The sequence below is a fragment of the Furipterus horrens genome, unplaced genomic scaffold, assembly GCF_987537825.1.
Source record: "Furipterus horrens unplaced genomic scaffold, mFurHor1.1.pri manual_scaffold_11, whole genome shotgun sequence".
Classification (NCBI taxonomy): Eukaryota; Metazoa; Chordata; class Mammalia; order Chiroptera; family Furipteridae; genus Furipterus; species Furipterus horrens.
In genome coordinates, this window is record NW_028327181.1 from 50,122,603 (window position 1) to 50,177,127 (window position 54,525).

Consider the following 54,525-nt stretch of genomic DNA (forward strand, 5'->3'; position numbering starts at 1 on the left):
TAACCACCACCCCTAACAACTTAGAGGCAAAAGGCCAGAGGATACAGAAAACCCGAAGAAAAAATGCAGAAACAGATGTGAGAGCAGAAGCCCCTTCCAACCAATAAAAACCCAACAGAGGCAGGAAAATGCCTGCAGCTTGACATGTGATGCCCTCCCCCCTCCAGGGAGGGGGAGCAGGGACGGAGGAGGAGCAGCAGCACAGAAGTACCACCAGTCATCAGCCGATGCCCTTCAGAGAGCACAGCGGCAAGAAACTCATGAAGAGCCTGGGTGATGCCATCTCCCGCCCTGTGGCCCTAACGTGAGCGCAAACCACTGTCACATGGCCTTTGCCGGCTGTCTTAGGGAAGCGGAGCCACTGCTACAGAAAGACTGGGCTTTTTAGTTTGCGGTAGCCCCACCTGTTTCTCTTTTCTTTATTTCCATCGTTTCAGGAGATATATCAGCAAAAATAATGCTCTGATGGCTGTCTGAGATTTTACTGTCTGTTTTCTTCTAGGATTTTTATGGTTTCAGGATTTACACTGATGTCTTTTATCTATTTTGAGTTTACTCTTGTTACTGGTGTAGGTGACCTAGTTTCCTTTTTCTGCATGTATTTGTCCAATTTTTCTAAACGTTTATTGAAGAGATACCAATTTGAAAGAATACATACACTATGTTCACAGCAGCATTATTTATAATAACCAAGATCTGGAAACAGCCCAAGTGCCCATCAGGAGATGAGCAGATAAAAAAGTTGTGGTGCATTCACACAATAGAATACTATACAGCCATAAAAAAGGAAAGCTTCCCTTTTACAGTAGCATGGTTGAATCTGGAGATTATTATGCTAAGTAAGCCAGTCAGAGAAGACAAATACAATATGGTCTCACTTATATGTAGAATCTAATGAACAAAATTAACTGACAAAACAGAAACAGAGGCATGGATACATGGAACAGACTGGAGGGGAGCGGAGAGGAGGGAGACTCGATGAAAGAAAGTGGTGAAGAGATTAGCCAAAGACACATACACATGCATGACCCATGGACAGAGACAGCAGTGTGGTGATGGACAGAGGGACTGGGGAGCTGGGCCTGGGAGCAAAGGGAGGAAAATGGGGATATCGGCAACCATGTCAACAATAAAAATAAAGGAGAAAAATAAGAAAGACTGGGCTGACCTTCCCAGATGGACAGTAAAGCCCCAGCCCAAAGGAGCCCACTATTCTCTCCCTTGCACGCTCCACTCTTACCTTGTATCATTATCTTTCTAGACACCTTGCTCTCTCATTTACTGCGTGCCCACATTATCCTCCACTGAGAACATAAGCTCTGTCAGGGCAGTCACCTTATTTATCCAGCCCTTAACAGTATCTCCAGTGCCAAGAACAGGTCTGGCATATAGAAGACTCTTAAAAATATCTGCTGAGTAAATAAACAGAAGAAAACCAAGAGGTCGAAGCAATTAAAGATGGTAGATAAGAACAGATAAAAGTGATCCAACAGAGATAACACCTCAGAATCAGAGAGACCAAAAAATAGAACATAAATTTAAAGACTTGACAGAACACAATTTTCCTGATTCAAAGCAGAACCTGTGCCTGCATATTAGAGGCACACAGTTTCCAGAAAAATCAATATAGAATGACAAACACGAAGACATTTTGGTACAATTTTAAAACCTCAAGAATAATTTAAAAATTATTTGTCTAGGGAAAAATATGATTCACTCACTTACATGGAGGTTAAGTAAGCCTGGCCTCAGATTTCTCTGCAAAATTCAATCTAAGAAAATAATGAAGTAATGCCTCCTAAATGACAAGAACCTGTGACCCAAGAATATTCATCTAGCCAAGTTGGCGTTCAAGAATAAAATCAATAGACTCATTCTTAAACATGACAGAGCCAAAGGAAAACAACACCTATACATTTTTGGAAAACAATCACCCAACAATGAAATTTAGCTAACCATACAGGAGGTAAAAGGAAAAGCTGCAATATAAAGATCGAATCAATGTATTTAAAAATACTGTAGATCAAAGACTGAACAGCCAGTCAGAAATGTCATTCAAAAGGTAATTGTTCCAAACCTTGACAACAAGAATAACACTGGAACAAACAAAACTCAGGCGACAGAAAGGGACTATTTCATTTCCTTTCTAAATAAAGCCTGTTAAGTAAATAAACAGCTTTAAGTGTACTAGGTAAAATAACTAAAATAAGACTATGTAATCAAGATTTTGGAAGTCAAAAGTTATACACAGATTTTCAAATGCATTGGGGGGGTCAGCACCCCTAACTCCCATGTTGTTCAAGGGTCAACTGTATAATCAACAAAAATACAGAGGTGGAAGCAGGGAGGAAAGGTGCGAGAACCCTTGAGTGTTAACTTGACCATCTCCATACCATAGCAGGAAATCAATGGCTATTAAATACATTTCCTAATTCATGAAAGAAGGTATGATAGAAACATATAATACAGATAAATACTAGAAAAACTAAAAGTAAACAATAAACCTTCCAAACTGCAAAAAAGAAAGTGTTTATGTATATGTACACACAAAGAAAAAGAGAACCTATATAGCAAAACGGGGACAAGAAAATAATAAAAAATGGGGGAAAAAAAAAAAACATAAGTAAAGCCAAAATATATCTGCTATCAATAGTTAAATGAGACAAAGTTAACTATTAGAAGAACAAGACTCACAGTTTGGGGCAAGTAACAGATCACGTTTTTGAAAGATGGTAGCAACAGTATCTCCTGTTTCACATCCTCTCCCAGACCTTCTTTAACCCCTCTCCCCATCAAGGTGGAAAGCCGAATTCCCATTCTCTTGAATATGAATAGGTGGCAAAGTGATGCTGTGACTTCTGAGGCTAGGTGGTTATTATGGGCTGAATCATGTCCCCTAAAAGTGCCTACGTTGAACTCCTTACCCCAGTACCCCCAATGTGATTATATTTACAGATGGGGTCTTTAAAGAGGTAATTAAAATAAGATGAGGTCACCAGTGCGGGCCCTAATCCAATATGACTGATGGCCATATACGCAGAGGAAAAGAGGACACAGACACGTGCAAAGGGAAGACCACGTGAGGACAAAGGGAGAAGACGACCATCTACAAGCCAAGGAAAGAGGCCTCAGAAGAAACTACCCTGCCTACATCTGAAGGCAAATATCACTCAAAGCTCTGGACAGGCTTCCAGGCTCTAGAACTGTAAGGAAATAAGTGTTGTCTAAGCCGCCCAGTCTGCAGTACGTTGTTATGGTAACCCGAGCACACTCATTCAGGTGTAAAGGGTAACTCAGACTGTGAGCTGGAATTCTCTTAATTGGAGCTTGACCCTCCAGTAAGCAGCCTAACTGCCACGGGGCCACCAGGCTATGAGAAAGCCCAGGACGTATGTCCAGGCCGCACGGGCGGCCACGGGACTCATGCAGAGGAGACACCTTACAGCTCCCAGCCACACCAGCCACGGCTGCTGGCCAAATGCAACTATGAAGGATCCCCAGCCAGAGCTTCCAGACAAGCCCTTTACGATGACTGCTGATGTTTTAGGACACTTAAGTTTTGAGATTTACTATATAAGCAATAGATAGCCAGAAAAGGTTAGCAACCAGTATTTTCAAAAAGACTACTCTGTTAGTTACAAATTAAACTAAACATGTTTGTTTGGAGTTTACTGAACATCCTCATCCAACAGGATAATAATCTGATAAACACGGTCATCTCTATATAAGGGGATTCAACTAAAATTCTACTAGGCACCTGCAGAATTGGTGAAATGGGATCTTTAACAGGACTCTGCTCACCAATATTTAAAAAGTAGAGCTAGTAAATCAATCGTGGGAAATACATGATCAAGCTGCCTATTCAACACAGGCCCCTAGTGTTAACCTACATGGCTGCTTACTATGATCGTCCCTTAGGCATCTTAATGGATTATTCACTAGTTCTGCCCTGATACTCACCAGCCACTTCACTCTGAAGGAGAAGAGAGCACTGAAGGCAAATATCACTCAAAGCACTGGACAGGCAATAAGTCCTAACCAGAAGATTCTCGATTCAGCCTCTGAAACAGTTTTATTCTCTTGAGAAGATGCCTATAAAAGAACATGAATTTAATAATCAATATTTTGTGATATTCACTAGTAAGAAGTTTAACATTTTTGATGAAAAACATCTTACCCTCAAATTCAAATAAATTAACACAGATAACCCAAGTCCTAAATCACAAACCCCCACCTCCACCTCCATCCAACACCCCAAAAAACAGTAGATCTACCACTACTGTAATTTTAAGAACTGGTTTTAATATACTTTGTTTTAAATCAAGAATTTTGCAGTTTCAGGGCAGAGCAGACAGTTTAAGGATGGTCTGATAGGCTTCTATTCGATTCTTCTTACATTTATACTGTTTATTCATAGGGAAGGATCAAGGAAATCAAGTCTCTACTCATCCTAAAAGGTCAAGTCAGGGTCCAGTAAAAAAAAAAAAAAATGGAATTAAGGGATTCTGGACAATGACCAGAGTATCTTAGGAATTTAAAAGAGTAGTGAGTTGTTTATTCAGTAGATTTTATAACACAAAGGAACGCAGGCTCACTGAGCACACTGCTGCTTTCTGAGAAATACCTGTCAAGGCATTCTAAGCAGGTCAGCAATATCATTGGAACTGTCTCCAAGAATTTTGTCCTCTGCCACCCAAACCGATTGCCACAGGAAAACAATGTTCACCATAGATAAGCAAACCACCGAAACAGACCAGAGCCCCCTAGGGCCCCTGAAGGTCCGACTTCAAGAACAGATTGCTCTGATCAATTCAGACTGCAATCCTTCTATTTCTTTTTCCTGCCTTCTTCCTATACACACATTGTTTCTGGTCTGAACTAGTCAGAAAAATGTGATTAGTTGTAGAAGGCTGTCTGGTTTAGTGTTGGCATGTCAAATGTTTGGGGTAGTACTTTTAATCTTAAATACTTCATCTGTAAATATTAAAATGTAATCTATACCTAACTTAATGAATGACACTCAAAAAACAGGGAGGGGGAGTTTACCTTCCTGGACTCAAACACCCAGTGACTTTTTCCATCTTCGCCAATGTGATTCCACCAACGCAGGCCAACCATTAATCTACCTGTGACATTCTGGGAAAGATTAATACACACACATGAATTTTAAAAACATTATCTGAAGACCTACCGTAAGGTCATGTCTCAGTGTAACCTCTCACAAACAGAGCAGCATCAGCGTTACCGCCATAACATTCAGTTTTCCACGGTGACACACCAGGCCTGGACAGAAGAACAAACAAGACGGCAACGGCAGGTCGGCAGGGGCGGAGGTGACAGAGCAGGCCTCTCCAGAAACGTCACCCGCCCCTCTTCCCTCATGAACTCCTGTCCTTTCTCCGGCTCCCGACCGTGTTCCGAGACCCCTTGCTCTTTAGCTGTTCTCACCTATTTTTCCTATATATCCTGACTGGAGCTACATATATTTTACAGCTGAATGTCGCTAAAAATGGTTGTCACGGACTGAATGTTTATGTGTCCCCAAAGTTTATATGTTGAAGCTCTACCCGCCACCATGTAATATTAGGATCAGATGAGGTCATACGAGAGGAGCCCTCCTAAATGGGATTAGCATCCTTGTAAGAATCAAGAGAGAGCTTTCGCCCTCTCTCTGCTCTCCACCAGTGAGGATACAGCAGAGGCCAGGGTCTCAGGAGGGGGTCCCCACCAGAAGTAACCATGCTGGCACCCTGACCTTAGATTTCCAGCCCACAGAACTTGGGAAATAAAGTCCTGTAGTTTGTAAGCCACCAGTCTACTACCGTAGTGTGCTGCATTACCGAACATGCTAAGTACTGTGAGGGGGGAGCGTGGGCCTTAGTAGTCTAACAGGGAAATACGATCTAGTCAGGAATCAGAAAATGTCTCCGAGGAATCGACATTTGGAATGAAATTTAAAGGACAAGTAGGAATCAATAATGCAAGAAATTTTTAAATCAGCGGTGTTCACTAATAGATTCAGGGGTTCTGTGAACTTGGATGGGGAAAAGTGTGTCTTCATTTTCACTAACTTCTGGCTAAAATTTAGTTTACCTTTAAATTACGAATGTAGACAGTTAACCACAGCAGAATTAACAGTACCTGTGGTTTTGTCACAATAAAAAACAGTTTTTCATATTGTACTGGACTTGTTGCAGATATCACAAAATACTGTTTATGCTCATCACTGCTTTCAAAGTCATTACACCCGCTCCTAGATCCCGCTATTGAATGCCTGAATAAAGTACATACTACTAAATTAGAAATTTGCCTTTTTAATGTTTTCATATTTCAATATAACTTAGTGATACTTAATGTATTTTATGTATTTAAAAACACTACTGATAGCACAAGAGGAATCCATGGCACAAAAAAGATTAGGAATCCCTGAGTTCAGGCAATGTGTAAATGGAAATATGACACGTACGTAAGCAGGCACGGAAGCCCTTAGGAAGAAAGTCAAATCTATGGGTTTACGGGACTTGGTGATTACTTGACATGGGGTACAAAGAAAACAATCCATATATTTTTGGTTTTCTCTTGTGAAAAAAACAACTTGATTCAAGGCCCTATGAAAGGGAACGTGGTGGAAGAGCAGCATTTGGGGGGCTGGAAGAGGACAAGGAATATTTCACACATGTTGAATCTGAGGTGCTCTCAGAAAGCCAAGTGAAAACACCAAGAAGACAGACGGACAGGTGTGGAGCAGCAAGGACAACCCTGACCCGGAGATACGGATCTGGGAGTCAGCCTGGCTTCAAGATAAGCAGCTGAACTCAGAAGCGCAGATGACAGTGCTTTGGAAAAGAGCAGAGAACAAAAGGAGGAGCCTTCGAGACTGATTAACTTTGTAGAAATGCTAACATTTATGGGCTAAGTAAAAGAGAAGAGCTGGCAAAGAACGAGACCCCCCAGAGGTCTCTTTATTGGCATTTTCAAATAACGGCTCTTAAGACTATTTCGTCCTCCATTTTCCCATTTTCCAATTCTTTACTTTCCACTTTTACCAATGTGAGTTTATTTTCCTAATTTCTCTCAAGCTTACTGCTTTTGTTTTAAAGCTTCTGGACCTGCCCTGGCTGCTTGGCTCAGTTGGTTGGAGTATTGTCCCGTACGCCAGGTTCCATACCTTGTCAGGGCACATACCTAGGTTGTGGGTTCGATCCCCAGTAAGGACGTGTACAGGAGGCAACCGATCAATGTCTGTCTCTCTCCCTCCCTCCCTATCTAAAATCAATAAACATATACTCAGCTGAAAATTAAAAACAAAATTTAATTTATAAAAAACTTCTTGACCTCTATTTAATAATAAAAGCCTTTAGTCTATTTTTTTCCCTCTGAATTCAACTTCAGACACATTCTACATTGCGTGCAGATGATCACTGTCATTACGTATCAATAAGCTATTATTTATAGTTTTTAAATGTCATTTGGTATAATAATCGATATTATCTGTGGTTTTTGTTTCCTTTTTAAGCCAAGAGATTTCGCAGGTTGGCTTTTTAAAATTCCAGTATTCACAACCATTTTAAATTAATTTCTAGTTTTGTTGCACTGGGCTAGAAAATGTAGCTACTCTGAGCAATTTATTTCAATTTTCTTTGTAGTGACATCTAATTAATTTTTGCAAATGTTGCACAGAAACTGAACTGTCATTAAATTATCCTTGTACATAAAAAGTTCCAAATACTGCTATTAAATTGACCTTGTTATTTCATTCAGATCCTTTAGACCTTCCTTATTTTTTGTTGCTTCGATCAGAGACAGTGTCTTCTTAGACCCCAACACAATGTTCCCTCCATTGCTTCTAATGTTTCTAAGTTTTTTACTAGACAGTTTGACGTAATGTCATTCTGCGGATAAGCCTCACTGTGATTTATAAAATGGCCTTTTTGCTCCATTGAATGCTGTCTTGCTCCCTTTTCTATTTTCTCTAATGATAATATTCTACTGCCAACTTTCCTTTTGTTTGAAGTGGTCTGATGTTATCTTTGCCTTTTATACTTTCTCTAATGTCATGATTTTAGTTAGAACTTTTTGGTTGGACTTCTGATTTCTGACCCAATCTTTAATAAGAGAGTTTAATCAAATCACATTTACTATTATAACTAATTTGCTACCACTTCCATCAGTCACCTTGTATTATGCCTTTATAAGCTATGTTTTAGTTGCTCTTACCTTCTCTAACATCATGGAAGATACACAATTTATTTTGTTTTACTAATAGTTACCATTGTATTTTAAAAACTATTATTAAACCTTTTTTACTCTGTCAGAGTAAGGAATAAAACAAAAGCACCATATAGGCTCTAACAGTTAAATTTTTTAAAAGATTTTAATTTTTTCTTTTTAAAACTATTTTACTTTTTAATGATTCTATCTCTTCTTTTGACAATTATATAAAGATTCATAATAATTATGACACAGGTATGTCCTTACTAGGTTTGGAACCCTGCCTACCCCCTTCCTCAAGTTCACTTAACAATTTCCCCATCTTGACTTTTTAATTGCGCTTCACATAGGAATGGTTTGGATAGTTGTCTTTGCCACAGATAAAAGGGTGACATTTTTAAGCCCTCATTTAAAAAAAAGAAAAAAAAGCACTCATCAGAAAACATACTTTTTGGCCACATTTTAAAAACCCTAAACCCAGAAGGATTAATTATAAGAATTTGGAAATCACAAAAAAGAACTGAGTGAAGGCCATGTTCTATGTGCTCAACAGAAATTACGCAAAGAAAAAGGAACATTCCTCAAAGACAAAATTGTGACCAGGATACAGTAAACACTTCAGAGCATAAAGCAACAGAAGAAATTCAAACAAAAACAAGCCAAAGAAGAAATGTACAAAGAAAAGCCTAAAGAAAACAGACTTGCGCAATCTTCCTTCTCAGCATGTTGTGGCCTATGGAAACTGGCGACCAGCAGGCCAGTCACCTCTGATACCTGTAAGAATCAAAAGGTCTAAAACGGCTGGGTTGGTGGGTGTGACCAGACTTGTAACATCTTACAGGCCCTTGAATTGATATACATCTCTCTGAAATTACAAAATTAGCTTTTGCTTTTTTTTCTCCTTTGATTCTTCCCCTACCATTTTGCTATGAAAATTTCCAAAGACACAGACAAGTCTAGTTTTACAGTGAACACACAGGGTCTTCAGTTAATATTTTAAAAGTTACTATATCACATATCCATCTATCTATGTACTTATCCATCTGTCCATCCCTCTACCATTGCCTCTGAGTTTGAAACCGTTTCTTAATGCTCCTCTCTAGCCTCTACAACAAGATTTCTCAACTTTAGCACTACTGACATTTTGGGCTAGATAATTCTTTGTTGTGGGAACTATCCAATCTGTGCAGCTAAGATGTTCAGAAGCATCTCTGGCCTCTACCCACTAGCTGTTTCAAATAGCACACTTTCCCCACCTCGGTTGTGATAACCAGAAAGTCTTCATACAGTGACATATGTGCCTGGGGCGCAAAACTGGCCCTGGTTGAGAAGTACTGCCCTAGAGCCTTCACAAAGGATGGGTACTCCTGAAGTATTTGTGAACAAACTATCCTGGGGTCTTCCAGGAAATCATACATGGGACAGCTGGAGGTGACCCTGAAGCAAAACTGGTAACCTGGATTAGAAACAGTATGTAGGGTCTGCAGCTTCTAGTCACATTTATTTGTATAATTTTAAAGCTGATGTAGGCTGGCATAAGGCACAGGCAAGTGAGTAGAATAACCTACATGTGATCTGATACACCTGGCCCTTTAACAAAAAGATAGTTTAATGCAAATCCAAATGCTAAGTTTCATTTTCTTTTTTACTGTTCATATACCATTCTATCTCATCATATTAAATGGTTTCAAATAAAAATAATGAAACCTACCTTGACTGCCCAAAAGTCACATGACAACAACAAGATAATCGTCACCATACAGGCAATAAAGCTGCTGCTGAACAATTCACAGAGAAGATAGACTACAATTGCACTGACTCGGAAGAATAAATGAAAAAATGATGCCATTGGATGTCTGAAAACCAAAACATAAAAAAAGAAATGCAATTACATTTCAGACAGGTATTGCGGATATAGATGAAAAATGCTTGAGCCATAGCATAACCACGCAGTTTGGTCAAAATAAAAGAGATGACTCGGGGAAGAAGAAACCACAGACCTCTCCTTTTTTTCCAAAGTCCCATTATTTGACCAAGCCCTGCAGTCACAGCAAATACACTATGTAAACATGACTTTAACACGTCATTGAACATAAACTTTTACAAAATATGTAAGAAGAAACTTTACCAAGCTTGGAGAAATAACAGAAACCATATTCTTAGGATTGTATCCTACTTTCATTATGTCCAAAAATCATGACAAAGGCCCTCAGAAATCACTTCAGGCATGAAGACAAAGTACCCATCAGGAAGAGCTGTTTTTGTTTTGTTTTTTTACAGAGATATTGAGATATAAGGCACACGACATTCAATTCACCCACTTCAAGTACATAATCCAATGGTTTTCTATGTATTCACAGACTGTACAATCATCACCACAATCAACTTTAGAACTGTTTCATTACCCCGAAGGAAAATGTTCCCCATCTACCCCAACACCATCCCTTCTTCAGCCCTGGGCAACCGTTAATGTGCCTTTTGTCTCTATAGATTTGCCTATTCTGGACATTTCACATACATGAACTTGTATAATATGTGATCTTTTGTGACTGGCATCTCTCAGCATAACGTTTTCACGATTTAGGTAGAATTTGATGTCATTAAGTGAATTTCTTTCAGAAAGAACTAAATTTGGAATAAAAATGTTTGCCTTGATATTTTCATGGTAGTTTATACAAAAGATAAAATTTTGAAATTCGCACAATAAATCAAAATGCCATGATGCATCTACAGAAACCATCTAAAGAAATGGTGCATTCTTAGTAAACCAGAGCTAGAATTAACGCACCAGTGTTCACTTAATTGTATTTGCAGATTTGGAAACTCAGTGTTGTATAAAATTCCACATGCCAGTTATTCCCAAAGGAAATACGAAACACCATTTTTGACCAGACTAAAAATCATACCAGTGATGTACAATATCCGCAAGTACATCACAACCACCTGCCTTGAACCCCATCAGCTGCACCAGTCTGCAGACAGAGCAGCTCTGGACATTAACACAACTCTTAAACGTTATCTTCATACCTGATTTTGGATTTTCTGGGCCTATTAGCTGTTTCCTCTTCTGCATCAAAGAGTGCAACATCTTCACTGTCATCGTTACTGTCCTAATAAGGAAATAAAATATCCACGAAGCACAATGGATTCACTATGTGCGTGCCAACTGCATGCAAGACAACATGCACATCAGGATGGAAGGCAAGACGGAGACCTGGTCTAGCCATCTGCAATTCACAACTAGGAAGAGGGTCTGTGCAGTTCCTTCAGCCCCATCCCAGTCATCTGGCAAAACCCCCACGTGGAGAAGCTTCCAGAAGGAGTTTATCAGCTGGGCCTTGACAGAACAGCAGGCCTCCTGCTCATTGAAGCCCCTCGACAGGGTGCATTTTCAAAGGTACACGAGTGAGAATACACACGCATGTACAGGGAAAGGCCAAGGAACCCACAGAGCAAGTGAAAAGGGGAAGAAGGGAAGTAGGAACTAGAGCTAGAAAGGTAAGATGAATTCAGATCCACGAGACAGTGCTTCTCAACCTTGGCTGCAGGCTGGAATGATGTGGGGTGCTTTAAAAATAAATAAATAAATAAATAAATAAATAAATAAGTAAGTAAGTAAGTAAGTAAATAAATAAATAACCAACCAGAGCAAACCCGACACCTGGGTCCTACCCTGAGGTTCAGGTGTCATTGGTCTGGGGAGTGGTCAAGGCATAAGGATTTTTCAAAGCCCTCCAGATGATGGCGACATACAGCCAAGACTGGTATCTACTGTGTGACACTCCCGATCCGGAGTCCAAGCTCCATGAGACCTTCCCACACTCGGTCATATCATCCCCCTATTAAAACCCACAGCGCTTTGGCGGAAAAAACTCTCCTGTCCCAACAGGGCCACTGCCCACCTCTGTGACCTTTGCTCCCGCCATCCCCCTGCATCATGCTTCCTCTTCCTCCACCAGAGAAGTCCAAGTTCTAATCCCTGGGCGTTATGAATATGTACATTTTCTTGACAAAACGAATTTTGCAGAAGTGATTCATGATATTGAGATGGGGGCCATCCAGGTGGCCCCAATGACGTAATTACAATGGTCCTCGCAAGAGACACGCAGGCGGGTCAGCGTCGGAGGAGGTGACAAGGCGAGGAAAGCAGAGGTCACAGGGTGAAGGCAGAAAGTGCCCGCTGCGTTTCTCCCAGGTCATCGGTGACCTCAGCTACAGCAGCTTCAGTGTGGCCGGGCCTGGAACACTGCCTGGGCCACGAAAATCCCTCCGACGGGGAAAAATCACCTATGATCGTCTAAGCGAAAGAGCACTTTATAGTAATCTTTTTGTAATAGGAAGAGATTATCTACTTATTCCTCCTAGTCTCTGGTTGTAAAGCTGTGGACTGGAAACGTGCGGCGCCTCCCGTTACTGCAGGACCGCAGCGCGCGCCTACGGGTCAGGCCGCTCCCCAAGGCCGGCCGAGAAGACCACCGCCACCTCCCACGACAGCGTCTCAGCAGGCCGGCACCGGGGTGACCCAGCGCTCCGCGCTCGTCCACAATGCGCTTTTCCACACCGACGTCTCTGGCCCCTGGGCCCCCTGGGCCACCGTCCACTAGAGGCTCCGGGGCGCCCAGCCGCGTCCCCGGACAAAGGCCCGCGGCCCTCCGCCCACGGCGCCCCTCACCCCACTCCGGCAGCAAGCCGGCACGCAGACACGACGGCCTGGGATGCCCCGCTGGCGCCCCACCCACCTTCCAGGCCGAGCCCCAGGGACCGCAGCCCTCAGAACGCATCGCCGCAACTCACCTGCGGCGACATCGTGGCCCCGCGCCAGCACCACTTCCAGGAGCCACGTCAGGCCAGGGGGAGCCAAGTACAGGTGCATCCGGTTCCCACTTCCGCTTCTAGGCGCCTCCAGGGAGGAACGTAACGGGGCGGGGCGAGCGTGGGTGCGGGGCGAGCGTGGGGGCGGGGCGGGGCGCCCGCGAAAGGGAGGGAGTGAGCGGGGCGACCCAGAGACCGGCTGTCTTGGGGGCCCGCAGTGCGCGTGGTCTGGGCGAAGTGCCGACCGCGGCGGAGGCCACCAGGGATCTGGGTGAGCCGTGCCATCCGAGGCGAGCGCTGATCCAAGCCCGAGCGTAAAACCAGCTAGGAAAGGATCCCTGTCCCGCTGTTGGCTTACCAGGGAAAGCTTCGTGGTTTGTCGCCTGGAGATGTTGTTGCTCCCTAAGAGCTGCCATTCCCACCAGCATCGATGTCCTGAAGACGGGGTTAAGGTGGAGGGCTTTATGTTTCCATAGCTGCGTTCTGTTTGAACGGTTTATGGGATGTATTTTCCTGTACAGTATCATATTTGTATTTTACATTTTAGAAACTGAAAAAATATTAATGTGCTCCTGAGAAGGGGTAAAAAGTTCCTAAGAGGAACAAAGCAGGAGGACTGAGTAAACAATGAAGGGTTTTATTATGGGAGGAAAACAGAAACCAGGGAAAATAAGAAACAGAGTGAGAGCTGAGCGCTGGAGTTTGAGCATCTGGTTTGGAGCGGGCCCCATCACCCCCTCACCTCTCCTCACCCCGCCCCCACCAATTAGCTGACCTCCATTACACCTTTCCTCAATTGTAAAGTGGGGCTGATAACAGTATCCTACAATGTAAGTACGTAGTAAATAGAAGATGGTATTCTTACCGTTGTATAAGCTTAGCTGCTAATAGTATGATCTCGTGACAGAACAATAAGAAGCTAGGAAAATTCCTGGGCAAGTGGAATGGGGAAAGAGATAAGAAAATTAAACAAGGCCAAACAGTACGAGCAACTGACAGCTGTTAAATCACAAGACTTTATCTCCCCTAACCAAGGACACGTGAGAGCAAATGGTTTCTATCTCTTCTCCCTGACCAGAGAATACATAGCTTAGATCACCCTGGCCTGGGAGCTTCCTTTGATACTTCTTGCACTTGCAAGATACCATAGGTGTCCAGAGAAGGGAGGAATGTTGGGCAGGAGAGATAGCAAACCAAGTCAGGGATGGGAAGAGAGTTGGGTCTCACCCATTAATTCAGCAGCCCTGTTCCAAAAATCACAAGAGAAACACAAGATAAACAACTAACCTTTATTTAACTTATCCACAGCGCTTAAAGAAAAGGAAAACGAGACCAGGGTGCACATGTGGGGAGAAGATCACATTGGTCAGCACCCCATAGCCATAGAAACTTATGCCAAAATGGAAGAGCCTACTCCCAGCCTCTGACCCCAATAAAAAGCCTGAGCACTCACATGCAGGTATGACTCTGGTTGTGATTCTCAAAGTTTCTGCTCTCTGCAGAGCTGAAATAAATCTTATTTTCATCATCGTTATCCCTGAGTTAAAATTTTTTATTTGGAAAGACAAGAACTCAAAGTGATTCTGGGTTCGGTTCGGTAACAGTTTTGCCCATATGAAGGACCTGAAATTCAGGGACTGTAAGTCATGTATGACACTGACTATAACAACATCCTATTTGTATGGTTTATGGTTCAAACTGCTGTGGAAGGCTCAGGGAATAATATGCACTAGCACATTTCCTTAATTGGGAGGATTCTTTCTATTCATATCACTGTTTTTACATGGCTATTTGCCAATGCTACTTTAAACCTAATAATGAAAAATATATTTTTTCAATTTGGCAAACAGTTATATTCCTGCACTTGACAGTGAAAAGTGGAGGCCTGGAACAGGTTACCTGTACATCTAGAGGCCATGTTTTTGATGGCCCTTCCAAAGTGTAGGTTGTAGGGTTTTGTGGGGTTGGGATTTTTGTTGTTTTGTTTTGCATTCTATTTGAATTCATTACCATCTGTATAGGAAAAAAAGACAGTTCTTCCCTACTGTGTTTCTCTTCTGTGGGTCTTTACTAAGTTTAATGAAATTCTGACACTGTATACCTGGAGATAGCATCAGATCACACAGTAACTAAGGGCTCTATCCTACAAGACTCTCTCTCTCTCTCTCTCTCTCTCTCTCTCTCTCTCTCTCTCTCTCTCTCTCACACACACACACACACACACACACACACACTGTAACACACAACTTCAGATGCCAGTCACAAGCCCAGGTACTTCTAACCAACCAGCTATAGATCAGAGGTTCCAAGGGCCCCCCCTCAGGTTAAATTAACTTGCAAGAGAAGCTCACAGAACTCAGGGATGCACTTACATTCACCAGTTTATTAATAAAGGGTACGATAAAGGACACAGAATAACAGATAGATGAGATACATAGGATGAGGTCTGAAAGGGTCCTGAGCTTAGGCGCTCCTGTGGAGTTGATGTGTGTCTCCCTCCCAGGATGGGGATATATTCACCAACCTGGAAGCTCTCCAAACCCCCTACTATTGGGATTTTATGGAGCTTACACGTGCAGGCATGTTCAATCGTTAAATCCATTTCCAGCCCCTCTTTTCTCTCTAAAGAATGGGAATGTGGGCTGAAAATTCCAAGCTTTGAATCATTGCTTGATCTTCCTGGGGACCAGAGCCCATCCAGGAGCCCACCCAAGTCACCTCATTAGAACAAAAGATACTCCTACGGCTCTTATCACTTAGGAATTTCCAGGGGGTTTGGGAGCTCTGTGCCAGGAACCAGGGGCACAGGCCAATATATATTTTCTATTGTCTCACAGCATCCTGTGGCCATGCTGAGCCACTGAGTAGGAGCTACCCCCTTTGGATGAGACTTGAGCTCCCCATTGGGCCATGCCCTTGTGGCAGGATGCTCTATTCTAAATTACCTGCCTGAACCCAGATACCATCCTCAGAAGGTATAAGTAGAAACCTCAACGCACTTGATATTAGTGACCCCCTTTGTAGAAAAGGTAAATCTGCTTAATTCTTTCAGAAGATAGCCCTAATAAGGAAGAGAACACATAATGTTCTCAGCTGCAATAGGTCAACGCCACTGAGGGCTTCTGCTATTAGACTCTTAACTGAACACACTGAGCTTCATCAGGCTTCCATGCAAAAATACCAAGGAACTCAGTGCATTATTCTGATAAAATCTCATCAGTTCATTTCCTATAAAAATGATAGTACTAAATTAATAGTGATGCATGGTATTTAATTTCCAATTATCACTTCCCTATCTCCCATCCATAAAATTGGGCTTCCATAGTCTCAGTGAATGGTTTTCAGTAGGAATACAAATGCTAATCTCTCCCAGCCTCCTTCTGTTTTCTTACTTTGATAATATCAATTCTTTGGCTTATGGGAAGATAATTAGGAATCCCCATGTTAATTGCCAGTATAGTGAACAAGGAAGCTGGCAACTGTCAAACCAGTGGGAAATAATTAATAGCTAAGGCCAACTGTGATTGAATCACAAATCAAGGGGTCAGTCTCTGAGTCAACAGTAAAACAAAGAAAGAATATAAGGACTTCTGGCCAAGATGGGGGCCTAGACAGACACGCTGCATCTCCCTCCACAACTAAGAAGGAATACAACTACCTCAAAACTAGAGACAACCAGAAGTTCCAGAAAAGTGAGCTGCATGGAAGTCCAACAAACAAAGATATAAAAGAAGAAATACTCATCCAGACAGGCAGAAGGGGCGGAGCCAGTCAGAGAGGATGCAGTGTGATGGTCGCAGCAGCAGTGGTAGTGGTGACAGGCCAGCAGAAAGTGCAGTCACATGTTGTTAAAAGTAGGGAGGGACACCAGGGGAGTGCTCCCAGCACCAGACCAGACTGCACAGCTCACAGTTTCAGCACCAGGAAAATAAAGCCTCATTGCTTTTGACTGTGCAAACCAGTGGGGGTTGGGGCAGAGGAAAAAACTGCCAGTATCTCAGGAGAGTCCACTTGTTTAAAGGGCCCCCACGGTCCTAGAACATCCGCAGACCCACCCACTCTGGGAACAACACCCAGGGCAACAGCTAGAGAGGCGCCAGTCCCAAATGGAAGTGGGAGAAGTGCTTGGAAAAGGTGCGAGTGCTGAGCAAGTGACATTGTTCCCTCTCAGACCCCTCCCACACGTACAGTGCCACAACATGGTGAAACAGGTTGCCCTATACTGACAAATACCTAAGGCTCCACCCTTTACAACATAACACGTGTAACAGCTCTACCTAAGACACAGAGGCAAACAAACACAGGAGCCTGTCAAGATGAGGAGACAGGTATGGCCCAAAATGGAGAACGGATCAAGGTTCCAGTGGGAGAACTAACCGATGAGGAGATAGCCAACCTAACAGATGTAGAGTTCAAAACACTGGTGATAAAGGTGCTCAGAGGTTTGACAGATATGTTTAAGTATGGCACATGCATAAGGGAAGAAGTGAAGGCTATGCTAAATGAAATGAAGGAAAACCCACACAAAACCAATGATGAAGGGAAGGAAACTGGGGTTCAAATCAATGACTTGGAACATAAGGAATAAAAATACAGTCAACCAGTACAGAATGAGGAAACAAGAATTGAAAAAAATGAGGAGAGGCTTACGAACCTCTGGGAAAACTTTAAACGTCCCAACATCCAAATAATAGGGCTGCCAGAAGGAGAAGAGGAAGACCAAGAAATAGAAAGCTAATGTGAAAAAATAATAAAGGAAAACTTTCAAATTTGGTGAAGGAAGTAGACATACAAGTCCAGGAAGCACAGAGAGTCCCAAACAAGCTAGACCCAAAAAGGACCACACCAAGACACATCATAATTCGGCGGCGGCGGCGGCAGCCGTCCGTCTCGAGAGACGATGGTGTAGCTTCTTAAGAGTCTATCTGCACCGCCGAGAATGGTTGTACAGTCCGACTCGGAAGTGACACGGTATCTGTCTCCTCCCGTGTTGAATCGACATCTTGCGATGATGCTGGAGTGTCCTCTCCAGTGAAGCTGAAGCTGCAGAGCCTGGGCAGGGTGATATGGAGGGTCTGCTGTTGCCCATGCAGCAGACCCCCCATCTCTTCGCAGCTGAAGGGCCCAAGGGAAAGACGGAGTCAATACAGCTTGGCTTCAGGTGCGCCGCAGGAGTTGCTGGTGTTGACTACAACGTCAAACCGCCTTAGGGACTCCGGCTCCGGATTTTCTGTCGGGGTTTACTCCCTTAGCCTTTCCCCTGAAGAGGTATGCCGCAAGGCAGCGGAGGTTTTTTGGAGTCAGAGTTTTCCTTCTCTGACATCATAATTAAAATACCACAAATTAAAGATAAAGAGAGAATCTTAAAAGCAGCAAGAGAAAAGCAGAGAGTTACCTAAAAAGGGGTGCCTATAAGCTATCAGCTGAATTCTCAAAAGAAACTTTGCAGGCAAGAAGGGACTGGCAAGGAGTATTCAATGTGATGAAAAGCAAGGACTTACAACCAAGATTACTCTATCCAGCAAAGCTATCATTTAGAATAGAAGGGAAGATGAAGTGCTTCCCAGACAAGGTAAAGCTAAAGGAGTGCATCATCCCCAAGCCATTATATGAAATGTCAAAGGGACTTACTTAAGAAAAAGAAGATCAAAACTATGAACACTAAAATGACAACAAACTCACAACTATCAACAACTGAATCTAAAAAATAAAAACAAACTCCAACTAAGCAAACCAGGATAGAAACAGAATCATAGGTACAGGGACCACTTGGAGGGTTATCAGCTGGGAGGGGGAAGGGGGAGAAATGGGGAAATGGTGTAGGGACTAAGAAGCATAATTGCTTGGTACAAAATAGACAGGAGGACGTTAAGAATAATATAGGAAAGGGTGAAGCCAAAGAACTTATATGCACAACCCACGGACATGAATTAAGGGGGATGTGATTGCTGGAGAGAAGGCGGGTACTGGGCAGAGGGGAGCAAAGGGGAAAAAGTTGGGACTACTGTAACAACATAAACAATAAAATAATTTTTTTAAAAAAAGAAAGAATATAAGTATACAAATTAGGAAATGACATTCCTCAGCTCATCACAAATATCTCCGAGGTCAAAGGGAGGAAGATATTCATCACAAACACAGGGAAATGGGAAAATGTAGGTAGACAACTCAGCAAACAAGTTAAAGAATCTGTAAGAGAGAGCTAGAGACAGACCTATTACCTGATGACCCTTAGATAATCACGCTAGATTGTAACTCTGGAGTACTCAGTTAATGAAGAAACAGGAGAGACAGGGGAGGGGACTACTCGCGTTAGGATAAAGCCAGTTTGCTTTTTCCACTTTGTCATGCCCGCCTCTCTGGCTGCGTGCCCATTAGTGCAGAATCATGAAAAAACACCTCACTTTGCTGCTGAAGTTCTGCGTCCTGATGTTTATTGTGAGCATTTCCCACATCAGAAAACAGAAGAGAGAGAGAGAGGGAGAGAGGGGAGAGAGGGAGAGAGAGAGAGAGAGAGAGAGAGAAAGAGAACAAGAAGCCAAACACCAACATCCAGTTAGTTTCCTTTTTATTGTAAGACAATGTGATTTCCCAAGTGTGATTCAGATAAATACATTTGGACCAAGTTCAGGGGCTGCTGTTTTCCCTTGCTTCATGAAATTATCTATAGGCAGGCCTTTGACCTTCCTGATCCAAGCAGCTTTGCTGGCTTTTTCTGGATTAACTGCTCCAGTGGGTTCTCTGGCCTGATATTCTTTCATCTTGGCTTCCTCGTACTCTTTTTCCTCCCGCACAGTCAACAACATGAATTCCGTGTTCATTCTAAAGGGATCGAGGGCCGTGTAGAAGCGAGGCCGACCGTTCTTGGCAGACTGGGTTGTCGGGCCTACTGGGGGAGCCAGCATGCGGTGTGGCTTCATGACCTGCATGCTGGTTAAGGGGCTGACACTGCGCACTGTCCTGTCAATTGAACTGGTTGCTCGGTCTTCACCCTTTAAGCTGCCAGAGAGCCTGGCGTGTATAATCATGGGCGGGGGTATGCTGGACTGGACTCGGGGACTGTGCAAAGACTTCTTCAAGTTAGGCTGCAGTTTCTGGACTTCAAGGGGAGTACTGGTTTGTTTCATATCTATGGGAGGGTTGCTGGCTCTCAACCTATCAACTGCATGTTGGATTGCTTTTCCTTTGAAACTAAGGACCTTCCTTGGGTGTGAAATTGAAGGTATCCAGGCATCAGTGACTTGGGTCTGGGGCCTATGGGGATAGGCAAACTTCCCTGAATGATGGGCTTGCTGCAGGGAACTAACGGTCAGGAGGAACCGGTCTGGCAACATAGTGATTTGCCGGGACTTTCTCTTTGAGTGACTGGTCAGGTCTCTGGGAGTTTGCAGTTGTTCTTGTTTTGGTACTTTTTCCACATTATCTGGTTCTTCAAAAAATAAGAAAACAAATCAGTGTTCTATCAAAACATTAAGTACTTATGCATGACAATTAAATCAATTCTAACTGCTGTGGCAAACTGAGATCTTTGTTGCCTAATGGATATACCATTATGTGGGCAAAATCCTCTATGATACCAGCAATTACAACATATTCAATACAACCAGTCTCTTACAAATACACTAGTGTGCAAGTGTGTATTAACCTCTAGATATGCATATTTTGGAGGGAACATATATGATCCCAATGCTCTACATTTTTGAAACTTCATACCTCTTTTATGATTCACACAAAACAGGCCTTGTAAATGTATAGTAACATACTTCTGTTTTTAAAGAAAAAGTGAATCACAAAATTTGATTTCCATCACATTAATCAAATTTGATTCCAAATGATCTCTGGACATTTTCCAAAATCAAAACTGCCTTAAAAATATGTCATCTGTGGGAAATGTTAAATATCACAGCAGGACCAAAAGGCAGTTCCAGAACAGGAGTTCCCAAAATGTTTGAACAACATCAGCAGGTCCAAAAGCTACTGACAAGGGCCAGGGACTCATTCTTTCACACTACATTATGGTCAGGATCTCCAAGGTGCCTTGAGTTAAAAGGATGTCTTCCCAGGTGAGCAAATCTATTATATTGAATCTATTATACCTCATTTTGTCCTTTCAGTCCCTGCAGTACTTCACGGATACACTGAAAGCATTATTCCCATTTTATAAAGGGAATAACTGAGTCATGAAAAGTAGAAGCCATTTGTCTTGTCAAACCTAGAGAGCGAAAGTCTGTACCCCGAAGTCTACCAATCTATAACTAGCAAATAAGATGCATCTGTGTGTTAAGCATACAATTTTCCTTGACCAAATAGTTTTATCCCAAAATGTTTATGTATGAATGTACTAGGATAGGATAAAAGTTCAAATTTCTCCAAGACTCATACTTTTTGAATTAAGTAATATTTTATTAAAACATATAACACAATAAACTTAAGACATCAAAATCTTCTCCCCCACACCTTTCAATCCCAGAAAAAACCATTCCACACGTGTGTACATGTGTGACAAAACACACAGCTCTTTCTCCCTTTATAAAAGGAATTATGATGACCTTGTTCATTAACTTGTCTCTCTCTTTTTTTTTTTTTGTATAATATATTGTGGATCTCCTTCCAAGTCAATACATGTAGGTCCTCGTGATAACAATTTTAGCTTTTGTATAATATGGCATAATGTGGATTTTTCATTATTTGCTTAGTCATTGCCCACTGATGGACATTTAGTTTGGGATCATCCTTAAAGAAATGCAAATACCATTTTTACCTATCATTACAAACAGTACAAAATGATGGCCAATACCCAGTGTTGGCGTGGGTGCTGTGGGAGCTCTCGCTCGTCCTTGGTGGGATGGTAAATTCATACATCATTTTTAAAGGACAACCATGGCAGTATCTTTCCAGTTTCTAAATGAAATTATCCTTTGGCTCAGCAGTGCCACCCCCAAGACTTCACACTACAGGAATACCCACACGGGTGCACAAACACAGGGGTATATACAAAGGTACCCACTAAAATGTAATTGTCTTATCCTCACTTTGAAAGTCGTCTCTGTGGGGAGTTTGAGTCAAAGAAAACTACTATATTAACCAAAACTACTTCAAAGGCAGTTTAAATCTTTATCAAAGTTTCTCAGAAACCACACAGGGTGATACTCTTTGTGATGTCCAGTAACTCTTCTTCAAAGCTCCTTCCCCATCTCTCCCCCTGATCTCCGTATCTCACATACATAGCACCCGCCCCCAAATTGATCTCCTTCCTCACGAAATCCCCTAAAACGCCCTCTGAAATCGGCCTCAATTGCCTCTTCTTTCTTCTGTGGCCCATTCACCAGACTGGTGGCACACAGTCCAAGAAGTGTGGAGGCTGCCTGGCAGGGAAGGGAGTCAGGCTGTGAGCCCAGAATTAGAAGCTTTGGCTCCTAGGAAGGTGCTCACTCTGCGGCCTCAACTTAGTAGCGACAATGAAGTAAAACCAATCACTCTTAGGAAAAACTGGACATTTTGTCCATTCATTCAGAATTATCAAAGCCAAGCAAAGTGTCGATCTGCTGAAAAACTAGACTGAGCAAGGTGAGCAATAGAGAAAGGGGGTGGGGGGTGGGGAGAGAGAGGGATGGATCTTGCCACAAATTCAGACTAAAGTATCACCATCCATCTTATCTCCTGCGAGGAACTTGGCTTCCAAACTCTCCTGCCTCCCATCTGAGGCGTTTGCTTCCTTAGAAACAGGACTTGCTCTCTTCCTGCCACCTCTTTGGTGTGATGTTGGCTCCATGGACATTGCTAAATAAAGATTGAGGAGGAAACAATAATAGCTTTACTTAATCCAAGTAGGTCTAAATAGCTGATAATTGGGCTGGTTTTCACCCAAACCAACATCTTATTGCTTGTCATATGAAACTAGTATTAGATCACCTCTTGACTTTCCTCCCACCCACTTTTCCTACTGATTATTAAGCTCTGAGCATTATCTAACTCCCCAAAGTCTCTTCTAGCTGACCATTTGCAGGTAATATGCTGGGAGGCAATCTCTTGATCTCTGGACGCAATTTCACAAGCCAAATACAGGGCAGGTAAGGGAAAGGAATCTTTCCTCCAGCCCCTACGTAATTTATTCTTTGTGTGTCTTATAAATGGCATGAGCCATGCCTCTCTGACCCACACCTACACACACACTTGCTATATAACTAATATTTTCCAGATATGCATGTTATCAATCAGGAGTCTAGAGATAACACATTCTGCATTGATCATTTTTCTGCAGTATAATAATATCCTGTTTGTCCTAAGAAACAATTATGTACTATATGTTTGGCTTGGGGGCATGGGGAGAAGATGTTGGTTGGTTGTTTTTTGTTTTAATGGCAAGTATTAAGAGCTAATGTTAGCTACTGTACAAACATTCTAATAAGCCTGAAAAATTAGGCCTGGAAAATCAGGGGGTTCCCTTGAGATGGCAAATCAAAGAGAATTGCTCCCCCCTTCCTTGCAGGTAGGGAATTTACCATTAAGAAGCCACTGGCCAAAACATCCCACACAGAAACTAGTCCTGGCAGCCTGTCACCTGCTCCACTGGGTACCACGGAGAGGACCCGGGAGTCCGTGTTCTTACCTCTCAGGAACCTGGCTGCCTTCAGCAGAATGCGGTGCCTGTGGGGTTTACTAAACAGGGACTCCTGGGCCACCATCTGTTTGCTGGACGTGGAGCCCCTCAGGCTGTACACCTGAGTGCTAGCCTTGGAGAGGACTTCTGTGAGGCTGCTTTCATCCCTGTCTTCCTCTCTGTCCTTCTTCTTCTGTTTGGCCTGTTCCTGGGAGTACTGCCACTTTATATTCTCAAACTGGAACAGGAGAATATTGCTCTCCGTGTTGATCAGCATCCTGGAACCACAACAAGATGGCCCACGAAAGGAGCGTGGAGTCCGCCGCTGCCCGGCCTCCCAATCTGCACACCAGCTCCTGTCCTGTCCAGCCCTCAGACCAAGGGAAGATGCCCCGGGGAGTGACCACACCAATAGGGCGTGTTGAAGGGTCTGGAGTGGCGACAGGCAGCAGGCCACACAGCGGAGGTCACGGGCCCTGTGGCTGATTTGTTGTTGCTGTTGTTAAAGGTGAGCAGGGCACATATGTTCTGATTACTTTGCTTTTGCCGTTAGAATACTTTTAAAAGAATTTCTGGCCTTGGAGTGAGTTCCAAGTACCTAGGATGCTCAAGGCAGAGGCTGAGGTACTCTGCACACAGAGGTCTTGAAATTCACTCTTTTCTTAAGCGCAGCCCCCAAAGTCATGTTTCTGTTGCTGTGATGGGGACGTGGAAAACTCTTTCATGGGGAGGCTTCCCTCCCTCGATGACCCTCCATCCAGCCCACTCTCCTTCACTCCAGCCCTCCCGCAGCTCTGTGCTTGCTCTACGTTTAGACGGAACATTTCTTCTCTGTAAAGCAGGATGATTTCTGTCTCCCTAATCCCCACTTCAATGACCTGGTAGGACGGGAGTTCCAAACCTGGCCCCCCAGGAACTGCCTCGCACCTCCGCATTGGTTTCTGTGGTTCCCAGGGTTCACTGAGCAAGAAACAGAAACTCTGTGTGCAGGTTCCTCTCAGCTCCAAGAGGCTGCAATTTCAAGACCTTAATTGTCCGTGTTAACTCTCTAAAACAGTGACTTGTTTTGGTGGAAAACACTGGAATAAAATTTGGGGAATCACTCTAATTAGAAATCTCTTTCAGGTTTATTTTAATTCAAGCCAAAAGGAAATAGTCTCTCTTCAGAGGTCATGAATGAGAAAAAGAGGTGATTTTTTTTAACGTTATTACTCCATGACTGAGAAGTGTTTGTTCACTGACACTTATCACCAGCCCTCCCCCTTTAACATGAGAAGGAGTATTAATAAAGTTTCATTAGAGACAAGGCGATACAATTCACGGAGACTAACTGATGTCTCAAGTGAGCCTGTGGTAGAATTTAAAAGTTATTTCTATTTGGGTATTTTCACATAATATCACCCCAAACGTGACATAATACAAACAGTACTACATACAGTTAGTTTAGTCGTGGTTCTGGTTTCTGTAAACTCATCTGCTCAGCATTGTCCCACTGGACACTGGACCTCCTGCCCCTGCCACCCCCACCACCCCGAGCCTCCTCGTACGGCTCCACATCAGAAGTGAGGTGTCAAAGACAGTCGCGGGGCTCTCTGGCAGCTGAGAGCACGCTCAGCGAGCAGGCAGGGGCTGCAGTTGGCAGACTGTGGTCCCCGCAGCAAAGCCATATTGCACTCCCTGCATGATTTGCCCAGACATCCAGAACAAATTTAGAGGATTTGCTAAGTTTGGTGCAAAGTCCACTTAGTCTCCCTTGAGACTATTACTCTCCTCCAGCCAAAACTGAAGGAGAGCCCAATTTCACCTACGCTCTCCCACTGCCAGAAAATCCAAGGCTGTGTCCCAGAGGAGAGAAAATCATCCCGACAGAGTTGTTCATGGCTCCAACCTCCACACCTACCACGCACCTGTTGCCCTGAATAAAGAAGGAGAGCACAGGATCACCTCTGCCATTGGCTTTCATCACCTTCAGACAGGTCCCATTCAGGAAACTGTAAATGCGGATCTTGCCGTCAGCGCAGGCGCTGATGACCCGGAGGAAGAGAAGGGGGACGTGCAGCACCTCCCTGGGAGGGAACAGAGCGACAGGCAGCAAGCCGCGTAGGCTTTTTGTTTGTGTTTTGTTTTGTTTGTAGTTCAGAGTCTTTTGTGTATGGTTGGGAGGCAGTGGTTTTAATTGTCCCTAAAATGATGTTTGCCATTATCTTATAATTCTGGATGTAAACCAGTAACACTCAAGACTTGGCTGTACTCTCCCCTTCCGGTCTGCAGTTCTTTTTCCTGCCATTTGGTCACAGTGCCGTAGGTGGCCAAGTACAAAGGCTTATGTCACACATTTTTATGAGGTCTGTTTTATAGATGATCCTGCCTTTCTCTTACATTTGGTTCTTAGCTGTTGACTTCTACAAAAGTCTGCTGAGAATTATTTAATGTTTTGATTCCTTTTCAAACAGTATTAAAGAAAGAAAGAAACAAGCAAAAATGATCATTTTCATATGAAGCAAAAACCTGGTATTGGAGCAGTTTATTCTGGGCCTTAAATTGGTGGCTTTCATTCTTTCAGTTAAACATCCTGAAGGAAAACTGTACCCAGGCACAAGATGTATGAGTTTCCTTCTCTGATGACCAGCAAGAAAACAGAAAAGAGCAGGAGGAGACTTAGGTGGATGTCTCCAACAAAATCCTGCTACGACAGCTGGGTCCAAGACAGACTCCAGATATATGGAATATTCAATTCTGAGAGGAGTAATTAACCCATTCCTATGGATGATACTGAAAAGTTGAATTTCATGTCACCAATTTGTTCGATTTTTTTTTTAATATCTTATTTATTTATTTTTAGAGAGAAGGAAAGGAAGGGAGGGAGGGAGAGAAACACCAATGTGTGATTGCGTCTTGCGCACCCCCAACTTGCGACCTGGCCTGCAACCCAGACATGTGCCCTGATTGGGAATCGAATCTGCAACCCTTTGGTTCACAAGCTGACACTCAATCCACTGAGCCACACCAGCCAAGGCTTGTTTTATTTTATACTCAAAGCAAGTCCACCCATCCCTGCCATCTCTACTCACTTAACTCCATAAGACCATCTCTTCTCTCCATCTCCCCCTGCACACATGCACACACACACACACACACAGACACAAACTTTGGTTTACTGACAGGTTCTTTAGGGTACAACGTATGTCTCATTCATTTTTGCATGCCCAGCACAGGGCCGAGCCCATAGCAGGCCCTCAATAAATCTTTGTTGGAAAAGTGAGTGTCTGGCTCATGTTTCAGAGTATGACCATTGCCACAATGTGTTGAAAAAAATAACATTGACTTCATGCCATTTGGTGGGAGTCTTGATAAGATCCAAGGGCCAGATTAAGACTTTTCAAGGCTCCTACCACCAGCAAAACAGAAATAACAAAGAACTTGAAAGGCAGGAGCATGTTTAGCTTATTCAAAGAACAGCAATGAGGCCAATGCAACTTGAATCCCTCATCATGTGATGATAGATAGACAGATAGATAGGTAGATAGATAAAATTAAATATAAGAAAGTCCAACAAAGTTCTAGTTTTTGCCTTAGATGGAAATACAATTACTTTATTGTACTGGTGCCCTAAGCGCATCTTAGTCCACCTGCAGGGGAAACAGCACGAGGGAAGGTGCCTTGTGGTTGAAGTGCTTGCCTCTTTCTGTATCTCTTTTGATCTTGCCGAGCAGGACCTGCACTTCTCATAGGTCCCTGTGACATTAGATAGCTCAGCCTATACCACTGCAGTCTATTGAGGTAAAGCACGGGCTTTGGGATCAGAAAAGCTGGGATCAAGACCTGATTCTACCACTAACTGGCTGTATGACATTGAGAAAGTAATTTAACCTCTCGGTCTTCAGTTTTCTCTTCTATGAAGAGGGGGTAGTGATTTCTGCCTCAGAGAACTGCTGTTGGGATTAAATTAGTGAAAGTATTTCAAAAACAGCTCAGTACCTGACTGAATTGTGAATAGTATTATGATCCTAGCATAGACCAGTCTCCTTTCAGGTTTTATCTCTGTCCTAGAAATAAGGTATTGGTCTCATCCTTTGTTCCTTGTTTATCAAAAGACACTGCAAAAAGTGATGTCAATAAAAATGGAGGTAAAAGAACTCCAAAATTTTGCCCTTCCATTAAAGCAATGAAAATTGTGGCCAAAACAAAAAACAAAAAAAACAACCCTCTGTCCAAATCAACTATTTAGGAACTCTGGAAAATAATCAAAGGCTTACAGGAAGCCAGGGAGCATTTAGACAAGAACAATCGCTTAGCCTCAGCATGGACCCTAGTCCCACTTCTAACTCCCCAGTCCAGTGGTAGCCATGAAAATAGCTCACATTCCTGGTATTGGAGGAAACAGAACTGACCTCATACATAACGAATTAAATGACCTGTCTGATGGTTTCCTGAAAACGGACTCAAAGACTTTAATTTATTTCACCTTGCTAGGAACTCACTCAGTGCTAAAGCTGCTGCCTAGGGGAATTTATTGAAAAAATTTATAGGCTAATGTTTTCATCACTGCTGCCTAAGGCAATACATATCTTTTAGGGTAAACAATTTACTAATCAAAAGCTTTGGAGAAAAATCTGGGGAGTAAAATGTCCATAGGACTTTAAAAAGCTCATACATATTCCTGGGGCTGTGTGCATACGTGGCAAAGAACTAAATAAAACCCTACACTCTCACTATTGGCTGACCATGATGTTCTACAGAAATGGGAAGTAAGAGCTAAGGCAGAGTTTTAGCCTGCTTAGATGAGTGTTCAAGGCTTCCATCAATAGCACAGAGCACCTTGGCAAATAATTGGAGACATTTTATTTCCAGGTGTTCAAGTAAATCTCCTTCCAATCGCTAGTATAATACCAAAGTAATGAAATGGAGACTTTAGTGGCCAAACAAGGCAAAGAATACAGATACACTAAACAAACCAATAAAAACTGCAATGAGCTACAACAGTCAACAACAAAAACAAACCCTAGAGATAATAAAGATTTGATTTCCAGAGTTTTCATATTAAAATATTCAAACTGGAAGAAAAGAGAATACTTCCAAATTCATTTTACAAGGCCAGCATTACCCTAATACTAAAAACAGGCGAGGACAACACAGACCAACCTCTCTGATAAACATTAGAAAATAACAATCTAAGATCAAAGAAGGCTATAATAGAAGAATTAAGAAACAAAAATACATAAGACTATAGAAAACAAACATCAAAATGGTAAAAATAAGTTATTTACATTAAATGTACGTGAGTTAAACTCTTCAAAAAAAAGGCAGAGATGGGAAGAAAAGATTAAAAACAACATAACTCAACTATATGATGTCTACAAGAGATTCACTTTAGAATCAAAAACACAAAAAAAGTTAAAAGTAAAATAATGGAAAAAGATAAGCCATACCAAACAAGAGCTGAGTGGCTATACTAATATCACACAAAATAATCTTGCAGACAAAATTGTTACTAGAGACAAAAAGGGAAATTATATAATGATAAAAGAGTGACTCCATCAAGAAGATACAGCAATTAAAAATGCATATTTACTTCAGTACAGTACCCCAAAATACATGAGGCAAAACTCACCTACCTAAAAGGAGAAATGGAAAATTCAACAAACAAATGAAGACTTGAAGACTTCAATACCACACTCTAAATAATGGATAGATCAACTAGACGGAAGGTAAGCGAGGAAACAGAAGACATGAATAACATTAGAAAATAACTAGGCCTAAGAGACATATACAAAACATCCACTAAATACCAGTAGAGTACACATTAATCTCAAAAGCACATGGAACATTCTCTAGGATAGGCCTTATGTTAGGCCACATAACAAGTCTCAATAAAGTTTGGAAGATTAAAATCATATGAAGCTCTCCAACCACAATAAATTAACTTAGAAATGAATAACAGAGGAAAATATGGAATATTTGCTCATAGGGAAATTTATAGCAGTAGATGCCTACATTCTCCAATCAATAACCTAACTTTTCACCTTAAAAAAACTACAAAAAGAAGGTTAAACTAAACTCAAACCAAGGACAAAGAAGGAAAATAAATCTTGGAACAGGAATCAATGAATTTGAGAATTGGGAAGCAAGAAAGCAAAATCAATGTAACCAAAAGTTGGTTCTTTGAAAAGATGAACAAATCTTTAGCTAGATAACTGACAATTATTTACTTAGGCTGACCAAGAAAATAAGAGAGAAAACTGAAATTACTAAAATCGGAAATGAAGCAGAGGACATTACTATTGACTGATGGAAATGTTCTCTAATTAGTATCGATGGTTGTACAATGTTATGAGTATACTAAAAACCATTGGATTGTACAGTATGAAATAGTGACTTTTATGTTATGTAAAGTATATCTTAATTTAAAAGTTGAAAAAAAGATTATAATACTAGCTGTAGAAAAGATATTAAAGACTAAAGAGTTTTCTTAAAAAGACTCTAGAGTACATAGCTTTTCTGCAGATCATCATTTTTGTCAGCCCTGCTTTGTATTCTCTAATTTTATTTCTCATATCCATTCTCTCCCACACTGTATGCATAATCTTAATTTTGGATAAAAAACTTAGATCAAAAGGACAGACAGCAACTATATCTGTTTTTTCACATATGTTATATTCAAAAGATGGGTATCAGCCCAATCATTATAACTCTCCGGAAAAGCAATCTGTCAAATAAGTCCTCATTACAAATTGAGTGGAAATATTTATTGAGCACTTACATATCTACAGCACTTAAACTGATGAGCAGGAGGAGGGGCCGTATAAACAAGAGCAATGACCAGATGTCTATGGATTTGCTGTAACCGTGCAAGGTATCAAGACCAATGTGAATGGTATGTTGGGACTGTCATTCAATGGGAGTGAGAATGGTTTAAGAAGGTCTTGTAGCTAAAGTGGAGTGGGAGGCTCTTGGTTTGGTGGAAAAGTGACCAAATTGCTGGGTTTTCTGGAAACAAATTACTTTCTAATACTTAAACTAAATCCTACTGAATTGAGTTTGGAAGGTTTTAAGAAGTTACAATTTTCAGATGACATAAGATTTGACTCCCTTCTTGGGGTCAAGCTTTGATAATCCATATAACATGCTAAAGGAGTTACTGATAATCACCTAAGGGTTGGAAAAATCCTGAACACAGACCTGTCCCAGCGCCCACCCATCAATAATGCAGCCACACACCACTGACAGAGATATCCAAATCCCCTTCCACCTCCCACAAAGCCGGTGTGCCTGTTCAGGAGGTTCTTTTAAGAGTATTTTACTAAATAACCATCCCCTGATAAGATTCCCCTGGAAGCTCATTTACTGTTTTAACCAATTGAGATAGCATTTCATCCCCTAGAAGTGTTTGTATCACACTCAGAGGAAGAAGAATTACTCCTGTGGCTCAGGAGTGGCATAGAGCAGGCTGTAAAACCTACGGCCGTGGCAAAAGTATTAACTGACCACAATACCCTTTCCAAATACATCCAGATGTGACCTCAGCCTACTTCTTCAATGGTTCCAAGCAGCCACCACCACTAAACTGGGATTGGAATTGTGAAATAAAATCCATTTGCTGTCCTGGAATAGAATCCAGCCCACAGGCTTTAAGTAAACTCCTTCTTTAAAACTTCAGGGTTTTTTTTTTTTTTTCAATTACAGTTGACATTCAATGTTATTTTATATTAGTTTCAGGTGTACAACATAGTGGTTAGACATCTATATAATTTAAGAAGTGAGCCCCACAGCACGTCTAGTACTCACCTCGCACCATAAATGGTCATTACAGTATTACGGACTGTATTCCCGATGCTGTAGTTTACATCCCGTGACTGTTCTGTAACCACCAATACGTACTCCTTGCTCCCTTCACCTTTTCACCCTGCCCTCTAACCCCCTCCCATCTGGCAACCATCAATTTGCTCTCTGTATCTATGAGTCTGTTGTTTTGTTTTGTTTGGTGTGTTCATTTACATTGTTCTTTAGCTTCCACATGTAAGTGAAATAAGTGAGACAGAGAAAGCCTTCAGTTATTTTTAAACCTTCGTCCCTTGGATCATTTTAAGCTTTCGTAACACAAGCTTCCTGAGGTAAAGGCCAATTCCAAAAACTTAAATTTACTGGAACTGGCATTATTTGGGACAGTTCTGCCGATACTCATACATTTAGTAGGTAACAGATATATCACGTGTGCCGTAAGTATAACATTTCAAACATTTCTCAAAATACACATCTAGTATTGTTATTTCTTAAAGAGAAACAAATGGGGGAGATGGCAAAATGGGGTGGGGGCAGAAATGGGTAACAGGCAAGGGAAGAGGAAGAAGAAATGGGTGAGGAGCAAAGCAGACACAAGGTCAGCAGGCAGCAGAAGGGACTGACCTGGCTGTGGCAGGGAAAGGAGAGCACTACATTGTCCAGACGGGGCTTTGCAGGCACGTACTTGGGATGCTTGTAGGCCATGAGGCATCGCTCATATCTGCCCACCATGCTCCAGGCTATGACCAGGCCGTCGGTACTTCCCGAGAGGAGGTGCCACTCGTCAAAGCATAGACACTTCACGGCTCCCTCATGGCCGCTGAGCGTCTGCAAAGAAAGTTGCATCTGTTTTCAGCCCAGCTTCAACTCTGTGTGTGACTCCTCCAAGGGCCGAAGCTGGAGGCTTCTTTAGATAAATTGCAAAGCCACCCTACACCTATCCAGGACTCCCACTAACTGGGTATTTAACCAGCCAACTTTACTTTGGCTCTAAGAAGGCCGGTGGGGCCCATGCCTCCCTCTCTCCAGGGCCCTCTCCCAGTGAAGGGAGAATGTGGTCAGGGCAGGACTTGCTCCCGGAGGTCTGTGGCTGGGGCAGGCCCCGTCTTCCTGCAGTACCAGAGAGGGCCAGAATCCACTGTCCTCTGCTGCCAGCAGAGTGCTCCGTCCCAGCTCCTGACCAGGTCCCAGAGGGCACTGAGCATCCTTGTTCCTGCAAATGCTGGTTAGGCCACAGTGACAGCAAGATTGGTGGGAAAAAATCTACCAGCCAGGCCAGCAGCTTCTCACTGAGATCCTGCACTCCTGACGTCAATGAGACCTCACCACCACCCCCTCGGGCCAGGGGGTTTCAAATCCGGCAAGAACATTTTGTGTATGTGAACATTCAATCATTGTCAAGACAGCCAGTGTTCTCATCAGAGGGTAAGGAGAAAAACCATTGTGACTTCGTTCATTCCCTTACCCATGCCAGAATCAGGGCAGAATATTCAGGAAAAAGAAAAGGCACTTTACTGCTGTTAAAATATCCTGAGCCCATATATAATGCCGAGTCGGAGTGCACCCTTCCACTACCACCCACCCCCCTGATCACACGAGCCCTGACTTTCCACCAGCATACAATGGCTCAGGTTTGGAGGGCGCCTCCCCCGCAGCTCTTTAGGACCTCCCTTCTGGTGACCGCAACTCGACTGCTCCGGGGTGGTCTAGGGAGCTACATGGGGGGAGACCATCGGTCTCCTCCACCCGTCACTGCAGCACCCCCTTCCCTCCACAGCCCACAGCCCTCACCTTTACCAGCTGACCCATGGCAATGTGCCACACTTTGACTATCCCTCACTCGCAGCTGCTCACGATGTAGGTGTCATTGATCCTGGTGGCCAAGATGGGGTCTTTGTGTTTAAACGTCGTCAGGCACTTCCCTGTCTCTACATCCCACTCTGAGAAGAAGGAGAGAGAAAGGTGGGGGGTAAGAAGGGGGTGAAGGCAGGTTACAGTGGAGTTCCACACCCCATCACAGAAGCTAAGACTAGTGGAGCCCATCAAGTCAGACCCCGGGAGACCTTCATCTGGGCTGGCCTCCCCCCCACAGGCTCTCCAACAGCTCCGTGTACGTGCCGCTCAGAGCTTCCTGCTTCCTGATCACGGGCCCTTGGGAGAGCCAGCCATGCCTAGACCTTGGCTCTAACCCGGGAACTTAGCCTTGGGGTCCAAGTGCTGGACAGCTCATCCCCAATGAGATTCCTTCTCAAGCCTGAAAGATGCCGGCTGTGGCCATGTCAGGAAAATGGTGACACGTGTTCTGTGGTGTCAGGAGCATTCTTCCCAAATGCTGTGCTCCTGAGCCACACCTTCTATCCCCCAGAGAAAAGAAAGCTATTTTCATTGACATTTTTAAATATTTCTGACTCTGACTTGGATTTTACTAATGGAGAGATTGTCACAGCTGGGGGCAGGTTTACTGCTGCTTCTACGTAGATGGTGCTAGAGCAGCAGCCTAGGGCAGCGGTCCCCAACCTCTTTGGCACCAGGTATCAGTTTCACGGAAGACAGTTTTTCCAGGGACTGGGGTTGGGGGCCTGTGGCGAGACAGGAGGCGGAGTTCAGGCGGTAATGCAAGCGAAGCTCCGCTCTCTCACTCATCACTCACCGCCGGCTGTGTGGCCCGGTTCCCAACACAGGGCTGGGGACCCCTGGCCTCAGGTGCTGCCAGGAGGGTGAATGTGAGAGTAAATGGGTGGGTGGGAGAATAGAGCTTATGGGCAGAAATTGAAAGTGGGTGCCACGAATTCAGGCATGAGAGCATTAAAGTCGGCTTCATCAGCCCCCAAAGTACCTCCCGCGCAGCAGCACGCACGACCTAAGACAGAATAACCACAGCTGATAGGTGTATAGGCCTAGCCATGCGCCAGGCCTCATTCAAAGTGCTAGACGTGTGTTAGGTCATCTTCACAAGACAAGCGCTGTTATTCTTCCCCCTCTACAGATGAGGAAACTGAGGCAGGGAGAGGTTCAGCAACCTGCTCGAGATCACAAAGGTGGTTGGCAGATTAAGCTGGGATTTGAGCCCAGGGATCCAGGGGCCATGCACTCATCCATGGACACCAGATTAACTTTACCTGAGTACGTTGGTTTTTTTTTTTTTTTTTTTTTTTACATATATATTGCCCTTTTATCAAATTAGAGATGTAAAAGGTGAAAGAGGAATTAAAATATTCATTGGTAAAGTGCCCTGGTTTAAAGAATTTAAAAAGTGGAGAGTTACCCTTCAGATTTCCAATGGTCTCTTTCTCCCTCTATTTTGGTAACCCAGGCAGGTAGGAAGAACCCAGGAGAAGCAGGCAGGCTGCTGGCCAGGGCCAGGGTTAGGGTAAGAGAGAGAGATTTTGATATTTTTCATCACGTGCATTAATTTTGACCTTTCAAATACTGCATTAAAGTATGTATCTTGATTACTGAGGGGTTGGTTTCTTTTTGGTGCCCCCTTAAGTTTTACACCCAAGGTGAGCACCTAACTCCCCGTGTCCTGTTACGGCCCTGCCTGGGATCCCACAAGGCTCTCCCAAGCTGGAGGCTTTGCTGCCCTTCCACCGTCTGACCCGCACCCTTTCATCCTCAAAGCAGTGATGGCAAGGAGCCTTTCATTCAGGCCGAGGAGGGCAAAAAGGCAGGGAGTATCGCAGGCAGGTGTGAGTGCTTGCAGACGTAACGCCGCTGCGTTCTCCCTCGCCCACGTCTTCTGCCTGCATCTACCGCAACATGCTGGGCTTTCCTGGACCCCTTGCTTCTCTTCCCTTCAGTCTTTCCTCCCGACCTGCACAGGAAACCTCAGCCATAACAGGGGCTGCCATCTTTCCTTATAACTGGTAACCACCAAGTCGACGTATCCGGAGCTCTGGACCGGAACAGCCACGCGTGCGCCTTCCCACGGCACTTCTCACCTGGGTCTCCTCGGGAATCCCATGCTCCACTTATTAGCTTTCTATTGCTGCTGTAACAAATTCCCACAAGCTTAGATACTGGGAACAACACAAATGTTGTGTTTTACAGAAATCTGGCATGACCACCAAAGGCTAAAATCAAGGTGTCAGCGGGGCTGTGCTCATTTATGGAGACTCTGGGAGAGGGAGCGGTATCCTTGCCTTCTCCACTTTCTATGGGTCGCCCGCACTTCCTGGCTCATGTCGCCCTCCCTTCATCTCCAGGTCAGCAACGTTGCAGCTCTCTGACCATCCTTCCATAGTCACATCTCCTTTTTTTCAGGTTTTATTTATTTATTTTTAGAGAGAGAGGAAGGGAGGGAGAAAGAGGGGGGAGAAAAACCTGAATGTGTGAGAGAAACATCGACCGGCTGCCTCTCACATGCCCCCAACCGGGGACCTGGCCTGTAACCCAGGCATGTGCCCTGACTGGGAATCAAACAGGCGACCTTTCAGTTTGCGGGACAACACTCAACCCACTGAGCCACACCAGCCAAGGCAGCCACATCCCCTTTTGGTCACAGACAGGAAAGTTTGTTTTTAAGGATCCATGTAACTAACATGAGTACTCATTGAAAACCCAGAATAATTTCTCCATTTTTAATTCCTTAACTTAATCATGTTTGCAAAGTCCCTCTTGCCATGCAAGGCAGCACAGTCATAGCTCCCCCAGGTTATGACGTGCAGGTCTCTGGTTAGCCGTTATTCTGCCTACCGCACTCACCGTGTCCAAAACTGATGCTGTCACCTCTCCCTCCGTCCCTCACCCCACCTCCTAGTCCGCCTTAGTTCCTACTGACATTAACGGGACTTCCAGATCCCCCATGGCCTGAGTTTAAAAGTCTGGCCTCATCATTTGCCCTTCCATCCTTCTCACTTTTCGTATCACATTGGTGGTGAAGTCCTGCCAGCTCTCCCTAGAAATCTCCCTTCAGGGAGCCTATGCCCCCTAATGTAAACTCACATCGACCTGAGTTTCTTCGCACTCGCCTGGCCCCCAGTGGTGTCAGTATAAAAACACCACAGGTCTCTAGGCTGAGTAGTGTCTTAACTTGTCCCCTGTCTCCGAGTCACTGCTCTCCAAATCCTTCTTCCACACTATCGCTACTCTCTCAAATGCACACTAGATCATGTCAATACTCAGCCTAAAATGCACATAGAGCCTCCCATGTCCTATAGGATAAAGTGCAATTTCCTACCACGATGCAGAAGGCCCTTGATAATCTGGCTGCAAACAAACGTAGCAGCCTTATCTTCAACACCACACTCGCTGTACCAAGCAAGGGGAAACTCCCCGAATGCATAGTTTGCTTCAACCATCTGTGAATTTACTGTGCTGTTCCTCCTGCTTGGAATGTCCTCCACTCTCCCTCCACCTGTAAAACAGCTTATCCTCAAAACCACACTCATATAGTATCCTGTCTGTGGTGCCTTCCCTCTTGCTCTCACTTTGGTGATCCCTTAGAATTCTGCATGTTGGTTAGAAGCATACGACTTAGAAGCAGACAGCCCTGGGTTCAAATCCCATTCTACCCCTTAGCAGCTTTAATTTAGGGTAAGTTGTTTTTCTCTCTGAGTTCTTGTGACAGTTAAATAATACATATAAAGCACCTATCCCAGTCACAGAGTTAGTACTCAATAAATGGCAGTTGTTATTATTCACATTTATTATATCCCCCATTATATATGTATATATCTATTTTCATTTAGGAGATTATGAGCCTCTTGAGCAAATAAAAAGCCATATTAAAGAGCCATATTATACTCATTTTTTCCCATAACACCTAGCAACGGTGTCTAGCATACTGTGAGTAGTCAACCAATAGTTGTCAAAGGAACGGATCAATAGATATATGCGTGGGTGGATGGATGAATAGAAGAGTAAATATGACTGCCTACAGAAATGAGCAAAATATGTGGCAACCCATGAGCAAAAAAATGAGGCAACCCATGGGTTTGTGGAAACTTCTTAGAAAGTTTGGGGCATTTCTTTCTCACCTTTCACCTGGCAATCTCTTGCTCCAGATACAAGCCTGTTCTTATATAAATCCATGCAAGTGACTGTCCCCTGGTGGCCACTGAAGATTCGTAGGCAAGCCCCACTTTTGAGATCCCAGTATCTGCAGGAATTAGGCCAAAGAAATGTTTTTGAGATTTTCTGAGGGCCCAAGGGACCATACCATATAGAGTTCTTGTAAATTAAAAAGCAGTTGGAAGGCAGAAGAGTTACCTGGTTAAGCTAAGAGGCCTGGATTTGAATCTCACTTTTAGTACCTATTAGGTGTAACTTAGGAGAAGTTATTTAATTTCTGGGTAAGCTCCATTTCCTCATTGATAAAACAGAAGTTACCACATAGGATTTTTGTGAAGAATTAAATACACAAATGCAGTGACTGGCAACCCAGGGTGAGCTCCACCCCCAGGGAACATTTGACACAGTCTGAAGACATTTTTGGTCATCACAAGCAGTGAGAAAGGTGCTTCTGGTATCTAGTCTGTAGAGTTCAAGGATGCTGTTAAACATTCTACAATGTACAAGGCTGTCTCCAAAGAAAGAATATTCCAGCCCTAAGTGTCAATAGTACTGAAGTTGAGAGACCCTGCATCAAGGCATATAACCTTAGAACAGTGACCAACATATATAGAAAATGCTTGATAAATGTTTGTTGGCATTAGGTAGAAGGGTCCCTGGAGTGACCACCAGGCCTAGAATTCATGGCATTGATTCAGTGATAGAGCTGGTCTTCAACCTAGAACAACATAACAATTTACCACAGCCACTTAGATGCAAAATATTTTATGTATATTTCTGAAACATATCTAAGAGGTACATGGAAACATGTGTAAGTCACACTGTGTGTTTAATAAACAAGCATGCCTGGGGTCTCAGCTATCATTATTACAGATTTCCGCTTCAGCCAGATGCTTCTGTGACAGGGCAAAGCACAAGGTTTAAATAGTGGGCTCTGGAGCCGGGCTGCCCAAGATCCAGTCCCAGGCCCAGCGCTGACTAGTTGTGTGATCTCGGATAAGTTACTGAACCACTCTGTACCACAGTTCTCTCATTTGTAAACTGGCAATAATAATGGTACTTACCTCGTAGACTTATTGGTAGATTTGGCACATAATATATGATTAATAACAATATGTAATAATAATAAATAGTAGTATATTGTTTGAATGTCTTATGTGCTGTGGCCTTCCCAGTGTGTTTAACGATGTCTCAGGAGTCTGACTACAAACAAACTGAAGGGCATAGTTACAGCCAAGTGGTTTCTGCTTTCTCTACCTGATTTGGGTTTTCTTCCAGTGGCACCTGACAGTCCTGAAAGCCCCCCTGGGCCACTGGCCTGCCTGGGCAGACAGGGTCAACGGGGCTACCGCCCACGCCTAGGGGTGTGGGGTAACTCGGGGTGAAGCCTCATCGGCCCTCTGTCCTGTCCCAGCACAGTTACTGGGAGCGCCCTCTCACTTGCTAAGGAGGCCCGCGGTGCCACTAAACCACATGGCCACCCCGTCCCCCCTGATGCAGAAAGTCAGAGTGAGGGGTCTGGACAAGACGTTGGGCCCCTGCAGTGTGTCCCCTGTGACCCAGAGCAGCCCCTGGGCCACATTCATTTTTGCTTTCCAGGCCAACAGCACAAAGGCGGGGACAAAGGAGCAGCTGAGCCCCTCGAGGAGAGATCCTGCCCTGGGCCGCACCCTCGGCTCTGAGAGGTGCTTTTAAACACAGTGTTGGCCGGTTTCGTGGTGTACACTCCAAGCACACCCCGCGACCTCTGACCTCTGCTCCAGACATGCAGGTTGCAACTCTGGGTGTTCCCTCAAAGAAAGAGCAGGGGACTGAGATGCCTCTGCAGAAACCCCCACTCAGACCTGTCCAGGACGACGCCGGACCTGCCCGGGGCAAGACCCCGCTGAGCCTGTGACTCCCCGCGGACTGCACCTGCGCAAACCAAGGTGACCCTGGAGATTGGCCTGGGACTCCAGACCCCTGCATGTCTCAGGGTGCCGGGCGGATGAGGGCCTGCGGGCTGTGCCAGGCCCGGGGGCCCAGGGCGGCATGAACAGCTTAGTGGCAGTGTGGTGAGTGGAGGCGGACGCTTCCCTAGGGCAGGGACCGGGGTGCTGGCTCCCGGGCAGCACACGCCGCCAGTGTCCTGGAGAACGGACAGCGACACAGGCTCTCCGAATACAGCCCGGAACCACGGGGACGGCGCCACGGGGACAGCGCCCCTGAGCGCGCGCAGAGCGGCCAGAGGGGAAAGCCGGTGGGGAGAGGACGCAGCGCCCCCGCCCAGAAGTCCCAGCCGGCCCCTCTCCCGGCCGCACGCGTGTGCGGGGCGCAGCGCGCCAGGGCCCCGACCCGCCCCGCGCCGAGGAGGGCCCGGCCCCGCGCGCGGCAGCGCTCACATGTCCACGAACACCATGAAGCACCAGCCCAGGCCGCCGACCAGCAGCATGGTCACGTGGATGCCGTGGACCAGCAGCTCGTTGAGCAGGCGGAAGTCCACGCCCCGGCGGCCCAGCAGCAGCAGCAGCACGCGCACGCCCACGTACTGCAGGCAGAAGAGCGCGGCCTGCCGCTGAGCCCCGGGGGAGGCGTGGGCCTGCGGGAGAGCGACAAGCAGAGGAGCGAGGTCAGCCCGCGCGAGTGTGAGGGAAGCAGCCCGGGCACGTTCCCGCGCGGGACATCGCAGCCCCAGACGGCAGGGACACCAAGCCTAGGATGCCGGTTCTGCCACGAGCTCCAAAGGGACCCACCATCACGTGGAAACCAAAAGAGCGAATCCACCGGGAAAAAGGGCCAGGATGGCGGTTGGGGGTCCCCCAGTGGCAGTCAATGCTGAAACCACGGAGGGCCACCAGGAGCCCTGGCCAACCTCACCTTCCCACGGGCCTCGCTTTGACCTGGGTACCATGCCTGGCCCTTATCCAGGGTGAACAAAAGCCCTCCCGCGGCATCCCACCAGGGGACCAGGGTGGGGGGCTGCCCACAGGGCGCACACAGAGCAGTTCGCTCCAGCAAACGGACACCCAACTGCTGGCAACTAGACAGCCCTGCAAAACTGGGGTCCCCGCTGTCCTGCTCCCAGGGGTGCGGTGGGAGGCGGGCGCCCTAGGCCAAGGAGCCACCGTGCCTGGCAGGCTGGCGCGGCACCGCAGGGCACGGGGCCCATGGGCTGGGCCGCAGGAGAGCCGCACTAGTGGCCCCGCAGCTTTACCCAGGAACCACCGCTGAGAGCTCGCCACGCCGGGGTGGGGACAGGCGGCTGCAAGGGCAGGACGTGTCAGGGCGGAGCAGCGAGGTTGGCTACAGGTCACCGGGAAACGCTGCCAGGCATCTGCCCCGCATCAGAAGGCGGGTTTCTTTCTCCAAGCTCCCTCTCCGACCGCTGTGAGAGCAAATGGCCTCCCAGAGGCGGGGGCGTGGGAGGCCGAGCGTCCACCCCTCCTCCGCCCCGCAGGCGCAGCCCTTCCCGCAGGGTTTGACCAAGACCTGGCCTAACGGCAGCTGCCCGGACCCGGAGCTGCTCCATCCGGGCTCCACCTCGGTCTCAGCCCGCCACCTCCAGGAACGGCACTCAGGCAGTCGGTGTCCTCGTCTCGAGGGTCACTCGACAGCCGCTCCTCATTCCCTGCACGCTGCGGGGACGCGGCCAACCTCCGATCTCGACTCGGCCCGGAAGCAAGCAGCTCCCGGTGCGAAAGGCATCGATGCCACGAGCTTGGAGGTCGAGGCAGGTGGACGAGGCCGCGGCGCGCGGTGCCGACCCCGGGGCAGCTCCATCCCACCGCCCGGCCCGGGATCCCAGGCTCCTTGTCGCCAGGGCGCTCGGCCGCGCAGGCGGCACCGAGTCCAGGCTCAGCGCGTCGCGGGAACAGGGAGGCTTTGCCCGTTTGCCTCCGGGGAAACTGGCGACCGCGAGGGCGGAGCCGACCCGCCGGAATCCCCGGGAAGCCCCCCGAGCCCCGCCCGTGGTCCTGGAGACGCCCAGGGCGACCCCCCCGCCCGCCCGCTCGCTCACCCGGTGCCCTCTCCGCGCCGGCGTCCCGGCCTGCGGGCCCCCCTGTCCCTCGGGGCTCCAGGAGCAGGGCGGCCGCGTGGTGCCGACTGCGCGCTGGCTGCGGGGCCCAGTGCCTCATGCGTCCCCACCTACCCCGAAGGGTAAGGGGCTGCGGCGCCCGGCGGCCGGCGACGTTTGGCCCAGCGTGGCAGCCGTAGCGTCGTCCCTCTGCGGCCACCGTGGGACTTTCCTCACGCCCCTCCGCCCACTCGGACACCGAGAGCACCTCCCTTCCCCCAGTTCGGGGGCGACTCTGAACACCTGTAACTCGACCATCTTCTCAAACTTATTTGACTACAGAGAATTTTTTCATGGAAAACCTCAGAGGAACACAGCTGGGAAGCCCTATACCCCGGCATATTCCACTGTTTCTCTCTTTTTCTTTAACCAGCATCCAGTGAGCATATGTCAGGGTCAAAGTCCTGTGCTAATAGGAACCATGGGAAATACAAAGGTGAGGAGGATATGGACCTTGCCCTCAGTGAGCTCGTAGCCCAATAAAATAGGGTGAGTTGAACTAATGTCCCAGTCATAAGATTATTAGCAAATAGATAACATGTGAACAGGATGACAATTTATTGTTCAAACATTTTGATTGCAAAAGGGGTCACTATTATTAATTACTCCAGGATCACCAAATAAAATGAGAATGTTTCAGTCAAATGGGATGTATGGTCACTCTAAATATGAGGAGTAATTTTGTCCTCATTGCCATCTGTCACATCTTGAGTTCAACCAGTCATCATCTCTTCTAAAGAGTACTTACCACCATACTAGTCGTAAAAACTCAACTTTGCCTTTCCCTTCTCTGCTCTGTCTTCCCCGTAAGAACTGGTCAAGATGCAATTTGTTAGTACCATTCAGAGCCAAAAATAAAATAGAAATGCTCTCCACAAACCTTATGAATGAAGAGTGAAGGTCTGGGCCTAAAGTACGGCGGAAAGTTTATTATTAAAGGGTCTTCTTATGACAAATCCAAATGATGTCATGCTATGCAGTTACCATAAATACCATTTTCATATTTAACATGGAAACATACCCGCAGTATTTTGCTGGAGTGAGTTACAGAAATATGTAGAGCGTAACTCCATTTCTATTTAAAAAATATTTTTATGTATGCAAACAATTCTAGAATAGACACCAATATTAATGGTGGTTATCTCTAGATGACAAGATTATAGGTCTTTGTTTTTCTCTATACATTTTCTGGCATTTGGTGGGTTTTTTTCCCCCCACCAACAGTATATTACTTTTAAAATTATGATAAAAATACAGATATTTCAAAAAGAAGGATTTTGTGCACATACATTTTGCATAAGTTTTTTGGTCAGTATACCCAAAAATCATAAGGGGAAGTGTCCTCTACACACTCCTGATAATGCTGCAAAAATCAATTCAGTTTTGAGAGCCTAGAAGCACCATGGTAGAGTCACTGAGAGGAACAAGACCTGAGTTCAAATTCCAGCTCTGCCATTGACCAGCTACGAGAACTTGGGTAAATTTTCTAACATCATGGCCTTCGTTTCCACACCCATGAACTGGGAGCAATGCTATCTATGGCGAAGATCAAGTGCAGAATGTATACAAAGCCCTTGGTGCCTTGCCTGGCACACTGTTTGAGCTCAGTGCCCACTGCCATGAGCACCGCTCAGAAGCACTGACCCCCACCTTTTCCTAGCAGCCCCCTTGACTGCTTAGTCTTGCTCTTTCACATGTTCTCTTCTGGTCTCCATGCTGTGTTACCTGTTCTCTCTCTGTTCTCAAACTATACATTTCTAAAATATTAAACACGGTCTCAGGAGTCCTTTTTTGCCGGGGGATTATAGCTACATCACCTAAGGAAGAACTGTATTAGTTTCACTGTACTTAACAGGGCAACAGGATTGGAAAGAGCAGGTCATCACTGGCTAGGAACCTGAAACTCTCTGTGCCTCAGCTTCTTTATCTATAAAATGAGTGAATGGGCCAACTCAAAGATAAAAAAAAATTCCAGGTTCCATGTGGTAAACAAATGTTTTCTTTTGCCCATGTAATTTTTCTTCTATGTTTTTAATCAGTCGCGTGATGATCCAGATTTCTAACTTGAAAGCTCAGATGGTCTCGGGGGCTGAGCTCCACAATCCCCCATGGCAATAATTAGTGGCAGCTGAGTAGCAACTGGCCCCTTCAGCTGGGAAGTGAACCCTCAAATTCATCGTGGTCCCATCGTCCTTTACTGCTCATACCACCGCCTCCCTCATTCGTGGGACCTGTCTGGCCTCTACAGACAGATGAACTAGATGGTGTCTCTGGATGCTTCTATTTCTCAAATTATAATTTCTACTGCACAGTTTTTTATGGGAAGCTGCAATATGACCACCCTTCATTAAGCATTCTTTTGAGGCCCACTGCATAGTTTCAAAATAAAAGGCCCTTAGGCAAAGCAGAGGGAGCAGAAACCTAATGGTTTTAGGAATGAACCATGACTGGATAGGCAGAACATAGAGTTCAGAGTTTTCCACCTATTCTTCATTATTGCATAAGATTCGGTGGGGAGATCTGCGGTTGAGTAACTCTCCCCTTTCAGCCTAGAGTCTGAACAAATCTGGAAGTGAAAGGTGAGAAAGCTTAATTCATCCTGGGCGCTGGACATTCTGGACCGGCCCTGCCCTCCTCTCCTGGCCTCTGGTCCCAGAGCTGCAGCTCTGGCAGCCTCCAGATGCAGGGAGTGATGGGTGTGGAGGAAAAGCCCAGCTATATCGCTCACGTGCTCCTGGCTCTGAGCCCTGCACCAGGTGGCTTGGTGCCATGGACGTAGGACAGGGCCATGGGCTTTGAAGTAAGGACAAACCAAATCAACCCACCCATTCAATGGGTGAGGCATTTAAGACAAAATAAAAGGAAGTGACCTAGTTAAGAGCAGATAGCACAGAACTCTGGTCTCCCTTAAGGAACGTCACCTCCAGTATCCTATATCCACACGCTGTGTCCTATATCCTCCCGTGTCCTATACCCTTGTGTGGGGACTGAGCCTGGACTCCAGCCTTCAATAGCCAATGAGAGCGTGCCACTCACAGTGACTTGCCCCCAGTGCCATCACAACCCACCTTTGTTCTCAGTTTCCATTTCTGATTTCTCACACGCATGTGCTTTCCATAGTCTCATTTTAGGAACTGGGATAAAAAGCTTGTTGGCGTAATGAGGATCTGTTCCCCTTGTGTAGGACCCCTGAGGGGGAAAACAAAAACAAAAACAGAAAATGGCTGCTCTTGGTTCCTACTCTCCAAGAGGAGGGGAAACTGGTGCTTGGCAAGACCCGAAAGATGGGTGAGCTCTGGCCGAGGAAGGCCCGGGCCTGGCCAGGCAGGCCAGTAGGTGTGTAGACTGGCCTAAGGGGATAACGATGCCAGAAATTGGGAGCGAGACCGGAAAGACATGGCGAGCAATTTCCAGCTTTCCAGAGCGGGACCGGCCTCACAACACTTGCCCCTCCCCCTCTCCTCTCATCTGTCTCTGCTGGGAAAGTCCCAGCTACCAAAAGTCCATAATTTGAGTTAAGCTTCAGATAAGAAACACAAATAAAAATGCCAGAAATGGCTACTACCAGGGAAAATTGCATTTGACCTAAGAACAGACTTTGTGGTCTTACAGACATCCATGTCCTATGTCAGGCTGACCTAAAACATTCTCATGGCGTTCTGATTTCATAAACCACAATGCAGCTCTCGGGGTGGGGGCAGGGGGTGGAGTCCCTGCTTTGTGAGGACTCTCCAGCCTCGGCCTTTCTCTTCCTAAGACGTTTCCGTACATGTTGTCCCTGCTGGGTGCGCTGACAATGGTATAGCAAATGGTGACTAATGGGAAGTTCACACCAAAAGGAGGTGACTGTTGAAAGCTACAAAGCAACAAACAGGGAGTAGGAGGCCACGAAGGGTCTCCTGAGTGGGCTGAACGGCGCACAGCCAGGCCGGCCTCTGGGAGGAAGTGGGGCTCCAGGCGGTCTGGCTCTGAATGAGTGAGTGCACCGACAGGTCCATCTTGACTTGCTGTGCCAATGCAGCCCAGTGCTGGCTCACAGAGGCGCATCGGTTCAGGCTGCTTTTATCAAGCATACCTGAAAAAAATATATATAAACATGGGAACCTCCACACTGGGTTGCAATGGTGGGGGGCACTTAAGAAATCCCCCAGTACAACCCAGCATACTCAGAATATACTTGGAGAGGTGGATGGGCAGGTGACGGATGAAGTCCCGGTATTTGCTGACCCCAGACAGGTCTCTGACAGCATCCAGGTCAACCAACAGATTGGAGGGGGTGCACCCTCTCTTGGACACGTTTGCTTTCCCAGAAAACAGCCTATTCAGCTCAGAAATGCACTGGAGCGAACTCTTCCATTGTCTCTCTGAGAATAAAGCCAGAGAAAGGTGCACAGGTGGGTCGTGCCTGCGGTAACTCCAGGCCAGGAGAGCTCACAAGGGTCTGCTCTTAGGCTGCTGGATTTTGTCATTCTTTTCTGCCAAAATGAAAACAGAAACCCCCTAACCAAACTACAAGTACTTCGCAGCCTTCCCAGCTCAAGGATATGTCTGTAGCCTCAAAGCCTGTCCTGTGCAAGTGAAATGCCAGGGTGTCTGGAATTTCCTTCAGATCACTCCAACAAGAAAGTATCTGAAACAATTTTTAAAAAGAGGAATGTTTGACGTAAGAACAGGGAGGTGGGTGGTGTGAGCAGTACAGGACAGCGGGACCAGTTGCTGCTCAGCGGCAGCTAACCATTGCCGTGGGAGATTGTGGGGCTCAGCCTCCCAGACCATCCGAGCTTTCAAGAGAAATTAGAAATCTGAACTATCACGTGACACTCTTTGCTTTTCTGTTAATTACTGAAGCTAGGTGATAGTTATATGAATGCTTATTATACTGTCCTATCTACTTCTGAAATTTGACATTTCCTGTAGAAAAAATGTTTTTGAACCTATGGGTTGTGTCTCCTGTTGCTATTTCAAGTACATGTCTTGCTTTGAAAACCAACTTGGGATGGCCTTGAGGTCAGGGTTCAAATTCCCCATTGCTCTTATTTCCTCCTCAAGGAATCCAATGCTGCCAAAGTAACCACGGAGTTTTTCAAAAAGAATCGGTTGAATTCTAGAGGTGCCCACCGCCACAGGTCAGTGGCTAGGAAGGGACTGTGGCCTGGGACAGAGGGAGACGTCCAAGGAAGCCCTTGACCACAGCTTCCTTTCCGATCTCTGTTTTCAGGGGGTCTCTCAGAGGAACCAAGGTGGGGAGGTGAAAACATGGGCTTTTGGGTCATCCTAAGTGATTTTATCCTTGCTTCTTCCCTTTCTGGATGTGTGATTATATGAGGGACCAAATAGCAGCGAGTCCAACACAGGTGAAAAATTAATGTTAATTCTCCGAATCTGTCCTCCCCAGAGCCTCCTCCTGCTCTCTCAGTCCCTCCGGCTCCATTGGGACTTCCAGTCCCATAGCTTCTGGCTTTCCCACTGCAGCCTGACTTACCAGTATGAGCTGCTTCCCCCACAAGCTTTTCAAGCAATCTTTCTCTTCCTGAGTCCCTGGACAAAGGGAAGGATGTGTTCTTGGTTCTGGATGCCCAGTTAACATGTGATGTATCAAACTGGTGGTTGTAGTCTTTTTCAGGGAAGAAGAACACATGATTGGAGTCTTGATCAAGCCCTGAAAAAGCAAAAGGTCAAGACAAGGTTGTTCTTTAAACAGGTGTGTGGAGGAGAACGAACAGAGGTAAATGGTTTCATTTCTACTTGCTTCTTTTAATTCTGCACAAAATGGGCCAGACCAGTTATGTCTATTTTCATTTGGGGCTCCTGAATTTCTATGCGAGAATCACAGAAAGCCCCTAATTAGATTTTACCAGCCCACCTACGACGCAGTTTATTGGTGCTCTACATGCAGGAAAGAGCGTGAGAGCGCTGTGGGCGAGAGCTGGAAGAGGGTCTGCTCCTCTGAAACTCTGGCTTCATTTTCTTCATTGATGTGCATATCTATCCTTCAGACAAAACAGAAAATTCAGGGTTTTAAGAGAGATGCTTCCCTAGGAAAGGAGAAGGTTGCACAACCTGTAACTGGACTCGACTCTAAAGCAGTAGCTGATTCCTGTGGAGAACGACGAAAGCCTTTGACAGAGACCCACAGAACAACACATGTGCGTGAAAGCCAGGCCTGTGAAAGCCAGGCCTGCTGTGGTCTGTCCCGCATGGGGTGAGGGGCAGCACTGCACTATGGGGGATGCTCAGGAGGCGAGTCCTGGTTTCCAACCCCCTTGCTGAGTGACCTTGTTCAAGTCACTCAGATTCCATGAACTTTGGCTTCCTCATCTACAACATTAAGGAGCTCACCTGATTGACCTCTCATCTATTTGTAGGACTCTCTGATTTTTTTCTTCACCATTTCTTCATTCCAGATTATCTTTCTTTTACTTCCTTAATGCACCAAGGAAGCCAAGTGGCATACATCGGGATCCAATTGCCCTGCAGGTCATCTAGCTTTAAAGTTGTTTGGGATTCCATTAGTCTACAACTACCACTGCAAATCAGGTCTCACAGACATTCAGAATTCTCAGCCTTGGAGACCTCTGACTCTGAAACTCCTCCATCTGACACTCCCTCCCAGCCTTCTCCTGCCCGTCCTCCCAAACCTGTGCCTCCCCACACTGGACCTTCCACTCCCGGGCCCCTGAGGAATCTCCTATCTCTTGCCTCCTTCCTGGTCTTTTTGCATCCCTGATTGAGCTGGCCAAACATTTCCGAGATCTTCTCACCAACAGCCTAGATCAATGGCTCTCAAAGTGAAGTGCCAACCAGCAACCTCAGTGTCAGCTGGGAACTTGTTAGAGATGCCACTTGTCAGGCCTGCTAAGTCAGGGGGCCCGAGAAAGCCCAGCCACCTGGGATTTCATAGGCCCTCCTGAGGATTCGGAACACGAGCTAAAATTGGAGAGCTAGGGTGTTCGCCTTATTTGGCCCTTTTGCTTTCTCCAGCCTTGGATAAGCTCCACTTCAAGGCTGGATGTTATGTGCAAGCAAGGAATATGGCAGAATGAAGGGGGAAGGGGCAGGGAAGCCCTAAGTTTTGGCCTGTTGGCCTGGTTTCTGCACAGTGCAAGGTGAAGGGCAAGGCAATTCAGTAGCTCTCCCCTTATGTCGCTTCCAAGGCCAGTCCAGTCTCTAGCCCACTGATCATGAACCACACCAGCCTTAAGTAATAGACACAGACCAGCCATTTCCGGGCCAAAAGGATACAAAAATCCATTTTAAATGCTTGACAGTTAAAAGTTCTATACACACTTCTGCATTTGTCATTTGACAGTTTTCTAGAAGGAAGTCACATTCAGCAATCTGTCCTTCAGTAAACAGAATCGGGTGTCAAGACAAAGAACTCTTCCCTGCTTTCTGGAAAGTCCCCATCTACCTGGTTTGTCCACACCTCTGGGCCCTTTACAGGTCTTGAAGTCTGGCTCCCTGGTCTCGGGTTCCCCTGGCTCCCCCTGCGGCCTGTTCACCTGAAATGTTGTTCTGCTTTCTCTGAAACAGGACTCTGATGACATCAGCGGAACAGTGGATCAACCCTCCCTCTAAAATATATATATATGAACAATGCTTGCCAAGCTCAGGAATGAATTTCCTAAATCCAAGTTTACTATTCTGTAGGTGATTCTTTTTTTACTGTACAAAAAGTCTGATAAGTTATCAGCCCTTGCTTTTCACAACAGCCTGGTGAGTGACGTAAGTCAGGGATCTCTAGTCCCAATGTACAGAAAAAGAAATGAACAATACAGAGGCAAAGGGACTGTTCAAGGTCACGCAGCTGCAAGTGACAGCCAAGACTAGAAGCAAGGTGTCCTGACTGCAGGCCCAGGACCCTCATCACCACACCACTGCTTCTCAGAAAAAGGCATCCAGCCAAGAAGAGGGAATCTCCCTTGCAAACCCTACCCGCAGCCCCGAACACCTAACCAGGAAGCAGCTCCGCCTTCCCGAGAGGACCTGGCCCTTTGGTCCTAACAACCCTGTGACTTTGCAGCGGTCAGTGTCTGGTGACGCAGTTCTGTTTTGGGTTTTTTGGTTTCCAATTTTTTTGGTTTTAGATGAAAGGAGTCTTTTCCTGGCCAGTGGGAACCTGACCTCAGAGGGAGGCACGAAGTCCCAGGCCGTGAGCCCTCCACCCAACCCTCCACTCTCCTCAGCCCCGTGAACGCGCGCGGCCCTGTGGGCACTCAAGGAGCACTCGAGACAGCCAGGCGGGTGCACCTGAAAGCAGCGGCTTCCTTCGAAGGGGTTCTTCTGGAACAGCAGCGGCTAAACCAGCCCCCACACTCCCCGGAATGTGAAAGGAGCTCCCTGGGCTGATTCAGGGGTGTGGCAGAAAAATCTCTGAAGAGGATGCAGGCAGGGCAGAGGGCAAGGACACACCCCACGGGGACACAGACGGGGCTGCATCAGGAAACCCAAGAAATCAGCATGTGCCAAAGCCCTCCCAGGGTCCAGAGACTCCAGGACACTGGCTCCCGAAGGCCAGTGGGGTCGACAGCCCAGCCCCACTTCTTGGGGAGCTGCCACCAACACAAACGCCCCATGTCCCACGTCGCCCCAGGTGTCGGCCCAGGGCTCTGTATTCCTCAAGGCTGCGACTCTGATGCACGTTTGGGAGCTACTGGCCTCCCCTAAAGCCCTCGCCTGGCGGATAGAGCAGGAAGGGAACGACTCTCCCCAGGACCCACAGGCTCCTCAGTCCTCGAAAGTGACTGGAGAGCTGGGCCCCAAGCGCAGAAGAGGAGCCCCAGGTGAAGTTCAAGAGCAAGGCCCTCCCCCTAGACCTCAGGACCCCTCAGCTCTGCAATCCCCGACAGGGGCGATGACGCGGAGCAAGGGCAGGCTGGGTCTGACACGAGGGACACCCCGGGCCCGCTGGGGGACAAGTCTAAGTGCGGCCCTAAGTCAGACTCGGGGGGTGGGGGTGCCGTGAGGCAGCAAGACCTCCTAAAGCGCCTTGTTCCTACTAAGAAAAACCAGGCGTTGCTGAGTCACCCAAGAAGCACGAATCACACGGCAGGGCTACGGGAACGGGAAAGGATGTTATTTCTCGGCACGCTCGAGCATCTTCCCTTTGTCCCGAGTCTATCAATACACTTCTCGCCCTCCCCCCGCCCCCTCCCCCAAGGACTCACGCACATTTTTTCTGTTCCTTTTCCATTTCCTTCAGATGCACCCCCACCTCCGCCCGCCTCGGGCACAAGGCAACGTCCGCTCGCTTGTCCACAGCAGAACTATGGTCTCACGGGCGTCGGGACCGGCGGGGGGGGGGGGGTCGCCGGCACCCCGGGCGAGGCGCTCTGCCCGCCTCAGCCGGCCCCTCCAGACCCTCAGCGGGGTGTCCCGCGCCCGGGAACTTCCAGCCCGAAGGGGACGCCCGGGACGGCGGCTGCACTGCGCGGGGCCTGGCTCTCCGTCTCTGGGGCAGCCCTGGGACCCCCCGCCCGCTCACCTGCGTCAGGTCCTCGTCGTTGAGCAGATGCGACTCGCGCGGCTTGAAGCAGTTCTGACACTTGCTCTTGTTGAAGATGTTGGCCTGGACTTTCCTGCACGGGTTCTCCTTGGCCGCCGACAAGGTCGGCGCGGCGGCGAGGCCCGACGGCCCGCGGAGGGAGGGGCAGCGACATCATCCACGGCGGGCTCGGGAGACGGAGGCCGGGCTCAGCACGGGCTCCCCGGCATGCCCCGGCCGGCCGCCGCCTCAGAGTCGGGCCGCGTACGCAGGGTGGCTCCGCAAGCGCCGGGATGCGGGCCGGGCCTTCCCTCGCACCACGGTGCTCCGATGCACCGCGCGCCCGGGCACCTCGGCCCCGCGCCCCGCGCCCTCACAGAGCGCGCGGTCCCTGCCGCCCGGCCGTCGCGGGCCCATGGACGCGGCCTCCTGGGCCCGCTGCCTCCCTGCACTCGGGCTGTTTAGTTAGGGGTCCGATTGCCCGCCGCCAGAATTACAACTCTGAATACCAGAGTTTGGTGAAAAGGAAAAGAATTGTTTATTTACACAAAGTCCTGCCTCCCCCTCCCAGACTTGGCCAGTCTTACGGAAGTCAGAAACACCGTTTCCCTACTTCCCAGGCACAGTTCAGCTTTACCAGCAGCTGCCAATCACTCAGTTCTGACTGGGGAGGCCCTTTCTGTGCTGTGGTGCCCTCCAGCTCTCAATGCAGGACCGCCTGGATTCTCAGCCTCCTTGGAAACTGCCTTCTTCCTGCAAATCGCATGGATCTCTTCTTCTCAAAGCAGTCTGGCAAGAGCCTCTTCTTAAAGCAGCCTGGAGATCCCTTCTCCAAGCCAGATGGAGGGAGCCCACAAGAGCCAGAGAGTGAGGGCGTGAGGGCCAGAGAGAGCCTTAGAGTGAGCCTCCTAGAGCCAGAGCCAGCCCAAAATGTCTGCAGCTCCTCTCTTCCTCCCTGCCTCCTCTCTCTCCCTTCGTCCTCTCAGGCCATGGGTGTTGCAAACCGTCCTGACCATTCACAGAACCCTAGTAGGCTCTGTCCGCTTCTTCCCTAGGCTCTGTCTGCTTCTTCCACACCAGCCCACAGTCCAAGATCCCTCCCATCTCCCTGAGTCTTGGAAGTAAAGCGGATCTTTGCAACAATGTATCCAGCCACTAGCTCCAGGCATGCAAGGGCATCCTGAAAGCTGCTTCCTGCTCCCTATCTCCCAGCTGCAAACTCTGCGGTTTGTTTTTGGACTCTCCTGTTTCTGTAACAGGAGGGCCTGGGCGGCCGGTGCAGGATCAGTGGCTGCGTAATTGGCAGAAGCCGTTCGCGTGCGCCTGCCCCTCCCCCAGCCCGAGATGGGGAAGCCCCGAACTGACCTCCAGAGGCGTCTGGGCGCGCCCTTCCCACAGAATCTGGGCAAGCTGGAGCGCGCGCCTTCCTCCTGCCGGCCCTCCACGTGGCCCCCCTCCCCCTCCCCCCCCCCCTCCGGGGAGTTCCAAGTGTATCCAGGCAACAGCCCAACGGATACTTCTTGGCGAGCTCTCTCTGGCTGCTGAGGACGGTTTCTGTGCTCCCGGACAGAGCTCCCAGACGCGCCCAATGGGCAACTGCCTGAGTGCACTCTGCCCCCACCCCCCGCCCTGGGGACCAGGGGGCCAGCTCAGAGCTCCCCCAGGTGGCCAGTTTCCCTTGGTCCGCCAGCGGCACCCAGTTGTCCCTGCTCCTCCACCTCCTGCAGGGCCAGCCCGCCAGCACCTGCTCACATGCGGTGTTGCAGCCTTCGTGAGTGTCTGTGTGAGGATCCCCCAGAGCCTGTGGCGTTTGCTCGGGATCCTGAGGTCCCTTTACCAGTGGGCCTGTGGGGGGCACGGGGAGGAGGTAGGTGAGGAGGGGGGGGAGCCCACTGTGCCAGAGAGTGAGGCTGAGGGCTGTGAGGGAGCCCCGCCTACCTGCAGGCTCTCGGGGGCCCAGGGAGGCCTCCGTGCCTCGGTGCTCAGGCCTGGGCCCCTGCAGGGCACCCTCCAGGTGCAGGGCCGGGAAGACGGAAGGCGCGGTAAGGCCCAGGCCTCCGTGAGGGGCTCCCCCTCCCTTTGCAGGAAGAGGAACCCCATCACCAGCTCCTATAGCTCCACCCGAGGCTGCCCTCCGGTGGAGAGGGGGAGGCGTGCCGCCCCTTGCCACGCCGGGCTGCCCCAGAGGGCCGGGAAGACGCTGAGGCAGCAGCGCCCTGGGGCTCCCTCCTCAGCTGCCGCCCTGCCACGGAGGCTGAGCCAGCCTGAGCAGGGCCGGGGTGCCACCAGAGGGGACACAGCACCCTCCAGGCGCCGCAAAAGGAAGGTCTGCCTGCTCCCGCGCAGGCGAGGGCCCCCTCTAAGCCTGCCACCAGGTCCCGACCCCGGGTACAGGGTGACCCCAGAAGATTTGGACAGAGACCGAGAAGCGCGGTGGCGGATCCTCAGGGCTCTGCTTGGTGAGGCGTGGGCCCTCTCGGGCTGGGGGGCTCCAGAGCCTGTGCCTTCCTGCCCGCAGCCTGTGCCTGCCCTCAGTGCCCCTGTGTCCGCCGGTGCTCCAGTCACCTCTGTGCTGAGCGCCAGCCCCTCGGCCTGCACATCTGCAGGCTTGGCTGCCAGGCCAGCCTCTGACAGCGGGGTGATTCCCGTGGACACCAGCCCACCTCCCAGGCCAGCCTCTGACAACGGGGTGACCCCCATGGACACCAGCCCACCTCCCAGGCCAGCCTCTGACAGCGGGGTGACCCCCATGGACACCAGCCCACCTCCCAGGCCAGCCTCTGACAGCGGGGTGACCCCCATGGACACCAGCCCACCTCCCAGGCCAGCCTCTGACAGCGGGGTGACCCCCATGGACACCAGCCCCGCTCCCTATGCACTTCCCTCGGGGGCTCCACCCAGCTCTCGAGGCATAAAACGGGCAGCCTCAGGCCCAGCCCAGGCCCCAGTCTCCACTGTAGGCCAGCCAGCCCTGGGCAGCATCGCCCAGGCCCCCCCGGGAACGCACGCCGGCCCCAGGCCTGCCTTGGCCGCCTCGTCATCGGCTCCAGGCCCGTCTGGCACGGCCACCCAGCGCCCTGCGGGAAGCTCCGGACACAACACCCGGAAGCGCACCCGCCAGGGCACCCTGGTCACGACCCCTGGCGCCAGGGCTGGGAAAAAGCCTACGCTGGGAGGCGCTGCTGCGCCCGCCGTCATGCCCACCCACGGACCTGCACCCAAGCAGAGCTCCCATGCTTCCAGCCAAGGGCTGGGCACCACCACCACCAGCACGGTGGCCTCTACCGTGGTGTCCCTCTCAGCCTCCACCCCCAGGGGCCCTGCCTCTGCTGGGCACACGGCAACAACTCAGAAGACCACCAGCCTACCAATCCCTGGGGCAGTCGGTGCGGGCGCCAGGCCAGCCTCTGACAGCGGGGTGATCCCCATGGACACCACCCCAGCTCCCTAGCTCTCCTCTCTGAGGGCTGCATAGAGAACAGGAGGTTGGAAATGAAGGCGCGGTGCAGGCTGTTAAGAAGGAGGAATCCTTGTGGGCTTTCTGGGAAAGGAGGAAGCTGGGAGCTGGAGAAA

The 54,525-nt window shown here is 47.2% G+C and overlaps 1 protein-coding gene and 1 pseudogene across 2 annotated transcripts; both read right to left on the reverse strand.

Annotated features, from left to right (window-relative positions):
• Positions 1–220: 220 nt before the first annotated feature.
• LOC149997549 (Golgi apparatus membrane protein TVP23 homolog B-like) lies at positions 221–13,122 on the reverse strand (annotated as a pseudogene). The gene is made up of 6 exons (XR_016507231.1): positions 13,006–13,122; positions 11,239–11,321; positions 9,923–10,067; positions 5,047–5,136; positions 3,961–4,092; positions 221–232 (listed from the first exon to the last, which is right to left on the reverse strand). The product of XR_016507231.1 is annotated as a Golgi apparatus membrane protein TVP23 homolog B-like (transcript).
• A 6,452-nt stretch (positions 13,123–19,574) lies between these two features.
• LOC149997550 (F-box/WD repeat-containing protein 10-like) lies at positions 19,575–54,150 on the reverse strand. The gene is given in 14 exon segments (XM_090257485.1): positions 19,575–20,452; positions 22,669–22,803; positions 23,633–23,901; positions 25,531–25,689; positions 32,088–32,230; positions 33,194–33,342; positions 37,381–37,621; positions 45,341–45,543; positions 45,635–45,832; positions 46,951–47,127; positions 48,971–49,042; positions 49,634–49,751; positions 50,953–51,060; positions 53,977–54,150. Coding segments are annotated over 14 exon segments (2,973 nt in total). The 3' UTR covers positions 19,575–19,625.
• Between the last annotated feature and the right edge of the window lie 375 nt (positions 54,151–54,525).